General features: G+C 43.1%; 2 protein-coding genes across 3 annotated transcripts; one reads left to right on the top strand and one right to left on the bottom strand.

The window, feature by feature from the left end:
* Positions 1 to 14,859: 14,859 nt before the first annotated feature.
* On the bottom strand, positions 14,860 to 25,673 carry LOC307230638 (uncharacterized protein; the record flags this gene model as incomplete). Its single annotated transcript, XM_080001074.1, has 5 exons — positions 25,467 to 25,673; positions 24,138 to 24,530; positions 21,243 to 21,659; positions 16,524 to 16,625; positions 14,860 to 14,984 (listed from the first exon to the last, which is right to left on the bottom strand). Exons 2-5 carry the CDS (start codon positions 24,415 to 24,417, stop codon positions 14,860 to 14,862), a joined length of 924 nt encoding a protein of 307 aa, XP_079857200.1. The 5' UTR covers positions 24,418 to 24,530; positions 25,467 to 25,673.
* A 618-nt stretch (positions 25,674 to 26,291) lies between these two features.
* Positions 26,292 to 35,604, top strand: LOC307230067 (uncharacterized protein). Of its 2 annotated transcripts, XM_080000262.1 has the most exons (5): positions 26,330 to 26,378; positions 29,195 to 29,267; positions 29,785 to 29,941; positions 30,031 to 30,417; positions 33,357 to 35,604. In XM_080000262.1, the coding sequence occupies exons 3-5, from the start codon at positions 29,785 to 29,787 to the stop codon at positions 34,145 to 34,147; spliced, it is 1,335 nt and encodes a 444-aa protein (XP_079856388.1). In that variant the 5' UTR covers positions 26,330 to 26,378; positions 29,195 to 29,267; the 3' UTR covers positions 34,148 to 35,604. The 2 variants fall into 2 exon arrangements, with proteins under 2 accessions (XP_079856387.1, XP_079856388.1); XM_080000261.1 differs by lacking the exon at positions 29,195 to 29,267 and having other exon boundaries at positions 26,292 to 26,378.
* The last annotated feature ends 36,485 nt before the right edge of the window (positions 35,605 to 72,089 follow it).

The following is a 72,089-nucleotide window of genomic DNA, read 5'->3' as shown; positions in this document are numbered from 1 at the left end:
CCTGCACAGATTCAAGGCACCCCGTGCCAGACGCAGCAAAGCAGCCCCAAAACATAACCAAGCCTCCTCCATGTATCACAGTAGGGATGGTGTTCTTTTCTATGAAAGCTTAATTTTTTTTGTCTGTGAACATAGCGCTGAGGTGACTTGCCATAAAGCTTCAGTTTTTACTCATCTGTCCAAAGGACGTTCTCCCAGAAGCATTGTGGCCTGTCAATATGCATTTTAGCAATTTCCAGTCTGGCTTTTTTATGTTTTTCTTTCAAAAGTGGAGTCCTCCTGGGTCTTCTTCCATGGAGCCCACGCTCACTCAAAAAGCGACGGATGGTGCGATCAGACACTGACGTAGCTTGGACCTGTGTGTGTGCGTGTGTGTGTGTGTGCGTGTGTGCATGCGTGCGTGTGTGTGTGTGTGTGCGTGTGTGTGTGTGTGCGTGTGTGTAAAATAATAACTTGAACTTGGAGATCAAGTTCATGGATCACAAACAGGTTACCGATTTTCCCCTTATTTTTTGGGGTAATATTGTCCGACATGGATCTTGAATGCCAAGACAAAATGAATGTGAACCGCAGCTCGAGCCGCAGGAGCTAGAGTTCACAGCTTGTAGATTCTAATTCAAGAAAAAGTGTTCTCCAATTCAATAAAATATGATATATTTTACACTATGTCCACTTGAGAGGGCAGAACAGAGACCGGCAGCTTGTGAGAAGTGCCACTACGCGCTCCATAAGAGTAGTTAACGTTATGGATATGATTTGGATTGTGATATCAAAGATAAGATAATAATGTTCAATGGACAATGGTGCTGTGATAGGATGAGTAGAATTAGGGAAGAAGTCTGTTTTCTAGGGCTTAAAATACATACTGATTTTCCCATTATATCCTTAATTTGCTAGTTTGGCTGTGAAGTTGGCATTAAATTTAATTCTAAGTGGTATTAAAAATGTCTTAAATTTAATTAGGAGAACCCTGGAATCTGGAATATTCATGTACTGCATGCGGTGGTTTTATATGTGGTTGATTGTATTTTACAAGTAATTTTGACAAAGACAAATATCCTTCAGGACAATAACGTCTATCTTATCTCACAGAAATTACAGTCCCATCATACATTTCTGTAACTATTCAACTGTGGTTGAATGGTGAGGGCAGAATAGTGAATATTCTTGCTTTACCTTTGATTCATTTAACACCTGTTTGTGATTGGAGCTTTCACTGCTCACTCGCCTGTAGGTACAGTTGGAACATGTAAATGTCTCTGCCGAGCTACACAGCGAAGGGGGTTATGGGTAACCGTCGCTTGGAAAGGCTCGCAGGGGAGCCGATGTGCACACCTCCTAAATCTCAAAAAAACTGCTTGAATTGTCCAACTTCCTGTTGGGAGGCGGGTTTGAAACAAAAATAAGTGTAGCAGATAGAAGCTCTGCTAGGAAAGATATCAGCAATTTAATTCACTGTTCAGGACTGAGTGGGATGTCATTCTCTCCATCCCTCCATCTGTAAACCATTATCTCCTCTAATGTTTATTGTGTAGATGTGCAATGCAGGGTCCCACAGCTGTAATTCACTTTAATGACCCATCTACGCTTTGCAGCCAAGTTGTTGTCTGTAAACTCCTGGAAACAATTTAACACAATCTTTTGATACATTTTATGGGAGAAATTTACTAGTACATTTAAAGGAAATATGTTCATTAGATTCTACCATTAAATAAGAAAGAACATTCATTATCTTGCCCATATGCTATATGAATGAAGTAAGTGTGCGTGAAACAGGGGTCAGCAAAGACATGGTGTTTTCAGTCTAAACAAAAGTAGCAGACAGGAATAAGTGTTTTGTTGGCCGTGAGCCATATGACATGGGAAGGTCTGTTAATGCAAACATCCCCTCTAAAATATGGCCTGGACTAGCGTCGGGAGGTTTGTTATTGTAACTGACGTCAAAGACTGCAGACAACTGGGTTCTTTGCACTACTGACAGTGTAGGAGTAAGGAAGGGATTCTTATTGAGAATAAACAGATGTACATTCTGGACCAACAGAAAGAGGTTAAAAGAAGGAGTCAGTGAGCGGCTCGGGAATTCTTTGCCAAACCAACTCAGATTCTGTTGTCACTTCTTGCAAGTGATAATAAAGTCTTATATCTTCAGACCTTGACTCTCTCGAACCTCTCTTCTTCAGTTTAAGTGTTAGATGCGTTTTTTTCCACTACAATTTCAGGCAGGCTTTTTAAAGCAGCACAGAAACCTCACTACTCAAACATTTATTTTCGTATGCTGACTTTAGTACAGTCTATTTTGCCAACTCACAGTTTTATTTAATAGATTCAAGGACTGAGTTAGAATTTGTGTCAGCCTTAGGTGGTTTTCCTCATACAGTGGGGCAAAAATGTATTTAGTCAGCCACCAATTGTGCAAGTTCTCCCACTTAAAAAGATGAGAGGCCTGTTATTTTCATCATAGGTATACCTCAACTATGAGAGACAAAAGGAGGAAAAAAAAATCCAGAAAATCACATTGTCTGATTTTTAAAGAATTTATTTGCAAATTATGGTGGAAAATAAGTATTTGGTCAATAAAAAAAGTTCATCTCAATACTTTTGAGATGAACTTGACAGAGGTCAAACGTTTTCTGTAAGTCTTCACAAGGTTTTCACACACTGTTGCTGGTATTTTGGCCCATTCCTCCATGCAGATCTCCTCTAGAGCAGTGATGTTTTGGGGCTGTCGCTGGGCAACACGGACTTTCAACTCCCTCCAAAGATTTTCTATGGGGTTGAGATCTGGAGACTGGCTAGGCCACTCCAGGATCTTGAAATGCTTCTTACGAAGCCACTCCTTCGTTGCCCGAGCGGTGTGTTTGAGATCATTGTCATGCTGAAAGACCCAGCCATGTTTCATCTTCAATGCCCTTGCTGATGGAAGGAGGTTTTCACTCAAATCTCACGATACATGGCCCCATTCATTCCTTCCTTTACATGGATCATTCGTCCTGGTCCTTTTGCAGAAAAACAGCCCCAAAGCATGATGTTTCCACCCCCATGCTTCACAGTAGGTATGGTGTTCTTTGGATGCAACTCAGCTTTCTTTCTCCTCCAAACACAAGTTGAGTCTTTACCAAAAAGTTATATTTTGGTTTCATCTGACCATATGACATTCTCCCAATCCTCTTCTGGATCATCCAAATGCTCTCTAGCAAACTTCAGACGGGCCTGGACATGTACTGGCTTAAGCAGAGGGACACGTCTGGCACTGCAGGATTTGAGTCCCTGGCGGCGTAGTATGTTACTGATGGTAGCCTTTGTTACTTTGGTCCCAGCTCTCTGCAGGTCATTCACTAGGTCCCCCCGTGTGGTTCTGGGATGTTTGCTCACCGTTCTTGTGATCATTTTGACCCCACGGGGTGAGATCTTGCGTGGAGCCCCAGATCGAGGGAGATTATCAGTGGTCTTGTATGTCTTCCATTATCTAATAATTGCTCCCACAGTTGATTTCTTCACAACAATCTGCTTACCTATTGCAGATTCAGTCTTCCCAGCCTGGTGCAGGTCTACAATTTTGTTTCTGGTGTCCTTTGACAGCTCCTTGGTCTTGGCCATAGTGGAGTTTGGAGTGTGACTGTTTGAGGTTGTGGACAGGTGTCTTTTATACTGATGACGAGTTCAAACAGGTGCCATTAATACAGGTAACGAGCGGAGGACAGAGGAGCCTCTTAAAGAAAAAGTTACAGGTCTGTGAAAGCCAGAAATCTTGCTTGTTTGTGGGTGACCAAATACTTATTTTACCGAGGAATTTACCAATTAATTCATTAAAAATCCTACAATGTGATTTCCTGGATTCTTTCCTCCCATTCTGTCTCTCATAGTCAAAGTGTACCTATGATGAAAATTACAGGCCTCTCTCATCTTTTTAAGTGGGAGAACTTGCACAATGTGTGGCTGACTAAATACTTTTTTGCCCCACTGTATGTCTGTAAAATACATGTTTTACTGTTTCAACTAGAGACTGTCTTCAGCAGCTACTTATGCTACAGCTGCAGCAGCTACTTAGCTACAGCTAAGTTTATTCTCTCTACCTGCTTTCCCTGGGTTGTATTAAATTCAGTTTACGTGTCTGCTATGCCAATGACACACAACTGCACCAATTTTTCAACGCCAATAAACCCAGTATTGTGGGACCGTAAATCAATTGTTGTGGTAAAAGAAATTCACACGTCTTAAATTTTCCTTTCTATCTCCTCGCAGCATTCTGAGTACGGGACTGGAATAACAGTGTTCAAAAATATTTCTGCCAGGGTGGTCTTCCCCATCAGCAATATTGTATATTTCTTCAAGCAAATGTTAGATATTTTCTAATTTCACATTATTAACTTTCAATAGGTTGGGTCATATTCTTTGTTGGTCAAATAGTTTGCTAACAACAACAATGTAGTTGCAGTGTTAACTACATTGTTGTTGACTATTTTTCTTAGCAAGAGCTTAACAGCGGAAGCTTTGCAGTTGCAGAGCGCACCACTGTGCTAGGTATACTAGTGATGAAATCATTTTAAATCAATAAGTGGGATAGTGGCATAATGCAGCCAGCTGGGAATTAACCCTCTTTTTTTAGTGATCAGCCTTTAGTCAAAATCATGAATTCTTAATGCCCTCTCTGACTTTTGATAATCCTCTTTTATCTTTTTCCTTCTCCTCTCTTAGGTTATCACAGAACACACCATCTTACTCACAGAGGAAAGAAACTCTATGTTTGTGAACAATGTGAGAAGCGCTTTACAACAAGGGCTGAAGTAAAAGTACATTGGCGTAGTCATACAGGAGAGAAACCCTACCCTTGTGAACAGTGTGGGAAGAGATTCAGTCAATCAACTCATCTCAAGATTCATCAGCGTACACACACAGGAGACAAACCTTACCCCTGTGAACAGTGTGGTAAGAGATTCAGTCAGTCAGCCAATCTCAACAGTCATCAGTTTATACACACAGGAGAGAAACCTTACCCTTGTGAACAGTGTGGGAGGAGATTCAGTAAATTAGGACATTTTAAACGGCATCAGCTTACACACACAGGAGAGAAACCTTACCCCTGTGACCAGTGTGGGAAGCGATTCAGTCAGTCAGCCAATCTCAAGAGCCATCAGCGTACACACACCGGAGAGAAACCTTACCCCTGTGAACAGTGTGGAAAGCGATTCAGTAAATTGGGAACTCTCAAACGACACCAGTTTACTCACACGGGAGAGAAACCTTACCACTGTGAACAGTGTGGGAAGCAGTTCAGTCATTCGACTAATCTCAAGAGTCATCAGCGTACACACACAGGGGAAAAACCATACCACTGTGACCAGTGTGGGAAGACGTTCAGATATTCAACCAATCTCAAGAAACATCAGCTTACGCATACCCAACCAACCGACTAACTTGCTTTGCATTTTGTAACACATTTTGTGGTGATTCAAGATTCAAGAGGTTTATTCGTCACATACATATACATACTTTCATACATATTTGCAGTGAAATATCAATGCAACGGTGATTACACACAATATCTTCTAGACTGTACACAGTAGCTACCTAAGAATTTCTACTTGACTAACTAACTGGTTCCTAAAACATAATGCAGTAAGTTGAATACTATAGAACAAAAATAAAATATATAGAATAAAATAAAATAAGAACTCAAAGGTAATGCAGGATGGGGGTACGAAAAAAAAAAAAAAGGGAATAGGCTTATGTATATGGGATAGACTTGTGTATATGGGATAGACTATTTATGTATATACAGATATGTGCATTAAAGTGGAATATTAATAAAGTGAGGCAGTGTGTGTGAGATATACAGCACAGTATACAACAGTACAGAGCAGCAATACGGTAACACTGAACCACCCAGAACAGTGACACAGTATGCTACATACAGTACAGAAGAAGAAGAAACAGTCTTTATTTGTCATGCAACACACCACACTACAACACATGCTTGCACACACACACACGCACATGCACATGCTTTTGATGGTGGCCGGTGAAATGGATTCTCTGCTTTTGACCCATCCTGGCTTGTCCTTCCTCCGGGGGCACAGCCAGGAGCAGTGGGCAGCGTACGTGGACGCGCCCGGGGACCAGATGATAAATGTCCATCGCTGGTCAGACGATGATGGGTGCATGTTTTTGGTGGGGGTCCTCACTGACGTGAGGTGGAGAAAACCCCATGTGAGCACAGGGAGGAAATTGCAAACTCCGCACAGAAAGGCTCCTATTTGAGAGATAACCCGCCGGAGCACAGTGCCAACAGCGCCCCAGGCGGGAATCGAACCCAGGACCTTCTTGCTGTGAGGCAGCAGTGCAATGCACTGCGCCACCGTGCCACTAGAAGGTAGTGGAGCCTATGTGTGTGGCTCAGTGAGGACCCCTGGTGAGGTCAGCATTGACAGATCTAATGGCTTGCAGGAAGAAACTCCATCTCAGTCTCTCTGTCCTCGCTGTGTGACTGCGGAGGCGCTTGCCTGACTGCAACAGCTGGAACAGTCAGTTTTTGGGGTGGTGAGGATCCTTCATGATCCTGCGGGCTCTGCTACTACATTTCCTGGTGTATAAGTCCTGCAGGGAGGGGAGGGTAGTTCTAGTGGTATGTTCAGCTGAACACACCACCCTCTGCAGGGCCCACCTGTCCTGAGCAGTACAGTTCCCAAACCAGGCTGTGATGTTGGCTGTCAGGATGCTCTCCACTGCTCCACAGTAGAAATACTTGAGGATCCTCACAGAGACCCGGAATTTCTTCAGCTGCCTGAGGTGGTAAAGACGCTGCCTTGCCTTCCTCACTAGAGTCTGTTTGTAAAGTCCATGTTAAGTCCTCTGTGATGTGGACTCCCAGGTACTTGAAGCTGCTCACCCTGTCGACAGAAGGCCCATTAATCACCAAAGGCGCGTGCGTCCTCGGTTGTAATCCACGCCTAAAGTCCACAATCAGCTCCTTAGTTTTGCTGACGTTCAGGTGGAGGCTGTTGTTCTGGCACCAGAGTGACAGGTCAGTCACCTCGCGGTAGGCCTTCTCATTGCCGTCGGTGATCAGGCCCACGACAACGGTGTCGTCAGCAAACTTGATGATGGTGTTGGAGCTGGACCTGGCCACACAGTCATTTGTGTACAGGGAGTACAGTAGGGGGCTGAGGACGCAGCCCTGGGGGGATCCTGTGTTCAGAGTGAAGGAGCTGGACATGTACTTCCCCACCCTAACCACCTGGGGCCGGGCTGAGAGGAAGTCCAGGATAACCACCACATTATATAATAGCTTATTAAATGTCTAATACATTTAATATCTTATATTCTGGTTCAAGATATTTATATATATATATATTACAAAATATCGGCATTATTACATAACAAAGGTCAAATTTGTTATGTTTTGGAGTTATTATACATTACAAGGCGCAATCAGTAATGTGGACAATTAGTGACAAACAGCGCCCTCTTCAGGACGCTATAGAAACGCCACCTTGTCTCATCACAAGCATCTACAAAAATTGAAAAATAAAAGTATTCAGAATAATCAATATTCATAAACTAATCATAATTTCCTTTTGCACAGAATAAAAAACCTATATATATATATATACATATAAATATACATTCAATGAATACAGTGTTTCAATGAACCTACACTGTAGGTTTGATTTACCTCACAATACTTAAAATGATATCCCTTCCATTTGATCAGAAGAGGAGCTGAAGGATAGATGTTTGTGATGGAATATTTACAATACGTTTGTAAAAATGGAGATTAGGAAAGGGTGTCCTTCTGTCGAGAACCAGTTTATTGAAGAGAGTGGCAAGATGAAACACGCCAGGAGCAAATGAAACATTGTCATGACAAAAGTTCTCCCCATTTGTGAAGGGTTTGGTGATTAAGCCTGTGCTCGTTGATTGCTCTGACGAGCAACAGGTTTTCAGTCACCCCTTAGCGCGGGTCCAATTAAATAGACCCAAGACTAAATGACACAACCCCCCAATTGCTTAAATGACACAACCCCCCAATTCATTTTCAAGGACTTTGTGTAAAACAAGTATATTACAATTTTAATGTGATATTTATTAAATATAGTGCTAGTCCTATTATTATTATTTATATTATTATACCTGTTATCTCTAGATATATTTATTATTAATCTTATTGTCATCTACTGTTTTAAGTGTCTATTTCCAACCATGCTGGATTAAATTCATATTCCCTTCATCATCTATGTTGTAAAAGCCATTCTGGAAAAAACAGAAGGAATATCACAGGTTTTCAATGATAGCCTTTCTTTCAAAATTTCAAGCACTTTAGTACAAAGGGGCTTTTTTCAAGGTACTCCTGCACTTAGATTTGTGTGGACGAAAGCACCTCCAGCCCAGTTCTCCATGTTGAATGCGGGGATCCATGAAATCCTCCATCCATCTGAACACTGTCACCATGACTACAGTCATCACGACAATGGTCACTGCGGTGCCAATTTGTATTATTAAGGACTCACAGATGGGAGGATGTCTTACTTGGTTTTATTTACACCTGCAAGAGGACTCACAGACTCAAGTTGGGAGTGAAATTCCCCTTCTCAGTCTGGGTTCTTATGCTTGGAGTGCAAGGGTCAGTTTACAGGCATTTAAAGGTAGCTGGCAATTATATATTTGAACAGGACATGTTTGGCAAGAAAGACTCATACCCTAAAATCAGACACCACTCCAGTTGGCGAGGAGAATCACACTCTGACAACAAGGTCAACTGCCCAGGTCAGTATTCTTCCATGAATAGGCTCCTTACAGTCAGTAATACATTTAGTGCATTACTGAGACAGTAATACATTTAGTGCATTTTTCCGACCAAAATTCCCCCATCTGAGCATTCAATGCTCACATATTACAGAAATAATAATAATTAATACGTATACACTATCCTTACATCTTCGTTCTTTCTGTCCTCCCAAATAAACATGAGTTTTAATTTTTATATTGGAGTTCATGTAATCAACTGTTTATAGATTTTCCCGGATAACATTTACCTTTAAAGACCCAACATTTATTTTTTTCTCTTTGTCCCCCTCTCTCCAAACACCCAACATTTATTTCTTGGAGCAAGTCTTCGGCAACGGCAGCAAGAAAAAATCCCAGAAGGGAAACCTCGAACTGAACCAGTAATTAGAGAAGAGTAATTTGGGAAACCTTTAGTGAACCAATATCTGTTGTTTCTGACCTCATTCACCCCTTTGACACTTGGGTCTTTACCATGTGTCATTTTTGCATAGAAGGGAAACAGATATCAAGGCAAGCATGGTTTGTCATTTGACCCATACCAAACTCCTTTCACATATGCTTGTGATTTCTCCCAGAGGGCCTTTTCTTCACATGTGGCTCTGCTCTGCAGTCCCTGTAAATCAGCTGTTGGTGTCAGCGTATTAGTTGGAGGAACAGAAACAAGTAGTATTGTAGTTAGAGGTTGTTTTGCTGCATTTTTGGCGGCGCTCTCACGTTCCCCTGTGCAACAGGTTCCACATTGTTTATGTGAGCAACACATTGGCAGACACCAATCTGTCTTGGTAACAGAACAGCTTCAAGTAATTCAACCACAAGTTTGTGATCTGCAATTGGCTTGCCTGCCAATGTAGGGAATTGTTTTAGTTTCCAAAGCATGCCTAAATCGTGAACAACACCAAAAGATTCACGACTGTCTGTGTAAATGTTCGCTGTGGCAGGATCCTGTGAGGCTGAACCATCAACAAACAGCTCTAGGTGTACATGTGTTAGAGGTGTGTCCTACAGATCTGATCTGAGGGAGAAAACTTCAGTTATAACTGCCACATAGTCGTGTGGTTCATCTTCGTCTGCTGTGAAGAGAAGAGTAGCTGTATTTAGAACAGTACATCTTTTTCACAGTGACATTTGGCATGTCAAGCAGATGTGATACTTTAACCACCTTGCAGCTGAGGATTGAGCAGCCTTTTGTTCAAGAAATATGATGGAAAGAGCATTTGCCGCTAAAATAATTAATTCTTGGTATCCTACCAAATCACGTGATGCTAATATAAACTTTTCTGCTGCTGCTACTGCTCTCAGACTCTTCCGACTATAGCAACACTGAAGTCATCTAGACATAGTCATGTCTGGCAGTGTAGATCGCAAAGCTTTTTTCAGGTCAACAAAGGTTCAGCCTGGTCAGTCCATGTCACCCTTTGATGTGCAGTCAGTCCTTTAACATGAAAAATACTGGACAGTAGTGCCTCAATTTCTGCATAATTGGGGATCCACTGTCGACAATATGACCTCATTCGAAAAAACTCATGACCTGTTTTTTTGTTAGAGGCTTGAGACTTTGAATGGCAGCTGCGTGTTGCGGGGACAGGAATTTGCCTTCTGCTGTGATCACATGCCCCAAGGGGGTCACCTGCTATGACCATTGCCTGCAAGGTGTTGTAATAATGCCTGTGTCTGCCTTACAGACTTGTTTTGATGATGAACGATTCATTAAATCATCTACGTACTAAAGGAGCGCTCTTCCTAATGGTAATGTTAATGATTCCAAATTCTCTTTCAACGCTGCATTGTATATCACAGGACTATTGCAATAGCCCATCGCTAACTGTGGAAAAGTCCAGGTTTTACATTTAAAGAGAAGGCAAACCAGAACTGGGAATCTGTTCACTGGTATATACTGAAATACCGAAAAAATGCATTTGCTAAGTCCACTACAGAAAAGGTTTAACTGGTTGGTGGAATTTGTAACAAAATGGTGTGTGGATTTGGAACATTTGGTGCTTGAGTTTGATGTGTTTGACATGCTGTTTAGGGCTGCACGATTAATCTCATTCAAAACCAACAGCACAATTTAATAAAACACAATTTTCAAATCGCAAAGACTGCGATTTTTATTATTATTATTATTTTTTAAACCTGTGCTGTCAGCATGCTAGGCATATAACACAGAGTATTTGTGCCGTTGCATCTGGGACAGAGTTAGTGTGCAAGTGGAGCTCAACTTCTCAAACTGCAATGCCATTCTTTAATCATCAAGAACTGCTGCAACAACTCTGTCCTGTGGACGACCTATGGGTCCACCGGTGAGTGTATGGGACATGTCCCAATGGGTTCTGGTGTATAAGGTCGGTATTATATCGTAGCGCCTCCAAGCAGAAAAGGCCCTGAAGCCACCCCTGAGTCCCGCAGCCCTATAGACACCCCACGGCCACAGGAAAGCCCTAAGCACCCCGCCCTGCAGCCACAGAAGACACCCTAGCCCCTAGAGAAACTGGGAGCCCACGGAGCAATAACCTCCCCCAGCCACAAGGAGCATAACCCAGTCCCAGAGAGCGTGCGGAGACCACGCACCCCTGAGGCACACACATACCACCCACCCCCACATGTGAGCACAAAACGCAGCCACAGGTGCAGAACCTGGGCCACGGGCGCCAGGCATGGACCTCGGGCCCAGAGCCAGGTCCTGCGCCAACAGACCAACACCGTCCGAACCGCTAGCACCCCGCCCAAGGGCGAAAGCAAGGCCCGCCATAACACAACCGGCCAGACGCCCCATCCAGCCGCGTAACCGAGTGTGCTCAGTGCAGGACACATTGTCATTGTTTGAATGGTAATTTTCAGTTTCGAACAATTACAAGGCTGTAAGTTAAATCAATGTGTCAATATTCTACTGTGATTGAAGGTTTATCTTTTTACAATTCAATAGTTAAAAGATATGTTATTTATATCAATTCATGCATCAATTCATCTCATTTCATCATAACATGTAGGCCTGGCTGAAACAGCAGTTTATATGTTGACTGTATCCATGTTGTGTTGATCATACTGTAAAAATATGTTATTTTTTGGGTTTAGTGAATAATACAGAAGATAAGGAACTATAAAAATAAGGCATACTAAATCGCAATTGCAATCTTGGTCTAAATAAAAAAATCTCAATTTGATTATTTCCCAATTCGTTCAGTCCTCACGCTGTTTCAATTATTTAAGTCCCGGATTATAGAAAACATGTTTTTTTATCTGATTCCTGCCACCATTGTCCAAAGTCCGGCCATCTCTCATATGTAGCGTTCGCTCAAGAAACATACGGACTGGAACTGTAAACTTGGGAAAAAATCCTGTTTGCACTTTGTCTGGTAACATAACTCCCCTAGTACATGTATTATTCCAAAACATCGAATCCCTCCCAAAATATCACTTTCTTGACATACTCTGAATTTGGCCCTGATGAGACACCTGCGGGGCAATGCAGTGAAGTATGTCATGAACACTGTTATTTCCTGTCTCATGTGTCTGTGTGCCTCCTGTAGCAGATGTCTTAAAACTCATGGCCCTGTGTGTGTAAATGGCCATTCATACACGTGCAGTAATTCCTCTAGGCTGTATTGTATAATTTGTGGAGCCTTCCTCCCCTGCCTAATTATCTCTATTCCTACTTCAATTGCAGCAAAGGTGACACCTCTCGTGAGCCTCACCTTGGTGGTCATGAAGCGTTTCGAGAGGCTGATTAAGGATTACATCTGCGCCTCCCTCCCCCACACCTTGGACCCGCTGCAGTTACCGGCCAAACAGATCCACAGATGATGCCGTCTCCCAAAAACTGCACACTACGCTCACACACCTGGATGGCCGGAAGGGGGCCTATGTGAGATTGATGTTCATTGACTACAGTTCAGCTTTCAATACCATAGTCCCCTCCAGACTGGCTGTCAAGCTGAAGGAGCTCGGACTGAATACTCCGCTGTGTGCCTGGATCCTGTATTTCCTCTCAGCCCAGCCCAAGGTGGTTGGGGTGGGGAGGCACATGTCCAGCTCCCCCACCTTGAAAACAGAATCCCCCCCCAGGGCTGCGTCCTTAGCCCCCTACTGTACTCCCTATAGACATGACTGTGTGGCCAGGTCCAGCTCCAACACCACGACAAGAAGGCCTACTGTGAGGAGGTGGCTGACCTGTCACTCTGGTGCCAGGACAACAGCCTTCTCCTGAACATCAGCAAAACTAAGGAGCTGATTGTGGACTTTAGGAGAGAATTACAACTGAGGATGCATGTGCTGTTGGTGATTAATGGGACTTCTGTCGACAGGGTGAGCAGCTTTAAGTACCTGGGAGTCCACATAATGGAGGATTTAACATCGACTTAACACACAGACACTCTGGTGAGAAAGGCAAGGCAGTGTCTTTACCACCCCTGGCAGCTGAAGAAATTCCGGGTCTCGGTGAGGATCCTCAGGGCCTTCTACTCTGGAGCAGTGGAGAGCATCCTGACAAGCAACACCACTGCCTGGTTTGGGACCTGTACTGCTTAGGACAGGCGGGCCCTGCAGAGGGCGGTGCGTTCAGCCCAACGTGCCACTGGAACTACCCTCCCCTCCCTGCAGGACTTATACACTAGGAGGGGTAGTAGCAGAGCCCGCAGTATTTCTGTGTCGTACTGTTGTATACTGTCCTGTATATCTCCATACTCACTTTATTCACATGCACTTTACTGCACATATCTGTATATACAAATAGCCTATCCCATATACATAACTCTATTCCCTTTAATTCTATTTTGTACCCCCACGTTGTATTACCTTTTTGAGTCTTATTTTATTTTTTATTTTATTCAATTTATATTATTCTATTCACTAACTGCATTACATTTTAGGAATCAGTTTGTTTCAGTTAGTAAGCTATGTTGATAATAGGTGAGCTCTTATGTTCCGTTTAGAAACTATTGTGCATAATCTCCGGGTGCGGTGCAAAGACATTTCACTGCATATTTATATGAACGTATGTTTATGTATGTGACAAATAAACCTCTTGAAAAAACCTAATACACAAGGTCACGACCCAATAAATATATTGGACACCAGGATGAGAGGTGGAAACAATGTTTGAATATGCCATTCATCTCATCCTCTACTCTGAGAGGGACTGTGTAATCTTTCACAGAATGCCTGTAACTCCAATTACTGTCATATTTCCCACTCAATTTGGATTTTTGGATTTAGCTCCTTTTCCATTATTACCGATTCTGCTGCCCCCGAATCCACTAGAAATTTCATTGTCCGACCTGCAACCTTCAGCGAGAGCCTCGGCATTACCTTATATGCTTCATGTGACAACATTGCATCCTGACCCTGAGATTTGCATTGATGTTCTAAATAGGTTATGGCATTATTTAACAACTGAAATTACTGCTCTGGTGTGTATGAATGTCTTTGCGGGTGCTCTCACATGACAAATAGGAAGGTGGATCCTCACTTGTCCCCGGCTCCTCCACCAGTTAGTCTGAAGCCTCAACATTCTCTTTCTGCTTTGGGCAATCTCTGGCCCAGTGATCAAAAATACCACAGATGAAGCAACCATCATCGTGTCCTCTGCCCCGCCCTCTGTGACCACGGCCATGACCTCTGCCTCGCTGTTGTCCCTCGAAGGTTTGCAGCTGTACCATCTGGAGTCTGGCACTCACTTCTTCGTTTTTCTTCTCTTTCTGTCTATTTCTCATTCATCAGCTTTTCAGAATGTAGAGTATGACTTTCAACATCTCAGTCTGCCAGTGTCACAGTTCATGCTTTTGTATTTCACATGGCCCTGTGTTTCAGGTCTCAGTCCTTGGGACAAATCTGTCCCTCAGTTGTACTTCCCACGGACTAATTTGGTGAGGCCACTTTGTGCTTCATGCTCTTCTGTTAGACGTGCCAGGGAATGTGCCATTGATTGTGTTGGCCCTTGTTTGCAGATTGATATTTTTCTCAAGTCCATTCTGCAGGCAAATCTGTCTCTTATTCTTCCAAGCAGAGCCCTTTACTGCCACACTGTAGGCATCACCCTCACCCCAGCTGTAGCGTTCATCTATCTGTGGGAATGTTCCTTCAACTGCGCTCCTTTTTTAGTCCCATTTGATTCCCAGCAGACGTCTTCACTGGTTGCGGGGCTGGGTAGAGTGGTGGTGGAGGCTCTCTTCTTGGCGGCGGAGTCAGGTCCAAGTCTGGATCACCTGCGTATTTGACACAATGCATTGTACTCATCAGTATATAGAATCCCTTTCATTCCGACTCTGGTCTTTTATCAGAAACAACCAATAATAAGCAGTTAATTATGAGTTTGTTATTCTAAGAATCACAGACGAGGGGATGCCTTGCTGGGTTTATTCACTTGTGTAGAAGGCCTTCACACAGCACGTTCGAGCTGGAAGTGTCATTCTCACTCTCAGTCTGGGTTTGATACATTCAGTACAAGAATCAGTTAACAGGCATTGTATTTTCGGACAGGACATATTTGTTTGCCAAGACTCAGAAAATAGATAAGGTCACCAGTCCAGTTGGTGAGGAGAATCACAGTTTGTCCGGGTCAACTGCCCAGGTCAGGCCTATTCCAGGAATAGAGTCGTCTCACAGCCAGCAAGTCTCCATACTGGTAGTAATACATTTTAGTAAATTCTTGCGATAGTAATACATTAAGGGCATTTTTCCCCACCACAACCTGTCCATCTGAGCATTCTATGCTCACATATTAAAGGAAAAATACACATTAATACATATACACTGTGTTTACATCTTCGCTCTTTAATTTTTATATAGGAGTTCATGTAATCATCTTTTAATAGGGTCAGGTTTTTCTCCTTTGTGCGTAATCTGGTGCTGTTTGAGATTTCCAAATTGACTGAATCTCTTCCCACACTGTTCACAGGGGTATGGTTTCACCCCCGTGTGTGTACGCTGATGAATGTTGAGATGTCCTAATTGACTGAATCTTTTCCCACACTGTTCACAGGGGTATGGTTTCTTTCCTGTGTGAACTCGCTGATGTATTTTTACTTCAGCCCTTGTTGTAAAGCTCTTTCTACACTGTTCACATGAATAAGGCTTCTCTCCTGTGTGTGTTAGCTGATGTCTCTTGAGACTACCACTGTCATTAAAGCTCTTCCCACACTGTTCACAGGGGTGAGGTTTCTCTCCTGTGTGTGTATGCTGATGTCTCTTGAGACTGGTTGAGCGACTGAATCTCTTACCACACTGTTTACAGGAGTAAGATTTCTCTCCTGTGTGTGTAAACTCATGTTGTTTAAGAGTTCCTAATTTCCTGAATCCTATCCCACACTGTTCACAGGGGTAAGGTTTCTCATCTTTGTGCGTAAGCTGATGTTGTTTGAGATGTCCTAATTGACTGAATCGCTTCCCACACTGTTCACAGGGGTATGGTTTCTCATCTTTGTGTGTAAGCTGATGTTGTTTGAGAGTTCCTAATTGACTGAATCTTCTCCCACACTGTTCACAGGGGTAAGGTTTCTCTCCTGTGTGGCTGCGTTGGTGTATCTTCAGGTGACTTGGTGCAGTAAAAACCTTCCCACACTGTTCACAGTTATATAGTTTATGGGATAGGAAAGATTTTCCACAATGGTTACAAGTGTGAATATGTTGTGCATCTCTCCGTTTCCGGGTGGTTCCAGAGGTTCCTATTGGATGAAATTCCACAGAGGGGAGGAGACTCTCCGCTCTGATCGTTCCACTACCCAGCCGTTGGACGCTAAGCTCACGGTTTCCAATCTTAATGTGGTGATCGGAGATGGGAGATGTGAAGGAGGACAGACACTCCGGACAGGAATATCCCTTAGTAGGAGCCAACTGGGGTTTCTCTGCTGGAAGAAGAGAGGGAGAGAAAGATAACAGTGAATTAAAAAACAAGACAGAGGATGCTAAGAATTTAAGACATTGAGCAAAAAAGTGTCAGGTAGTAAAGCAGTGAAGTGACTGCACCATCTACAATTTCAGAAACAGAAGTGAAGTGAACCATAATATTGCAGCATTACATTGCAGCTTTTTGCTTATTTTACAGGGGTTTTTGCACTATTTAACCTCCAAGGTTGCCTGCTACTTTAGATATGACACATTGCTGGACATAAGGGATTCAACGCTCAATCACACCAATCCAGAGTTCTTCCACTGGGATCCCCTGCTCACTTGAACTGCTGAGGCCCAACACACCACAGCGTTGATACCAAGTAGACGCCAGAGATGAGCAGGGTGTTGGTGAGGTTGAGGTGCCGTCCCAACCACCTCCCATTTCCCAGCATTCTTCTTGCCAACATACAATCCCTGGACAACAAGGTGTGCGAGCTGACAGCGAGTATCTCCTTCCAGTGGGAAAGGGAGGCAGGGGTCTCGGTCTAAGGGATTGAAACATCATCTGCCTTACAGGGACCTGGTTGCTAGGATATTTCAGACCAGACCTTCGTTCTCCATATTTTGTGCGGACAGATTGGGAGAACTCTAAGGCAAAGCAAGGCAAGGGCTGGTGTGTTTGTTTCATGGGAAACACTGCTCGGTGTAATCCGAGGAACGTTCATTCTCTTAAGTCTTTCTGCTCCCCGGACCTGGAATATCTAACGCTCCTGCCTTGGCCATTCTGGCTATGCAAGCACTGCCCACTTTGAGAAAGAAATACTGCTGGTTCGACCAATCTGACGCTGTGTTCAAGCCAGGACTGCAACTTCGCAACGTTACAGCTTACAAAGTGGAGGGGTGGGACAACACAAAAATGGAATGTACAGTGTGTAGGTGGAAGACTCCTCATGACAACGTGGACTTGGAAATGTTCCGTGACGCGTCAGATGGCGACGTTGACGGGTACACGGAAGCAGTCACAGGATTCATCCTGAATTGTATAGACCTTGTCCCCACAAAAACAGTCCGGGTGTATCCAAACCAGAAACTGTGGATCAACAGTTCCAAACCATCTTCTCTCACCACCTGGGAGGCTACGTTCGCCTCCAGAGATACAGTATCTATAAAAAAATTAAATAAAGCTGCTACAATCCCCGCAGAGCGATCACGGCTGCCAAACAGGAATATAAACAGAAGATCAAGACACGGCTTGGTGGTAATGACTCACGTAGTATGTGGCAGGGACTACACACAATATGAGATCCAGCTGCGCAGCAAACGTCGCTGCCAACCTCGCAGACGAGCTAAATAGTTTTTACGCCCGTTTCAAGGTCGTCAACACCAACCCTCCTGAGGGAGTCTCCACCACCAGCAACACGACCCATCTCTGCACATCGCTGTGGTCAACGTGCGCAAGTTGTTTGGGTGCGTTAACATTCGCAAGGCGGCCGGGCTAGTCAGAATCCCAAGCCGGGTGATTAGAGCGTGTGTGCCAGCTTGCCTGCTGTTCGGGTGGGGCGTCGGTCTGCCGGCGCAGATCCTGGCTAAGGGCCTGCGGTCCGTGCCGAGCGTCCGCAGCCTGTGTCTTGTCCCTGCACTTAGGGGTGGGTTGTATGTATGTGCCCCGGGGATGCGGGGTCTCCTTGTGCACCGTGGGACTGTGTTACCATTTGGGATGAGGCGCGCACGTACGCACGCACCCCAGCACCCTCCTGGTTGCATTCCTCTCCTTTCCTCCCTCATTTACTGCCATAACTATGACAGGAAGAGTCCATGTGTCCAATTGCTGTTCCAGTCTTCCTGGACCCGATTAACCCTGATTTTTCAATACATGTCCGATGTTTATGTTTTCCGTGTACATGTTTGGTTCTATGTTTAATTGTCTCTGCCGTGGTGATTCTCCCCCTCTTGGAGTAGTGATAAGTTGTTTACATACCCAAACATGGTAAAATGGTTCTCCAAAGAGGGGGGTTGGTGGCAATTCAACAGTGCTCTTGTCACCCTACAGGTCGTCCACAGGACAGAGTTGTTGCAACAGTGCTTGATGATTTAATGAATAAAGAGTTGCGTTGCAGGTTGAGAAGTTGAACTCCACTTGCAGACTAACTGTCCTAGATGCAATAGCATACAAATACTCAGCATGCCGACAGCACAGGGTAAAAATAAATAAATAAGTAGGTAGCAGTGTGTAGAATTTAGTGGCATCTATCAAAGTGAGCCCCCCCCCTCCCCTTTCCAACACCTGAGAGAGAAATGATATAGCAATATATAATATAATCTCATAGAGAAAGATTTAGATTTATTTTATTTCCCTAGTTTCTTATTTGTATGGAAAATTTAAAACGTAAACCTAACTCAGAGAATTGGAACAGAGTTTTTTGTTTCTCCTCCAGACAGCGGTGAACGCCGTCTCCCGTGCCACAGCTATTTATTATTGTTTGTTTCCTGCATGTATTCTAGTGGAAAGTTATAGAATGTGCTCAGAAAATCAATTACGCATCACATTGTTTTTGATATTGAAATAGTGGTCTGAGCATAGCCTTCTCGCTTAATGCTACTCACAAGAGATAAGTCAGTCTGGTAAACAGTACTAGTTAATCAAAAGAATTGTTGGAAGACTCTGCCAAGAAGACACTTGCAGCTAGACATTATAAAAGGGTATGTGTCTGTGTATTTAGCCAGTCTTGTCCACTTCAGAGACAAACTCAGATCTTTTTTATAATAAAGGATCTTGGACCTTCTTCTTCCAAGGTGATTTTTTTCCAAGCTGAATTCAGAGAAGCGTTGTGATTTTGGTGTGGTCTGATATTTCTTTAAATATAATCAACTTAACACACTCTTACTCCAAAGTGGTTGATATATCTATTTGAAGAAAAATCACAGCTACATTGATATGCCATCAACAGTTTGGTCAGTATTATGATGCAGCTTTTAGATAGAACTAAAACACACAAGATATGAGTATGATTTTGTATTTTGTGTTGCCACCAGAAATGTTGCCATAGCACAAACTAGAATATATTGACAAACTGTTTTGTCAATACAAAATTTATCATCAAGGTCTTGGGTATATAATGAAGTTAAAATAGTTGATTAAATCTAATGTCTAATTAGGTAAAAAGAAGGTTTTATCACAACTGTTTACAACTTTATTTCAGTTGACCCAAGCTGTTTAGTAGCCATTATCTAATGACCTGAAAATTCATGACCACCTGCTGGGGGCCATTAGAGGTGTGGATCTGCAGCAGGCTGGGCCCTCTCTCTGTCAAAGGAATGAGGCTACAGGCTAGAGGGAGTGGGGCAATGCAAGAAATGTAAGAATTTTTTTTAGTTTTGAAAGATTTATTGAAAACAAAAATATATATACAATATATATATACAAATATATGTACAAAATAGCACGGTGGCAGAGTGATTGCACTGCTGCCTCACAGCAAGAAGGTCCTGGGTTCAATTCCCGCCTGGGGCGCTGTTGGCACCGCGCCTCAGAGGGTATCTCCTGATTAGGGGCCTCTCTGTGTGGAGTTTGCATGCTCTCCCTGCTCACATGGGGTTTCCCCCATATAACATTGTAAGAACCCCCACTAAAAACATGCACAAGAAACATCTTCTGTTTGACAGTTTTGAAAGACAGTCACACGCGCGTATGATAAAATCACACGGAGGTAGAGAGAGATTTATGAATTCAAAGTCTTTTGAATTTTTACCTGCGATCAAGCGGGTGCAATGATCAACCTCAGAGGGTTATGGGACTGTCCAAGTCCTGACTCCATATTGTTCCAAAAAAACCTTGTGCATTCCCACTATCGAGACATGTCCCCCCGTTACTTTCTGTTGCCATGGGACTTAACTAAGTAAAAAGTGTTTGTTTTTGTGTGAACACTTTACTGGTAAATAATGAATCCTGCACTTCTGGAACAGGGATAACCATTTGCCACATTACATTACATTACGTTCTATGCGCGCGCAAACCCCACCCCGATAAAATCGTATATCGATTATAGCGATTGGAATTTTGCACGATCGCCCAAACTTACTGGTAACATTATGGAGTTTAGAGGGAGACAAAAAAACTGTGTTTGGTTTGTCCATTCTGCAACATGTCAGCCGTCGTACCCACTCGCTATTTAGGTTTTAAAAAAAATGGCTGATTCTAAGGTATTGACAACACGTTTCGTATTTTCATGGGGTTATACTCAAATTAAAACATACTTAGGAATATTATATTCCATGCCTGCCAAGTCCGTTCCGAAAAATCTACACACTGCACCTTTGAGTCAATTCATATCTGCTCCTGTTACATTTCAGACAAACTGAATAAAGAATCTGTATGAACCCACCTACATTAAGAATGTCTTTATAGCAGAAAGCAGAGGTAAACCTCTTTCTATACCACAAGGCTTTAATAAAACACTCAATCATTTGACCAAACAATAAATGTCAAAAACGTTTAATTAGTATTGTGAATATTTATAGTGCTCATATTATTTTGCTTACTTTTATTAGCCAAGGAATCAACAATTTATGAAGTTATTACCTGCTAACATTCATCTGGTCAACAGCTTGGTAAGAGAAAAAATAAAAAAACGTACCTGACTGAGGCTGACTGGTCTCCTTCCAATCTTCATCACTGTCTTCAGTCTCAGTTTCAGAAGAGTGTGAAGAGACGAGCTGCTCAGCACCAGCTGGTTCTAAAGCAGCAGCTGGATCTGAGTTACTGGCTGCTTCTGACACTCCCCAGTCCTCTCCATCAGCTTCTGTTTCCATCTGTGTAGTTGAGGTGCTAGCTACAGGTTCTGCCTCTCTCTTCTCCTCACTCTGGTGCTGATGAAGCTGGGACCACTGAGCGCACTCGTCATCATGTTCCCTCTTCACAGGGAACTCCTCCTCTTCCTCTTTAATGTGTGGGGGCTCTGGCTCCTCCTGGCCCAGACTGGGGCTCCACTCCTGCTGCTCAGGGGGAAGCTCCTCTTTACAGACAGAGAGCTGCTGGAGCTCTGGAGGGAACACTGAGATACAGACAGAGAAAGATGTAAAACCTCAAAATTGAAGCATTCCACTATATACATTTTGCATTGAGTTTACCAACTGTCCAATAATTCTAATTTAAATCTAATCACAGTTTACAATAATATGAAACATGTCATTTTAATCACAAATTACATAATGTCACATGCCTGTCTTCACCCAAAATTGTCATAATTTCAATGTGAGATTCAAGACAGCTTACTGTTTATTACATGTTGGAAAAGGTAGAAAAGGTACAGCCTGTGCAAATAACACCAACAGTATGTTTCCAATTTATTTCTCGTAATATAAGGTTAGAAACTGATTGGCCGCCTGAAACCTTGCAGCGATGAAAAAGGTTGCAACTTGCACTGTTTCATAAGATAATATAAAACAATTATTTCATATAACTTTACATATATCAAGATTCAAGAGGTTTATTTGTCTTACATATACGTACTTTCACACATATATATGCAGTGAAATGTCTTTGCAACGCACCCGGAGATTATGCACAATAGTTACTAACTTTTTAAGGTTCACCTTCTTAAAGTCCCCAGTCACCACCACAGCCGCATCGGGATGTTTGATCTGATGTTCGCACAAGTCACATAAGTCCCATAGTGCTGTGTCGATGTCTGCTTGGGGTGGAATATAAACTGCTGTGATGATCGTGCGGAATTCTAGGGGGAGGTAGAATGGACGGCATGAGATGGTCAGCTGTTCCAGGTTCAGCGAGCAGGAGCAGGAGATAGTCTTGATGTTGTTGGAGTAACACTAGCGGCTGTTTATCATGAGGCAGACGCCTCCACCCTTGGATTTCCGACCTGTCACTGCCGAACACAAAAAAGGACTCGGCTGGACAAATGGCTTCATCCAGCACCAGTGGGTTCAGCCATGTCCCCGTCAGGCAGAGGACCCAACAGTTTCTCGTATCCTGTTGGAATGTAATCCTCGCTCGAAGGTCATCCATCTTGTCTTCCAGGGACTGGACATTAGCAAGAATGATGCAGAGGTGGACGGTAAGGTTGTGTCGTCATTTTGACCCGAATGCCGCCTTGTTTACCGCTGTGCTGTGGAAAAGCGGCTCTATTATTGATGTTCCTGTTGAGAGCGTTGGTGCATAAAATCTCCGGGGGTGACCCTGGATCCACAGATAAAAAGTCCTAAAGTTGATCTTCCAGGTAAATTTTTATACCCACGAGTGCATTGCGGCCGTAGGAGATCACTGCCAATGAGTTTTTGGTGGACATATTGATATAAAACGGATAAAAAAATTAAAATGTGCATAATCAACGAGGAGCGCTTGTGCAGGTTGCCGCTACAAGTGGCGCCACGTCACAATCAGGGCTCCAGACTAACTTCTGCCACTAGTGGCACTGGTACTCCCTTCTGAAAATTTTAGGAGCACCACTGAAATCGACATTCAACGCAACACATTCACGTTTTCCATCTTAACCGTATTACTGATAAATGCTTTGATAATAAATAGACAATTAATAGAAATAACCATGTGCTGTTTTACTTTAAAGGAATAGACCACAAATTGAAGTCGTGCTTTAGCAGAAAAAACATTAATTAAACTTTTTTTTATATATATATATATATATATATATATATATATATATATATATATATATATATATATATATATATATATGTGTTATTTAAGAGATGTTTATTTATGAACTCAACCCATTGGTCCTCAATTACTTTTCATATACTTTTCACATGTTATATGTTAAGCTGAGCAACCATAATGTGACATTGACAAGCGCTACTGCTGATTGGCTCAAGTGGCACAGGAGAGGAAAGCGGCGGCGCGTCATACAAAGGAATACAGAGATTTCAAGTGCCGTGCTCCAAACCATAATGTTTAGTGAATGCGCGTTTGGCGGATATTTCAGCTTGGGCATGGCACCAAAATGTGGCATTGAAATCTGCGTCACTATCAGGTCCGGTAGATATTGATTGTATAGGAACCAGTACTATAGTGGTACCGGGCAGATCTACAATGAAATAAGATTTTATCCTTTTTATAAAGTAAAAAAATCAATATGTGGCGGTCAATGTTGATATTGTTGACACTCAGAAAGCTCTCCGCCTCTTTCCAACGCTCTCACTGACACACCAATTCTCGCTCCCTCCTTCTGTTTCACATGATATCAAGATCAGAAAAATAATAATAATCTTTCGCATATTTGCAAGTACCTCTGTTGCTCCTAGTTATAAAATTTAGGAGCACTGTCTCCAAAAATGGTCACAATATGCGACCAAATGGTTGCAGTCTGGAGCCCTGTATATATACCATTTCATCCATAAATCTTGATTTACACCCATGCTTTCAGTACGCAGTGTACAATACACCAAGATGGCGGCCAATGAGTAAATACTTTGTTTATATAGCTCCATATTTATTGTGAATTGCCATGTGATGGATATGATATAAGCTTTTTAAGATAAATTAGAAGGATCCAGACCAGCTCTGTTCAGCTGGACTCCGGGTCTTAGGATGGAAGCCAGCCCTCTGTACAGCCTCCGGATCTCCCGCTCCGAGCGCCTCCGTCTGCTCTCCCAGTCCACCACAGACCATTCGAACTGTCTGAAAATGTCTCCTCCTGCCGCTATCACCTTGTCGCTCAGCGCGTCTCTCACTTCTTCTCCCACCTTCACCTTGTCACACAGGAACAGAAGCTCTCCCACCGCCGCAGATATTCGCTCTCGTACTGAAAAGGTCAACAGTTGGAGTCGCTCCGCCATTGTCGTTGTCGTCACAGAGCTTCTGGTCACATGTCTGTGTTGGAGGCAGCAGGAAAGTGAGCGGTGTGATCTACTTCTGGGTCAAAGAGTGCTGCTGGGAGCTTCTCGTTGTTCTAGAATGAGAAGAAAATGTAAATGGTTATTTTAAATTAGAAATGTTTCTTTTATATTTCATTTTATGTTTATTGTCTTGAACTTAATTGTCATATGGTATTTAATTTTAATTTCATGGTAATCACACATTAATATCCTTTTTAATGAGGTGATCAATTTGAATTAGTAAATGTTCCTGTAATCTGGCCAAATTTTCTTGTTCATTTTAATCTTTATATCCAATTAAATTCAAAAAAAATATAAAGACCACTTTCTATTCATTTCTTCCCAATCACATTATCTTTTAATAGTCACCTTGTTGTACTTTCAGAAATGTTACATTTTACTGCCCACATCTATAATACCACTTTGGATTATAAATCTGGATTATATTCTGCATATCAGTTTAAATAAAAAGGAGGGTTAATGGGATGGGAGATGAAAGGTTAGTCCAAATCTGGTAATCTGTGGTCCAGTTCAGGGAAATGATTTGCTCCGTGCCTCTTCAGCTTCCCACTCATTTTTGTTTTGCAGTTATAATTCTATGCTTTAGTGGTACTTCCATTACTGATACTATTATCACTATTAGTGTTGTTATTATTAGGGCTTCTGTTATTGCTGTAAAACACAGAGCGCTTTCCAAACACGCATAACTTACTCTGTAAACACCGATTTTAATTTTACATAAAATTGTTCTATTATTGTATCTATTATTTTAATAAAGTCAGTTAGGGGCCTGCTAACATGCAGCTAATGCTAACGAAAGCAACATGGTGCTTGTTGTGTGGAAAATGAAATGAAAAAGCCAAGCGACCGCAGGGAATGGAGATTTGCAAACGTGTGTAAGCCTTTGAAAATTGGAAGAGATTAAAATTATATATATATATATATATATATATATATATATATATATATATATAAGGCTCGGGGAGGCGTTAACATTCTCCAACTCTTACGACTCGTTGCTCTGCTCGTTGTTTTGTGCGAAGCGGGGTCCCGTCCTTGGCAAATTCTCCTCGAACCCAAACAGTGGAAACACGAAGGACTCTCACACATGTTCGTGACGAGACGCTGCGACGGCGCAACGTGGCAGTTGTGTTTAACGGTACAAGACGGATAGAAGAAGATCACGTCGGCATTCTAAGCGGCTTCCTCTTCGCCGCTCGCATTGTTCCCGCTGCTCCCTAACAAGATGCTCACTGCTGCCACTAGTGGTTGGAACATGTACTTACACACAACTGACATATTGAGCCTATCGGCGCCACCTGGTGGTCTGCAGAGGGCACAGCAGCCACTGAATGTGGAGAGTGCAGGCGGAGCTCGTTGCCTTCATCCTTTTAATGTCATCTTTGCACAATAAAATGCTTTAAGATCCCTTCGTGTTTCCTGTTTTTCTGCAGATATTCATGTTAATTATTAAAGTGCTGCATATAGTTCATCATCAGCGCTTAGAATACATGTGAGTACAACGCAGGGGATGTGTGTGTGTGTGTGTGTGTGTGCATGTGACAATAAAAGATTCTTCTTCTTCATTCCTCCCAAAGGTCTACAATATCAAAATAAACCTCACAAACATGATATTATTTATTTATAGTATTACCAGTAGTTGGTTGTCTTAATAAAGAAATAAAACACAAAGACATAGGTTGGGTTTTCCATTGCGACATTCATGACCTTACAGTCAAAATGTTGGATTTGACCCTTAACGCTTTCCGTAGTACCTCTGTGGTACGAGCACAGCGTCGCGGGAGCGCGCGTTTCCTTCGCCGTTTGAACGGGGAAAGACGGGGGCGGGGCCGAGACCCATCTGGACCGGGAAACGGAGTTCCATACAACACCGGGCCTCCTCCGGCAGCATGTCCGAGCAGGTGAGTGTGTCTCCGGATTCCATGTGGCTCTGCCCAGGCTTCCTGAGCACTGCGGGGCTCACAGCAGGAAACCAGGACACATTTCTACTTCCTGGACGGAGACCAGGGAGGCTAATGCTAGTTAGCAGTTAGCTCCGAGCTGTAGTAGTACCGTAGTACAGCTGTAGTGATACTGTAGTATTAGTAATACCAGGGAGGCTGATGCTAGTTAGCTCCGAGCAGTAGTAGTACTGTAGTACCTCTGTAGTAATAGTGTAGTATTAGTAATACCAGGGAGGCTAATGCTAGTTAGCCCCGAGAACCACTGACCCAAGCCTCCAAAATTACTGGTTTCATATTGACTTGGAGGGATTTAGTGTCATAACAACAAAAACAACAACAATAATAATAATTACAGCTGCAGGCAGCAATATAAGGGGTCCATTATCGACACCAATCACACATTTTTGAGTTCCCATTGGAGGGTTGCATCGGTTTGTGTGCTGCCGCTCGTCTTTACATCAGCATTACTTATCAGCATTATTATGAGAAGATGTCTTTCTACTACTTGTAGTCCAAAGAGTCCTGGAAATCACTCTGTGTGGAAGATTCAACACTGCATGTCCCTCAGAGACATTTCATCAATTTTTTAAACTTTTGGGACTAAAATAAAACTGACACGATTCGAACCAGCTGCTCTGGAGCTGCAAGACTCTGTGAGGTCACAAACTCGGAATATGTTTTGGACTGTTTTCGACAAGTGTTTCGAAAACGCAAAAGGGATGGTTCCTCCAAAGGTTCTTAGAACTTCCCGCGGTACGAAAACGCCTTCTGTGAGTGATTATAATTTTGAATGAAAGCATATTCTATAAACGATCATAATATAAATCATTTTGAAAGATGTGATTTTAAAATATTGAATATTTTAATGTAATCATCAGGCTGTGTATTGGACATATGCAAGTACAGTGGTACTTTGACTCACAAGTTTAATTCGTTCCGTGACAGAGCTCGTAATTCAATCTGCTCGTATAGCAAATGAATTTTCCCCATTGAAATGAATTGAAATGCCATTAATCTGTTCCAGCCCCCCAAAAAACACCCCATTTTTTTGTTACGTGTTTTTAAATAAGAAAAATGTATTTATAAATAAAAAATATTGTATAAAAACATAATAAAAGAGAATTTCGAAGAGAATCGCTCATGTTTTTCTATGATTTCATGCTTTAATTCAATCGACATCATCTGTTTCTTCTTCTCAGCACTTTCTTAGGACCCATGGTTAGAAATTTATTTTTTGGCAAAATAACTGCACAAAACACAAAAGAGATGCTTCCACAGTCAGCTAACCACGTAAGTGAACAAGTGAGACACGGGATGCTGGCCAGATTCGCTCGCCACACCAACTAGTGGAGGTGTATCTGGAGCTCGCTCCTCACATTTAACTCACATTTTTGCTCGCAAATCAATACAAAAAATTTACAGAACGATGGCTCGTAACTCGGAAAACTCGTATGTTAGTGCACTCGTTAATCAAGGTACCACTGTATATTATATACAGAGTCCTTATGCAAATTACCTTGAAAGATGTCACTACAAAATCAAATGTAATGTAATCGAATTGGGAATTTGACTATTTGGATCAATATCCACCAGTACAAGGTGGGATGTTATCATAACTAATTATTAATTATCACAATAATCACAGATCATTTTAATGATAATTTATTCCATGTCACTACTTCTACAAAACCCTCTGTTAAAAAATCCAAGTACTGTTCAAATCACGTTTATAGCTACGATCAGACCAAAACTACAGTTTAGGAAATTAAACTATTATAGTGAGAAGTCCTTTCCTATTAAGAAAGCCAAATAAATATAGCACAAAAGCCAATTGCCATTGGAAAAGATAATTTTGACTCAGCCATGAGGCCAACTTCCCATGATTTGGGTTGAGCCCGATTGTGTCATATCTGTTGTTTCAGCTCCACAGTTTGAAATCCTATAACCCTCGTCAACATTACATGATTACATTTTTTTTTTCCCAGTCGCGAACGACAATGAATAGATGTATCAACACACATTTAAAGATGGAAATTTAAAGATTTTCATTTTTTTCTGGACACACATAACAACTGCTGTGTGACAGAGAACAGGACCGCCACAGTTTTGGAGTGCCGCTGCACTCCCCAGAATGTATCTGACTGCACATTCTCATTGTCTGATGAGATCTGAGGCTTTGACGCACACACACCAAAAGATTAAGGAAGGACTCACCCGATAAAATCGAACACATTTGATTGAATCGTGACCTGGCCGATTGTGATCTTTTAGAAACAGATTAGAATTTTTCACATACACACATATCGAAAGACATAGGATTCTACAGCAACTACCCCGTACTACCCCAACTCAGCTACATCTCAGAATCACTCCTAGGAATTCCGTTAAAAATATGACTAAAGGTTGTGTCGGAAGCTTCCTATACTCGCAAATCACTGGTTTCCCTGGAGTTGGAGTAGGAGCTGCAGCAGATCAAAATCACTGCAAAGACGGGGACACATTCCTTAAAAAAGTAGACCACATAGATACTTTATTTTGCAGCTCGGACTGTTGTAAACTGTGACATTACATGGTGTCATTGATCAATCTCTGTAGAGTAGGTAGCGATCAGGTGCTGTAGAAATACAGGTTGTTGTTGTTGTTCTTATTAATACAAAATATTCATACCCTCCTGGAGGCAGCCATCCCAAGCTCATCGGGAGCAGTGAAGGCAGATTTATGGTCATGTGTCAAAACACCGCCTGAGGTATTTTGTGTCCTTGCTTATTCTGTAGAGACCACCAAATCTAACTGCACGTAGAGCCACGCAGCGCCACAAGTAAGGATTGGCCGCCTGCTTTGGGCCCTGTATGTATTCCCGCCACGTAATTTCCTGAATAAATGACTAGACACATAATTTCCTGAATTAAAAAACATGAATCAATAAGTCTAAGTGTAAAATAAATGCCTGCCCTCTATTATTTTCTCTCCTGCCTCTCCCCATATTAAACACTGGGACAGAGTGCAGCCTAAGAAACACTGCCACCTGGTGTTCTGGTGCCATATCACAGTCCTCTGCCACAGACACCGCAGAGGAAATACCGCTGTGGTTTACGCAGAACCACGTCTCGGCCTTTAGGATTGAGTGTCTTGCTCAAGGACCAGAGCAGGTCACTAGATGACCGAGAGTGATTCTCAGACGGACCCTGGAGTTAAGAACCAAATACAAATCTAAAAGAGGCAATGACACCCAATAAGACTTTGTGTACAGGGCTTTAACAATCCAAAATGAGATGAACTGATAATTCTTAAGGACACATGCTGTAAACTAACTTAATAATTTATTGTTATTTATTAGTTATTTAAAGAGTGTGTATACTTCTAGATGGTGCTTCCCTACATTGTGGTCATACACTCTGCAGCGCCGCTTGTTTCGCAGCTGCATGGACAAACCCTGACCACGCCCATCATTTACACACATGCAATAGGAGAACAGCAACACAGGAAGCAATCACACACCCAGCCAATCAGCATTCAGCAAGGTAAAGGATGTTTAAAGCAACATAAAAAAATATTTTTATATGCTAAATGTGTAGGTTACTGAGTTTTCCTCCCTGTGTCTGTATGGCAGTGTTCCCTCCAGAGCTCCAGCAGCTCTCTGTCTGTAAAGAGGATCTTCCCCCTGAGCAGCAGGAGTGGAGCCCCAGTCTGGACCAGGAGGAGCCAGATTCCCCACACATTAAAGAGGAAGAGGAGGAGGAGGTCCCTGTAAAGAGGGAACATGATGACGACTGCGCTCAGTGGTCCCAGCTTCATCAGCACCAAACTGAGGAGAACAGCACCTACACTGAACAGATGGAAGAAGAAGTAGTAGAAATAGAAGTAGAACTGGATCCAGAAGATCCAGCTGCTGCTTTAGAACCAAGTGGTGCTGAGCAGTTCCTCTTTTCACACTGTTCTGGACCTGAGATTGAAGACAGTGATGGAGGTTGGAAGGAGACCACAGACCCTCCGTCAGGTAAGTGTTTGTTTTTCATCTCCAACCAAGCTCTTCTACTGGGTCAATTCCGACTTAACTCTTCGTTCCTTTCCGACTTCAATGGAATGCTGCATTAATCACTTAACCTTTCTATGACTGGTTAACTTTTATGGTATGGGCCAATGGACCCAGCTACTTTGTGTTGGTCCTCTGAATGTCTTAATAGCCCAAAAAAAAAAAAAAATCCAGGCATAGCAGGACTGGGCATCACATTCTGCCCATATCTGAATGCCGTATTTTGCCGGTTTGCTTGGTATGTATTGTCTGATTGGATGCCGCCCATGAAATGCAACTAGGCATTCATCTACAGTTACATGGGGGCCTGGGTTATAAAGAAGTGTTTTTATTTTCGGTTTAGGTTTATTTTTTTTCCTCAGTTCAACTTCTGTTGATGATGGCTTGTTCAAAAGATTAGTCCCTGCTATGAATAAATACAATTCTAAACACAACGGGAACAAACCACACTTGGTTGCACAGGTCTCAGTTTCTGCTGATGACAGTCTCTTTTCTGCTGGTAAATAAACACCAAACCGTACATCAAAAACACTGTCAAAAAAAATTTAGTCCATCTAGTAAATAGAAATGATCGGAACAGCTTTATTCAAAATGTGGTTTTTTTTAAGCCTTAATGATTATACATGGACACATTTGTTGGTACCCTTACAGCTCATTGAAACAATGCTTCACTCCTCCTGAAAAGTGAAGAAATTAAAAGCAATTTCCTCATGTTAACCTGCATGCCTTTGGTACGTCGTAGAGTAAAGCAAAGAAATTGTGAAAAGAGAAATTATTGCTGATATTGAGATCAATTATATTCTTAAATGGCCTGGACAAACTTGTTGGTACCCTTCGACGCAAAAAGAAGAACCCACCATTTTCTCTGAAATAACTTGAAACTTATAAAAGTAATTGGCATCCATCATTGTTAATTCCATATTTAATAGAAATCTGACTTTGCTTTTGATTTTTGATTCAACAGAATATTTTACATAATAAAACAAATGAAAATGGCCTGGACAAGAAATTAACCTAATATTTGTTGCACAACCTTTAGAGGCAATCACTGCAATCGTTTGTGTTTGTTTGTGTTTTCTGTAGCTCTCAATGAGACTTCTGCACCTGTCAACAGGTAGTTTGGCCCACTCCCCCTCTAGCCGTCTCAGGTTTGAAGGGTGCCTTCTCCAGACTGCATGTTTCAGCTCTTTCCATAGATGTTCGATAGGATTCAGTACAGGGCTCATAGAAGGCCACTTCAGAATAGTCCAATGTTTTGTTCTTATCCATTGTTGGGTGCCTTTACCGTGTGTTTTGGGTCATTATCCTGTTGGAGGACCCATGACCTACGACTGAGACGGAGCTTTCTGACACTGGGCAGTACGTTTAGCTCCAGAATGCCTTGGTAGTCTTGAGATTTCATTGTGCCCTGCACAGATTCAAGGCACCCCGTGCCAGACGCCGCAAAGCAGCCCCAAAACATTACCAAGCCTCCTCCATGTTTCACAGTAGGTATGGTGTTCTTTTATTTGAAAGCTTCATTTGTTCCTCTGTGAACATTGAGCTGATGTGACTTGCCAAAAAGCTCCAGTTATGACTCATCTGTCCAAAGGACATTCTCCCAGAAGCATTGTGGCTTGTCAATATGCATTTCAGAAAATTCCAGTCTGGCTTTTTTATGTTTTTCTTTCAAAAGTGGAGTCCTCCTGGGTCTTCTTCCATGGAGCCTTCTTTCACTCAAAAAGCGACGGATGGTGCGATCAGACACTGACGTACCTTGACCTTGGAGTTCAGCTTGTACCTTTTTGGGAGTTGTCCTTGGCTCTTTTTCTACCATTCTCATTATGCTTCTGTTCAATCTGGTTTAAATTTTCCTCTTGCAGCCGCGTCCAGGGAGGTTGGTTACAGTCCCATGGACCTTAAACTTCTTAATTATATTTGCAACTGTAGTCACAGGAACATCAAGCTGCTTGGAGATGGTCTTATAGCCTTTACCTTTAACATGCTTGTCTCTAATTTTCTTTCTGATCTCCTTTGCTTTCTCTGGTCCATGTTCAGTTTGGTGCACACGATGGTAGCAAACAGTAGAGTGACTACTTTTCTCCATTAAAATTAGTTTAATGACTGATTATAAGATTGAAGACGTGTGATACCAATAAAATAAATCAGTAAGTTTGAAATATCACTATAATCCAATTATTTATAATCTTTTCTAAGGGGTTCCAACAAATCTGTCGAGGCCACTTTAGAATATAATTGATCTCTTTAGCAAAAATGTGTTTCTTTTCTCAACTTAATGACATACCAAAAGCATGCAGGTATACATGAGAAAATTACTTGGGTTGTGTGTGTGTGTGTGTGTGTGTGTGTGTGTGTGTGTGTGTGTGTGTGTGTGTGTGTGTGTGTGTGTGTGTGTGTGTGTGTGTGTGTGTGTGTGTGTGTGTGTGTGTGTGTGTGTGTGTGTGTGTGTGTGTGTGTGTGTGCACATATACTGTATGTGTATATAAAATCCTTTCTTGCTACATCATACAGACGAAGATTCCCTCACACCAACTGTACAGCGGTGCCTTCAAAATCCTAATTTCACTCGTAGCTCCCAGTAGTATGTGATGCCAGTTATTGTTATTGTTGTATGAACAGGAAAAAGAAAGTTGAACACTAGTCCCACAATCCTTTCAACCGTGACATTTTGGACCAATGGCACTCAGGGGTCAGTCGATGAACTATAAACTAAGAACATGCCGGATAAGCTTATAACTTATTTTTGTTGTTTCATGTTTGCCGGCGTTCTTTTTGTCGTTATTGCTTGAACTGTGCTGGAACCTTTAACTACTTTACCTGTTTTAACTCAACACCCAAAATGATTTGTGGCCTCTCTGACTTTCTTTTGTGTCCCGCTTTTTTCTCTCCCGCTCTTCTTCCAGGAGTGAAATCCCTGTTGGTCCGGACCCAGATATTTTCATCAAGTGAACACAAAATTAGTCAGCGTATTAACTCAGGAGATAGACCATACAAATGTCAAGAGTGTGGGAAGGGATTCAGTCGCTCAGTCGGTCTCAAAACACATCAGCGTATTCACACAAGAGAACTGCCCTACAAATGTCAACCGTGTGGGAAAGGATTCAGACGATCAGGAAATCTCAAGCTGCATCAACGTATTTACACAGGAGAACAGCCGTACAAATGTCAACAATGTGGTAAAGGATTCAATGAATTAGGAAATCTCAAGCTGCATCAGCATGTTCACACAGGAGAATGGCCATACAAATGTCAACAATGTAGTAAAGGATTTAATCGATTAGGAAATCTCAAGCTGCATGAGCGTATTCACACAGGAGAACGGCCGTACAAATGTCAACAGTGTGGGAAAGGATTCAGACGATCAGGAAATCTCAAGGAACATCAGCGAGTGCACACTGGAGAAAAACCGTACAAATGTCAACAGTGTGGGAAAGGATTCGGTCAAGCAGGAGATCTCAAGAAACATCAGCGTGTTCACACAGGAGAACGCCCTTACAAATGTCAACAATGTGGGAAGGGATTCCGAAGAGCAGGAAATCTCAAGGAACATCAGGTTATTCACACAGGAGACTGGCCGTACAAATGTCAACAGTGTGGAAAAGGATTTAGGGGATCAGGATCTCTTAAGAAACATCAGTGTATTCACACAGGAAAAACAAGCGTCAGACTGATGAGGGAGCTGTGTTCTCCGTAGAATAGACCCATTTTGTTTCCCTGGTTAACATCTTCATGTAAGGTACAGCATTACTATTCAAAATAAAGTAAATATGGAGCTTGCAAATTTAAGTGGCCGCAAAGAAGTTGGAGTTGAGCACAGATGAGTATTTTTCCCTGATAACATGAAACCTTTGAATGATCACATGATTTAGGATGCAATTCGACTCAGGAATTTCTCCATAATCCTGTGCTTCAAAAATCATTTGCTAGCAGGTTAGGTAGCTCGCAAACAATTACCTTGGAAGATTTTGGAGGTAGTTGGGATCACTGGTGAGGTTTATTCCATGCCGTTTATTTTTTACCTGAAATAAAAAGTGCAATTTCGATCGCTGAGATTAAGTTCACACGGGGATGTCTCCAAGACTGATAATGCCCCTATACTTCCATATCGTTTAATTAAAATCATTTTCCATGTACAGTTTTACCTGATGTCATAGAGCACAAATCAAATGCTCAGAACATGTGAATATTTTTTGAGAAGTTAATTTAAGTTAAAAAAAAACAAAAAAAACGTATATAATTTAGACTATTGTATGGGCATTTACACACACACATCCACAAGGACCTCTGACGGTGTCCTGTGGTATCTGGCACCAAGACATAAGCAGCAGATCCTTTTAATCCTGGAAGTTGCAAGTTGGTTTGGGCTTGTTGTTCCAACACATCCCCCAGATGCTCCATCCGATTGGGCCCTAACCCTGTCCATCCACATGCAGAAGAAAATGTGATTCATCAGACCAGGCCACCTTCTTTCTTTGCTCCATGGTCCAGTTCTGACGGTCATGTGCCCATTGTAGGTGCGTTCAGCAGTGGACAGGGGTCAGCGAGGGTACTCTGACCGGTCTCCGGCTACGCAGCCTCATACACAGCAAGATGTGTGTGGCTACGCAGCACATCAATGAGCCCATGGGCACCCATGACCCTGTGGCTGGTTCACCGGTTGTCCTTCCTCGGACCACTTTTGGTAGGTACTAACCACTGCATATCGGGAACATCCAACAAGACCTACATTTTTGGAGATACTCTGACCCAGTCGTCTAACATCACAATTTTGCCCTTATCAAAGTGGCTTAGATCCTTACGCTTTCCCATTTCTCCTGCTTCCAACACATAAACCTCAAGAACTGACTGTTCACTTGCTGCCTAATATATCCCACTCCTTGACTCCGTGCCATTGGAACAAGATGAGCAATGTTGTGCACTTCACTTGTCAGTGGTTCAAATGTGGCTGATCAATGCATATTTACACAAGTGCACAATACAAGATTAGACAGTGCTTTCTATATCCATGGTCCCAACGGCCACCTCCACAATATTTACACCTAGAGGCGTACAGTACCACAAGATGCAGTCCTGGGCCCCCTCCTGTTCATCACACACATTTCCTGTTTGCAGTTAATGTCTTGTTTTCTGTTGTACCTGCAATAAAACTCAGACACACCAACATTTAAATACTGTATTTGGAATTTTCTATCTTGGAATCCCTTTATATCAGGATCACGTCAGGAATTACAACATAACCCAAAATAAATAATCTGGCTTCCATTTGTGTAGGTATATTGTACCAAAATGTACAGGAGTAAATGGAGCGGGAACCTACAGCAGGAGTAAATGGAGCGGGAACCTGCAGCATCCTGCGGAACCTGTCTAAAGCATTTTGCTCTTTTATCGTTTTAATGACAAAATACATCCATATGTCGAACAACATACAATATGACGTCAATGAAATCTTGGTTAGAGCAAAACATACTTTTGTCTGAGGTCTTATATTTCCCCTTTCCACAGACGTATGCTGGGATTGTGTGACGTCAACTACCAGAGCTCTATAGTCCTTAACTGCTGCTTTATTTTCCCTTAAAATGATATTTACTGCAGCATCTTCACCTTTGCACCAACATGGCAGCTTGGCGGTGAGTACTGTTGCCTCACATCAAGGATATCCTGGCTTTGAGCCAGACTGGGGAACTTTTTATTTTCTTGTTTGTATTTTGCAAGTTATCCCCATGTTCACAATGGTTTCCCCCGGTGCTGAAATTATTTCCTGCTTCTTGCTCCCACTGCATGGCTTTTTTGTTGATTTAATTTTGTTTTGTCAATCTCTTGTTTGTGTTTTTCTTGATTATCCTCTTAGAGAAGCACTGTTAATTAGCATATAGATATATACAGTATTTATTTTTTAAAAAGGAACACTGCTTGAAACCAAAGTGGAGGACCTCGAGTTTTATATCCATTTTTGTTATAACAAGTACATCATGGAAGAGGATCAGGACGGCTGTAATACCGTGAAAAGGAAGAAGATGGACTCAGCAACGGACACAGACAATTTAATCCAGGGTGCTGTAGAAGTGTTACATAATGATTAATGGAATTTTAGGTACCATCAAATTAACCATAGCTCATTAATGGCCCCGATGAGGACGACCCAAATTTCTTAGAATCTTTTAGAATTCTCTGACTCAATTATCATATTGGGAGGAGATTTCAACACAGTACTGGATCCAAGTTAAGACCGTTCTCAAACCAGAAATAATCACAAATTCTGGCATTCGTCGGACACTATAAAACGATACATGAGTGATTTTGCTGTTAGGGATTGTTGGTGATCAAACAACCCACATTCTAGAGAATACACAAATTAATCACCACCCCACCAAAGTTTCTCTAGAATCGACATTTTCTTAACAAGTAACTCTGCAATGTCCAAAATCAATAATCCTGCAATCCACCCTATTGTAATTTACAATCACGGGCCGATTAGTTTCAACCTCATAAATGGAATAAATCGGAACCCTCCCGACAGGTGGCAGTTTAACACCTCACTTTTGGCAATAAACTTGAACAACGACTAAAGGAGTTGCACTACCAACAAGCCCACTCATCCACTGAGATGAGATCTGGACAACTATCTTAACTTGATAATCCATCAAAAGACACAATTCCTAATGCAACAACAAACAAGCAAATTATTTTGAATTCAATGACAAATCAGGTACATTTCTTGCCAATGAATTGAAACACGATAGAGAACACTTATTACAGCCATGAAATATCCACAGGGTATGATAACATACACCCTTCAAGACATCAATAACATATTTAGAGGCTTTAATAATAAGCTATATCACTCGGATAATGAATCTAATATATCATTCCTTGATATTGACCTCCCTAAACTTCCGACAGAGCAGGCTACCACATTAGATCAACAACTTACTCTAGAAGAACTCAGGAAAGCGCTCTTCTCTATGCCCAACAATAAATCATCTGGATCAGATGGCTACCCAGTGGAATTCTATAAACACTTCTGGCCACTTATATCCCAATTATTCATCAGAACGGTTACAGAGATTAAGTCAACCTCCGACATGCCTCTGCACATGAATACCGCTCTCATTTTGGTTTTGCTCAAACCCAATAAGGACCCAACCCTCACCTCCAGCTATACACCCATAAGCCTTACTCATTGCGACCTTAAGATTATAAGTAAAACACTAACCAACAGAATTGAAAAAAAAAATCCATTTATAATTCACCCAGACCAAACATTGGTGCGTGGGGCTCTCGTCGCTGGGGGGTCTGGCTGTTGGTGGGGGTGCAGTCTGCTGCCCTCTGTTCTGTGGTCCACATGCTCAGCGGCTGGGGGCTGACCAGGGTCCTGATGGAGGCTCGGAACTGTGCGCTCTGCGCCCATGGCTGATCGCTGAAGGTTGGTGCCACCAGGTACGGGATGTGGGCATTCCAGGGCATGGTCGGCTAGGCATGGGGTCCTGCCAGATCACCTGTGGGGCAGGTGGTTCAGGCCGGTGTCGTTCTGTCGGTGCGGGGCCTGGATCCAGGCTTGCAGTCCATGCCTGGCGCCCGCGGCCCAGGTTCTGTGCCTGCGGCTGCGTCTTGTGCCTGCTCTTGGGGGTGGGTTGTATGTGTGCGCCCATGGGGTGTGGGGTCTCCTCGTGTTCCCTGGGACTGGGTTATGTTCCTTGGGCCGGGTGTGGGAGTCGCGCTGCGGCCCTCCGACTTCTCTGGGGGCCCGCGGGTCTTCTCTGGCTGCAGGGCAGGGTACTCGGGGCTTTCCTGTAGCTGTAGGGTTTATACGCTGGATCAAACATGGATGACTTATGAACAAGCACTGTCACTGTGGCCAAGAGCCTTAAACTTTCCCAGAGGATCACCTACTAAATCTCAAACCTGGCGTATAAAATTACCAGGAAACAAAGCTAGAAGTGGCCCAATAACAGAACAGAGTCCTCTAAATGTAGCTCAGTGTGCCCTGGCAGCAGGAGTGGTGCTGGCCAACACTAATAGATTGCTCACAGGAGCAAACATTATCCTTGCTCCCCAACATCTGCAGGACATGGCCTGGAGGTGGCTGCGCCCGGAGGAACGGTCCCCAGACTTGGTCATCGACCTGGTAGTGTTGGAACAGTTCCTTCTTGACCTTCCGACCAGGACCGCCACACACACTGGATTTAACCAAGGGCTACTGGCAGATTCCCTTGTCTCCAGAGTCCAAGAGAATAATCGGCTTTCTCCACTCCTCAGGGGTTGTACCCATTTGTCACGCTTCCATTCGGGTTGTTCTGGGCCCCAGCCATCTTTCAGAGAATCATGGACTGGGTCCTGCGTCCACACAGTGGGCACAGTGCTAGAGCCCTGAGGCGGCCGGGCTCATGGCCAACCCTTAAAGGTGTGCACTTGGGCAGAGGGAGGTGTGGTATCTGGAGTACCACTTGGGTGGAAGACTGGTCCAATCCCAGATTGATAAAATCATGGCGGTTGCAAACAGTCCAAGGCCCAAGGTGGAGAGCCGGATGGCTCCCCAGCATAAGTCGGACGGTGGGAGTATGTGATGAGGGGGCGTGGTTAAGCTGGGGTCTGTGGGCTACAGCGCGGGCTTCATCCCATACCGGCGCAGCTGTTCTGACTCGGCTGATCAGCCCGTTTGCTGCCGATCGGTCGGATTCAGCTGGGAGAGTTTTCTTCTGTGTTGTTTGTCTTGCAATGAGGGGTGCGTGACTCAGCTCGTTCCACCAACGTGGAACTACAAATGAGAATAACCTAGATTGCCGTGGTTGTACGGCTGGCAGAGCCAGGCGACACTCATTTGATGAGCGCAGCATCCGGGGGGTAACATGTGCTTTTACAAGAGCATTTAAGTAGGTGGGAGCATTCCCAACAATCACTCTGTAGGCCAGCATAAGAGACTTGAACTTGATGCGAGCGGCTACAGGTAACCAGTGGAGCTCGATGAGCAGCGGAGTGACGTGTGCCCTCTTTGGCTGGTTGAACACCAGTCGCGCCACCACATTCTGTATCATCTGCAGTGGCTTCACCGCACAGGCCGGCAAGCCTGTTAAGAGAGCGTTGCAGTAGTCGAGACGGGACATCACCAAGGTTTGTACCAGCAGTTGAGTGGCATATTGGGTCAGGTACGGCCTGACTTTTCGGATGATGAATAGTGCGAAGCGGCAGGACCAAGAGACGGCGGCAACATGGTCCGAGAATGTCAGTTGGTCATCAATAATGACACCTGGATTCCTTGCAGCCTTGGTAGGAACAAGAGATAGAGTCAATTTGAATGATTTGATTGATATGGCTCTTAACATTTAGATCACCCTCTGTAATTACACCCAGGTTTCGGGCTTCAATATTGCTCTCCAGGGACAGAAAACTGAGATGAGCTGCAATTTTCTGTCTCTGAGCCTTTGCACCAAAGATGAGTATTACTGTTTTATATTTGTTCACTTGTAAAAAGTTCTGTGACATCCATGCGTTAATATCATTAATACACTGAGTGAGGGAGTGTATGGGGAGAAGGTTATCAGGAGAGAGAGATGTGTACAGTTGTGAATCATCTGCATAATTATGGTCATTTATTTTGTCTTTCTTTACAATATGTGCAAGTAGGAGCATATAGAGGTTAAACAATAATGGGCCCAGAATCGAACCTTGGAGGACTATAATATCCACTTTGTTCAACACAAAATCCCCGATGGACACAAAGAACTGCCTGTCTTGTAGGTAGGTTTGGAACCAGTTTAGAACCGAGCCAGATAAGCCAACCCATTTTTGTAATCTCGCTTATAAAATCTGATGGTCAACAGTGTCAAAAACAGCACTGAGATCCAGGAGCAGAAAAACAGATTGTTTTTTTTAGAATCATTGTTTATGTGCAGATCGTTCACAACTTTAATAAGTGCTGTTTCTGTGCTATGATGAGGTTGAAAGCCAGATTGATAAGTGTCTAAAAGGCTGTTTGATTATAGATAGTTGTTTAACCAAAGGTAAACTGTGGTTCTCAAGTATTTTACTGAGGAATGGCAGGTTGGAAATGGGCCTGCACTGCTACACCACTACATAACAAGAACACCGTTAGAGACAAATATGTATAAAGACAAATAAGGACCTACTATACATTATCAGATTGTGAAGATTCGTGGAATCGTCACAATCTGATAATGTATAATAGATCCTTGTTGATAAACGTTGCTGAATGGATTTAATGTGACAATGTGATGTGCGCTACCCGCCGCCAGTTAGCACTAATTCACACTATGGCCGAAAAACATGTAACTCAGCGGGGTTACAAACCCTGAGAGCAGATATTAGCCATCCAATGGCAGCAGCTGTGGAGAAGATTTTAGGATTATTTGAAAAAAACATCTCAATATACGAGGTGAAAGTTTCTCGTTTACAAGAAGAAAACAACGACCAACGCAAGTTACTGGACGCTGCATGGAGTCCCCGACTTGTGCTGCACAGAGCAGGTCTGGAACCAGGAAAACTTTGATTTATATAAATACCACACACTTTCATTAATAATAATTTAATAGGTATATCAAACCGTCAATCATTATGAGTGATGTGAAGCTCCCATCACCCTTTGCTGCTCGAGCTCTGTGGGCGCTGTGCTATGCCTCTGTAGGCCTATGTGTGCAAAAAAGGAATAGAGCAAAATGCAATGCAATGTATAGTATGAGGTGGGCTGTACATTCTAAGACAAGTAAATGTACTAGAAAGAGAGAGAAAAGACACCGGGGGAGTAGTTTATCAAATTTATTTTATCATTTATCAAAAGTTTTACCTGCTATTTGAGTGTTCACTTAAAACAACATATTTTTCACACTTTGAAAAAGATAAGAGAAAAGTGCTTTGATTTTGTGAATTTGCAGTTGTGAATATGAAATTATGCCATTATGAGTATTACATTTATCATGTGAATTTTTATTTATTTATACAATCTGTGACAAAAATCTAATATCCTGTTGTTTCCAGTATAAAGAGAGGACACATTAAATGTGGTCTTGCCACAGCATCTATGGGAACGAGTGGAGCTCATGCAGCAAAGTTGCTGCTGCTACATCTACTAACTCTTGTCTGGAAGACAAGATCTAAAGAAGAAGAAACAGTCTTTATTCGTCACGCAACACACCACACTACAACACATGCTTGCACACACACACATGCTTTGATGGTGGCCGGTGAAATGGATCCTCTGCTTTTGACCCATCCTGGCTTGTCCTTCCTCCGGGGGAACAGCCAGGAGCAGTGGGCAGCATACGTGGACGCGCCCGGGGACCAGGTGATAAGTGTCCATCGCTGGTCAGACGATGATGGGTGCATGTTTTTGGGGGGGGTCCTTACTGACGTGAGGTGGAGGAAACCCCATGTGAGCACGGGGAGAACATGCAAACTCCACACAGAAAGGCTCCTATTTTTGGAGATAACCCGTCCAGAGCACGGTGCCAACAGCGCCCCAGGCGGGAATCCAGGACCTTCTTGCTGTGAGGCAGCAGTGCAATGCACTGCGCCACCATGCCACGTGAAAGACGTTACTGAAGTTTCCACTTCCGCTTGGTCTCACTGTCCTTGTTGTCCTCCCTGTGTCTGTATGGCAGTGTTCTCTCCAGAGCTTCAGCAGCTCTCTGTCTGTAAAGAGGAGATTCCCCCTGAGCAGCAGGAGTGAAGCCCCAGTCTGGGCCAGGAGGAGCCGTAAGAGGATGAGGAGGAGTTCCCTGTGAAGAGGGAACATGATGAAGAGTGTGCTCAGTGGTCCCAGCATCATCAGCACCAAACTGTGGAGACCAGAGAGGCAGAACCTGTAGCAAGCAGGTAACATTTTGTTTATTTCCTGTCACTGTTTGGATCAGCAGGTTATGAATTCCCAAATAGTTGATTCCCAATTCAAAATGTTATATACACACACACACACACACACACACACACACACACACACATAGACACACACCACAGATATATATCTACCACTGATCAGCCACAACATTAAAACCACCACTAACAACCACTAATATTGTGCAGCTCCACCTCTTGTCGCCAAAACAGCTCTGACCTGTGGAGGTATGGACTCCAAGACCTTTGAAGGTGTCCTGTGGTATCTGGCACCATGAGGTCAGCAGCAGATCCTTTAAGTCTTGGAAGTTGCGAGGTGGGGCCCCCATGGATCGGGTTCGTTGTTCCAGCACATCCCACAGACGCTCCATCAGATTAAGATCTGGGAAATTTGGAGGCAAAGTCAACACCTTGAACCCTTTGTCATGTTCCTCAAACCATTCCTGAACAATGTTTGCATCCTGCTGAAAGAGACCACTGCCTTTGGGAAATACCACTGCCGTGAAGGAGTGTACTTGATCTTTAACAATGTTTAGGGAGGTGGTACGTCTTAAAGTAACATCCACATGAATGCCAGGACCCAAGGTTTCCCAGCAGAACATTGCACAGACCATCACACTGCCTCCACCAGTTTGCCTTCTTCCCATAGTGCATCCTGGTGCCATCTTTTCCCCAGATAAACAAGGCGCACACACACGGCCATCCGCATTATGTAAAAGAAAACGTGATTCATCACACCAGGCCACCTTATTATATTGCGCCATGGTTCAGTTCTGATGCTCAAGTGCCCATTGTAGGTGCTTTTGGCTGTGGACAGGGGTCAGCATGGGCACTCTGACCGGTCTCCAGCTATGCAGCCTCATACACAGCAAGCTGCAATGCACTGTGTGTTCTGACACCTTTCTATCATAGCCAGTATTAACCTTTTCAGCAATTTGTGCTACAGGAGCTCTTCTGTGGGATCGGACCAGACGGGCTAGACTTTGCTCCCTACGCGAATCAATAAGCCTTGGGTGCCACCGTACCCTTCTTGGGCTGGCTGTTGCACCACAGCGCCTTCTGGCACGACGACAGATGTCTGTCACAACAGGGGGCGGTGGGGTATTAGGCTTTGGGATCTCCAGACCCATCTCATATCTCTCAATCACCGTTGAGAGATATGAGATGGGTCTGGAAATGCCTCTAAGTGAACCTCCCTCACTTGCTTTATAATGTGGGGACCTTCTCTCCTGCTGAGCACCCATAGTCTACAGGTGCTGCTGGTATTCCTGCCCCTGAAGCAACTTTCCCTTTGGCTAACCAAACCCCGACTACGGTTTGGTCACTTGGTACCAGGCCAACTACAGTAGGAGCTATTATCACACGGGTATTTGGGTACAGCTCAGTTGGCAAAACAAAGCAGATTCGTGGGTTCCAGCACAGCACGGTTGTACGGCATGACAAGAACAGTCGGCCATCTTCCTGTCATTACCTACCTTCTTAATAATCTGCTCTCTTTTCTTTCTCTCTTTCCGTTCTTCCAGCGGTGAAGACTCATGGATTTTACTGCCCTGGGTGTTGGTTCTCATCTCAGCTCTTCCTCCATAAGCACATTAAGAGAAGTCACAGCGAGCTTGACGTCCAACAGCTTAGAAGTGGAGAGATCAGATCAGAGAGTCTCCACCCCTCTGCAGCCTCTCAGCCAATAGGATCCCCTGTAACCACCAGGCGATGGAAAGACACATCAAGAAATCACAGTTTTGAGCTATGTGACCAACATTTCCTTACCTCTGGTAATCTGAAAAGACATCAGCGTATTCATACAGGAGAGAAACTGTACTGCTGTGAACAGTGTGGAAAGAGATGTAATACAAGTAGTAATCTCAAAGCTCATCAGCGTTGTCATACTGGGGAGAAACCATACTGCTGTGAACAGTGTGGGAAGAGGTTTAATACAAGTAGTGATCTCAAAACACATCAGCATATTCATATGGGGGAGAAACCATACAGCTGTAAACAGTGGGAAGATGTTCATTCGCTCATCTTACATGGGACAAGGGACATTGTTGTATCCAAACTGTGAACTGTCAAGTGCTTGGGTCTCCACAATAGATCAGGTCCTGTACTCAAACATCTGAGAATCTACCCTAGGAATCGTATTGAAAGATTAACAAGGAGTTTCAACACTACCTCAGTGTGGCAGATCATCCTGCCATGGCGCAATACACACACCATAACTAAGCCATGGAGTAGCCTGGTAGTTGGCTGAGCCTAGCCTGGTGGGTGCCCACACTGGGTTACCAAAATAACATCTTGCAATCTCCTACTGTTGGTGAAGTTAAAAAGGACGCTGCAGGAAATGATTAAAACATGTTTAACAATTATTTAGTGCACAGAATAACAAATCAATGTTGTGTCAATTGTCACTGCTTCATTTTGTCTCTGCTCTTACCATCTGCAGTACTTCCTGGTTTGGGAGAAAGGATCCGAACGCAGAGATTAGCTGTCCTATTGTATGCCTGTGTGGGGAATAATTTCTCAGAACAAAGTTGTATTTGTTTATTGTTAAATGTATGGGGGATATTTTATTAAATGTGTAGATTGAATTTGTAATTACTAATGGTATGGTCCAGTGGGAGTGGCCTAGCCTGTATGATGCTGCAACCAATTCAGACTGAAAGAGGCTGCTGAGCTGTGCAGACCCACGATCGGGTCCCCTGTGAATACGCTGCTCAAAATAACTATTTTTTTTGTGTATATAGTTATTTCACTGGGGTTTTGGATTTTGTTGTGGTCGACCTCAATAAAGGGGTTTGCACCTTGTCCGAGCTTGCCATCATTTCTTGGAAATGACCTTTTCTCCATGCAGATTGCAGTTTGCCAGCCGGCAATGTACCCTCACTAGGAGTCACAAGTTAGACACAAATTAGTTGTGAAGCTTCTTACTCCAATTTTCAGAGGCCTAGGACTTGCAGTTGGACTACAGGCTGAGGTGTGAAATGGAAACATCGTAGTCCTTTTCAAAGGACTTTTGTAGTCTTTTTAAATATATTTTCTGATGCAATGCTCGTCACACACATACTACTTCCATACATGCAGTGCATCTGCAAAGTATTCACACCCCTTCACTTTCCCCACATTATGTAACAGCCCTCTTCCAAAATGGATTAAATTCAGTTTTTTCCTCATCAATCTACATTCAATACCCCATAATGACAAAGCAAAAAAGGTTTTTTAGAATTTTTTGCAAATGTATTAAAAATAAAAAAACTGAAATATTGCATGTACATATGTATTCACACCCTTTACTCAGTACTTTGTTGAAGCACCTTTGGCAGCGATGACAGCCTCCAGTCTTCTCTGGAATGATGCTATAAGTTTGGCACACCTGTATTTGGGGTATTTCTCCCATTATTCTCTGCAGATCCTCTCAAGCTCTGTCAGGTTAGATGGGGAGTGTCGCTGCACAGCTATTTTCCAACATTCTACATAGCCGTGCAGTCTCTCTCATTTGTGACTAAGATGATGTCTATTGAGAGGACTTTTAGTTCAAAAGCTCTGCCCACACTGTTCACTCATACGATCTTATTCCAGTGTGAAATTGTTGGTGTTTTGAGATTATTGAGGCGACTAAATCTCTTCCCACAATGTTCACAAGGAAAAGGACAAGGTTTCTTTCACGTGTGTACGCTGATGTCGTTTTATATCACCCATTGTTGTAAAGCTCTTCCCACACTGTTCACAGCAGTAAAGTTTCTCTCCTGTGTGTGTACGCTGATGTCTTTTTAAATCAACTCTTGTCATAAAGCTCTTCTCACACTCTCCACAGGTGTATGGTTTCTCTTCCATGTGTGTAAGCTGATGTCGTTTGAGAGTTCCTAAACCACTGAAGCTCTTCCCACATTGTTCACAGCAGTAAGGTTTCTCTCCTGTGTGTGTACACTGACATCTTTTTAAATCACCTCTTGTCATAAGGCTCTTCACGCACTCTCCACAGGGGTAAGGTTTCTCCCCTGTGTGTGTACGCTGATGAATTTTGAGATTACCACTGAGTAAAGCTCTTCCCACACTGTTCACAGGGGTATGGCTTTTCTCCTGTGTGTATAAACTGGTGTCTTATGAGATGTCCTACTTGACTGAATGTCTTCCTACACTGTTCACAATGGTAAGGTTTCTCTCCTGTGTGTGCACACTGATGTCTTTTTAAATCACTTCTTGTCGTAAAGCGCTTCGCACTCTCTACAATGGTATGGTTTCTCTCCTGTGTGCGTATTATGGCTATTTAATTTAAATACATTTTATTCTCTTTAGTTAATTTTTTCAATGTAATAGTTATGATTCTGGAGATTTAGGTGATCTTGTAACATTGAAATAAAACGTGTTTTAATATTTTGTCAATCAAAATATGCATCCCACCTTGTATGTGTCACCTGTTGTCGACAGGCTGGTGACTTAGTTTGAGCTCTCGAACCCCGGTAAGCTAACCATGGCTGAATCCAAAAAAAGAAAAGTTTTGCGGATATAAATATCATCGCGATATAAACACATCTAGACTAACCAATGGACTCGTTCTCTGTCCAAGATGTGGAGCGTCAGTGACGACAGGGCATGAGTAGGGATGGATATCGTTAAGACTTTAACGGCACTCTTATCGGTTCTTATTTATAAATTTTTAAGAGAAAATCCCTAACAAATGAAGAGCAGAACTAACACTGCTTTATTTTCATGGAGAGAGGGCGATCGGGGTGCAATCTGCGCTCACTGTGCCATTGTCACTCACTCAGAGCAGGGTCTCCTCGTGCATGTGTGAGACAGGCAGAGGGAGCCGGCCCCACACCCCTCACATATCTGCATATCTCTGGCGATGGAGCAGGAGAGACAGAGAGGAGAGATGTCGCTTCTGATAATAGTAAAAATGCTCCTTAGACACATAATCTTAACACTTAATCTGATTGCAAGTTACATACGGGTTGTATTCCTAAATACATTTTTGTGTGGGTATGAAGTGATGCTGCGTTTCATGGGAATTCTGAAAACTGTAATTCATAACTAACACAACTAACCTGAACCCTGTGTATTGCTGCCAGCCATAATTAATATTATTATTACTACTATTATCGCTTATGTTTCTTGGTGCATTGTTTTTATTTTAGTGGGACAGAACAGGATAAATGTATATGTCAGCGCTGAAAACAAGTATAATAATATTATTATTTTAACTGTGGTGAAAACCGGGACAATTCAGTGGTGAATGTTAAAAAATAGTTGCAAGCTGCCACTGCTGAGCGAGCTGTTCCAGAGCGCCTGCCGGAGCTCAGGCCCGGGGGCTCGTGTGTTCTAATAATTTAAAGAAAAAGCGTGCTCCGACTCAATACAATTTTATAAAATACATTTGTGTTATTTGTCTTGTCTCCGCACACACACACACACACACACACACACACACACAGGCCCCTGAAGCTGATAACTCTTTTGTCCTAACATGTCATACATTTGATCAATGATCAAAAAGACTAAATAAATAAATCTCATATCTGCTCCTGTTACATTTCAGACTAACTGAATAAAGTATCTGTAAGAACCCAGATACCTTGAGAATTGTTTTTATAGTAGAAAGCAGAGAAAAAACCTCTTTCTGTACCACAAGGCCTTCAAGATTCAAGATTCAAGATTCAAGATTCAAGATTTTTATTTGTCACATACATATACATACTTCCATACATATATGCAGTGAAATGTAATGCAACGCACCCGGTGATAGCACACAATATGTCCTAGGAAAAAATAAAAAAATAAAATAAAATAAAAAGTAGAAAATTCCTTTCTAATAGACCGACTAACTGACTCCTAAAACGTAATACAGTAAGTTGAATACTTATAGAATAAGATAAAAAATATATAGAATAAAATACAATAAAAATAAATTGAAATAAAATGGAATAGATAGAAGGAATATGCCTATGTATATACAGATATGTGCATTTAAAGTGGCATGTGAATTAAAGTGGCATGTGAATGTGAATAGTGTGAGGTAGTGTTTGGGATAATACAGCACAGTATACAACAGTACGGAGCAGCAATACAGCATCACGAACAACCCTGAACAGTGATACAGTATGCGGTACAGTATGCTACATACAGTACAGTAGGTAGTGGAGCCTAGTGCATGGCTCAGTTAGGACCCCTGGTGAGGTCAGCGTTGACAGTTCTAATGGCGTGCGGGAAAAAACTCCGTCTCAGTCTCTCTGTTCTCGCTGCGTGACTGCGGAGGCGCTTGCCTGACCGCAGCAGCTGAAACAGTCCGTTGTTGGGGTGATGAGGATCCTTCATGATCCTACGGGCTCTGCTACTACACCTCCTGGTGTATAGCTCCTGCAAGGGGGGGAGGGTAGTTCCAGTGGTACGTTCAGCTGAACGCACCACCCTCTGCAGGGCCCGCCTGTCCTGGGCAGTACAGTTCCCAAACCAGGCAGTGATGTTGCCTGTCAGGATGCTCTCCACTGCTCCAGAGTAGAAGGACTTGAGGATCCTCACCGAGACCCGGAATTTCCTCAGCTGCCTGAGGTGGTAGAGACGCTGCCTCGCCTTTCTCACCAGAGTGTCTGTGTGAACAGTCCATGTTAAGTCCTCTGTGATGTGGACTCCTAGATATCTGAAGCTGCTCACCCTATCGACAGAAGTCCCATTAATCCACAAGGGCGCGTGCGTCCTCGATTGTGATCCAGTGATTAATAAAAACTCAATGATTTGACCAAACTATAAATATCCAAAAAGTTTAATTAGTATTGTGAATATTTGTAGTGATCATATATTTTTTCTTATTTTTATGAAATGGGTAATCAACAATTGAGGAAGTTATTACCTGCTGACATCCATCTGGTCAGCAGCTTGGTAGGAGAAAAAATAAAAACTTACCTGACTGAGGTTGTCTGGTCTCCTTCCAATCTTCATCATTGTCTTCAGTCTCAGTTTCAGAAGAGTGTGAAGAGAAGAGCTGCTCAGCACCAGCTGGTTCTAAAGCAGCAGCTGGATCTGAGCTACTGGCTGCTTCTGACACTCCCCATTCCTTTCCATCGGCTTCTGTTTCCATCTGTTCAATTGAGGTGCTCGCTACAGGTTCTGCCTCTCTGTTCTCCTCAGTTTGGTGCTGATGAAGCTGGGACCACTGAGCGCACTCTTCAATATGTTCCCTCTTCACAGGAAACTCCTCCTCTTCCTCTTTAATGTGTGGGGGCTCTGCCTCCTCCTGGCCCAGACTGGGGCTCCACTCCTGCTGCTCAGGTGGAAGCTCCTCTTTACAGACGGAGAGCTCTGGAGGCAACACTGAAATTCTGACACAGGAAGGTGTGTAGCCTAGAGATTGGTGCATTCCACTATATACACTTTGCATTGAGTTTTTTCATCCTTTGATCTAATCAAAATGTCCAATAATTCTCACATAATCACAATATGAAACATGTCATTTTAATAAAAGTTACATAATGTCACACGCCTGTCTACACTCAAAATTGTCATAATCTGAAGGTGAGATACAAGACCCCTTACGATTTATTACATGTTGGAAAAGGTGTAAAAGGTACAGCCTGTGCAAATAACACCTACGTTTCTGGTAAAAATAGGTCAGAAACTGACTGGCCGCCTGAAACCTGCAGCCATGACACTCAATAGCGCCGCCATCTTGCTAGGGTGTCCCACTGCTGTAGGAAGAGGTTGCAACTTGCTCGCTCACACACACACACACACAGTGTGTGTGTGTGTGTGTGTATATTGTTGGGATCTGGAAACCGATCCCTCCCAGGTTGGTTGATGTCGGGAGGTTCTTCAATAAGATGGAGACAGATGCGATGCATAATGGATCCTTTATTGGCACAATGACAAAGACCAGGAGACGAGCCCAAAGCAAGAGCGACCAACGAGAGAGAGAGTGTGTCTTTTTAGACACGCTCCTATATAGTTCCTCCTAGGCCAGTCGTCATAAAGGTAATTTAGCAAGTCGTCATAAAGGCTATTTGGATGAGAGATGTCATAAAGAGACATTTTATATGTTGGGCGCCATTTTAAGTAAAATGCCCTGTCATTTCTATCAGCCGCCATTTTGTGCGCTATACTACATCCAACAATATATACAGACACACATACACACACACACACACACACACATACATATATACATATATATACATATGTATACATACATACATACATACATATATACAGTATATACACATATATATATACACACACACACACACACATGCGCGCGCGCGAGCACCACGTGTCGATTACGCACATTTGAGTATTTTTCGAGCTTATTGAGCTTGTGCGTAATCACCGTGCAGTGAAATGTCATGACATTTCACTGCATATATGTACGACCGTATGTGTATGTATGTGACAAATAATCACTTGAACAAACACACACACACACACACTCACACTCACACTCGATAGCACCCATCGAAGAAATCATTGTTTATATGGCTCCATATAATTGTTTTGAATTGCCATGTGAAAGATATGATCTAAGCCTTTTAAGATATATTAGAAGGATCGAGACCTGCTCTGCTCAGCTCGACTCTGGGTTTCAGGATGAAAGCCAGCCCTCTGTACAGCTTCCGGATCTCCTGCTCCGAGCGCCTCCGTCTGCTCTCCCAGTCCAGTTAGATCCCCCTCTTGGCGCCAAAACAGCTCTGACCCATCGATGCATGGACTCCACAAGAGCTCTGAAGGTGTCCTGTGGTATCTGGCACCAAGACATTCACAGAGATCCTTTAAGTCCTGAAGGTTGCGAGGTGGGGCCCCTATGGATCGGGCTTGTTGTTCCAGTTCATCCCACAGATTCTCCATCGGATTGAGATCTGGCGAATTTGGAGGCCAAGTCAATACTGAAGTCTTTGTCACATTCCTCAAACCATTCCTGAACAATGTTTGCAGTGTGGTGGGGTGCATTATCCTGTTGAAAGAGGCCACTGCCATTAGGGAATACCGTTGCCGTTAAGGGGTGTACTTGGTCTTCAACTTTCGGGAGGTGGTACGTGTCAAAGTAACATCCACATGAATGCCAGGACCCAAGGTTTCCCAGCAGAACATATGCCTCGCTTGCCTTCTTTCCATAGTGAATCCTGGTGCCATCTCTTCCGCAGGTAAACTACGCACACACACGTGGCCATTCACATGATATAAAAGAAAACGTGATTCCTCAGACCCGACCACCTTCTTCCATTCCCCATGGTTCAGTTCTGATGCTCACATGCCCATTGTTGGCACTTTCGGCAGTGGACAGGGGTCAGCATGGACACTAACCAGTCTGCAGCCCCATACACAGCAAGCTGCGATGCACTGTGTGTTCTGACATTTTCCTATAATAGCCAGCATTCATTTTTTAAGGAATTTGTGCGCTTGGGCGCCAACGCACCCTTATTAGCTGCTAGCTGTTGCACCACAGTGACCTCCGCTGTCTGGCGCAGTGACAGATGGAGACAGATTACAAGGCATGGTGGTGGGGGAATTAGACTTTGGGATCTCCAGACCCATCCCCATATCTCTCAACCACCATTGCCACCAGGGGACCGGGACCTCCTCCCACTAGTATTTAAAGAGCTTGAGGTTGTAGATTTGTGTCCCCTCTCAAAATGCCTCCAAGTGAAGCTCCCTCACTTGTTTTATTCGCAAGCAATTTAGAGCTAGATGGAGGGAGTAATGTGAGGGCCTTTCTGTCCTGCTGAGCGCCCCTAGTGTACAGGCACCACTGGTGTTCCTGCCCCTGGAGCAGCTTTTCTCTTTGGCTAACTTTACATTACATTACATTACATTTAGCAGATGCTTTCATCCAAAGCAACTTACAATTATTCAAACACCGACAGATGCAGACATCAGGAGTAATTAGGGGTTAAGTGTCTTGCTCAAGGACACTACAGCATGCTAGCAGGAGGAGCCTGGGATCGAAGCAGCCACCTTTAGATTACTAGACGACCTTATTGCATTTAGGCATGTAGACATGGTGAGGATGACTTGCTGAAGTTCTAACCGAGCATCAGAATGGGGAAGAAGGGGGATTTAAGTGACTTTGAACATGGCATGGTTGTTGGCGCGAGACGGGCTGTCTGAGTATTTCAGAAACTGCTGACATACTGGGATTTTCACACACAACCATCTCTAGGGTTTACAGAGAATGGTCCGAAAAAGAGAAAATATCCAGTGAGCGGCAGTTGTGTGGACGAAAATGCCTTGGCGATGTCAGAGGTCAGAGGAGAATGGGAAGACTGGTTTGAGACGATAGAAAGGCAACAGTAACTCAAATAACCACTCGTTACAACCAAGGTATGCAGAATACCATCTCTGTACGCACAACACATTGAACCTTGAAGCAGATAGGCTACAGCAGTAGAAGACCACACCGGGTGCCACTCCTGTCAGCTAAGAACAGGGAACTGAGGCTACAATTCTCACAGGCTCACCAAAAATGGATAAAAGAAGATTGGAAAAACGTTGCCTGGTCTGATGAGTCTCGATTTCGGCTGCAACATTCAGATGGTCGAGTCAGAATTTGACTTAAACAACATGAAAACATGGATCCATCCTGCCTTGTATCAACAGTTCAGGCTGGTGGTGGTGGTGTAATGGTGTGGGGGATATTTTCTTGTCACACTTTGGGCCCCTTAGTACCAATTGAGCATAGTTTAAATGCCACAATATACGAGTATGGTTGCTGACCATGTCCATCTCTTTATGACCACGGTATACCCATCTTCTGATGGCTACTTCCAGCAGGATAATGCACCATGTCACCAAGCTCAAATCATGTCAAACTGGTTTCTTGAACATGACAATGACTTCACTGTACTCCAATGGCCTCCATCGTCACCACATCTCAATCCAGCATAACACCTTTAGGATGTGGTGGAATGGGAGATTTGCATCATTCAAGATTCAAGATTAAAGATTTTTATTTGTCACATACATATACATACTTCCATACATATATGCAGTGAAATGTAATCAAGGATGTGCAGCCGACAAATCTGCAACAACTGCGTGATGCTATCATGTCAATATGGACCATAATCTCTGAGGAATGTTTCCAACACCTTGTTGAATCAATGCCACGAAGAATTAAGGCAGTCCAACAAATTTGTCCACTTATAACAGCTGCAGTGACCCAGGTTTGAATCCAGCCTGCGGTCATTTTCTGCATGTCTCTCAACCCCCCCCCCCCCGCCCTCTATATTTTCTGTCTCTCTCCAATAAATGTAAAAATATTCCCCAAAAAACACAAGCAAAATAAAACTTGATTCTCAAAGATATTAGTATTTTTGTGGGAGAATGCAAGGAGAGTGTGGTGTGATTTAAGCAGCCACACCTGTCTTGGGTCTTGGTAATTGGGCGCAAGATCAGTGTGGCTGTGCGCCTGTTGCTCGTTAGAGTAAAAAACGAGCAACAGGTAAAACCCCCATCCATCCATCTGCTCCGGGCTTGTTCCATCTTCCCACTCCAGATAATAAAACTGGTACTCTTCAAAGCCATCATCTGTGTCTCGCTCTGTGTTGGAGGGCCCTGAAAACCCCACTCGGTTGGCATGTGGCAGGGGAACTGCTCCAGAGTTTATTATTAAAGCTTTTAAGTTGTTGTTGAAGTCTTAACTACAGCTCTGCTTGCTATTTGATTAACTAGTTATTAAAGTGTCTGTGCTTGGTACTTTCAGCCGGTCCTTCCCTTCGAATTGACTTCTTCCCTTCCCTTGGGGATGGTAGCTCAGGCGGTAGAGCTGGTGGTCTAGTGATCTAAAGGTTCCTGGTTCGATCCCAGGCTCCTCCTGCTAGCATGCTGTAGTGTCCTTGAGCAAGACACTTAACTCCTAATTGTTCTTGATGGCTGCGTCCGTCGGTAATTGAACAATTGTAAGTTGCTTTGGATAAAAGCGTCTGCTTAATGTAATATCGATATTCATATCGATCCTGCACTGCTTCATCATCCAACACTTGTACCTCTTCTACCAATGATACAGTGGAAGATGTTCATATCAGTTAGTGTGAAGTGAGTGGTCTGGTCGTGTTGTCCCAGGGCTGGTTAGGCGTTCTGTCTGGTCCTGTGACCCGGGGGGCCTGGCCAGTTGTGCTCGGGCAGGGCTCACCATATGGCCTCCTTCGGTGGAGGGGCAGACTTCTGTCATCACAGAAGTTACATGGATTACATGGATGGGCGATTGGGACTCGCAGCCGGGTGGGCGTCTGGCTGGCTGCGGTGGGGCGCGCCTCGCCCTTATGCAGGGTGTGGCATGCGTTCATGCACCAAGCATGCGTTCAGGTTCTGCACCTACAGCTGCTTCTTGTGCCTGCACTTGGGGGTAGGTTGTATTTTGCGCCTCGAGGGTGCTGGGTCTCCTCGTGCTCCCTGGGACTGGGTTATCCTCCTTGGGCCTGGAGTGGGGGTTGCTCTGCAAGCTTCTCTGGGGGCCCGGGGGTCTTCTGTGGCTACGGGGCAGGGCACTCTGGGCTTTCCTGCAGCACACACACATACACACACACAAACAAACACACACACACATACATACACACAGACGGTCCCATCTCACACACACACACACACACATGCACACACCACCAACACCTGCTTTGACAGCAGAAAATGCTAAATTTGGCTGCCTGTAGCCAAGACCATTTTCCATTTGTGTGGACCTTGTTATTTCAATGTTACTACCTATGCTATCGCATATCAGTATGGTTTGGCAATGTGTCTGTCCAGCTAAAGACCCAGGTTACACTCCTCACACAGAGAGCCATGAAAATGATGAGAGTCAGGCAACATCCTACCCTTAAGGCTTTTTTTATCAGACAGGCACAGAAAATAATTTCAGACCTTACATATGTCCTCCACACTGAGTACCAGCTCCTTCCTCCAGTGTAGGCTCAACCGCTATAAGCTCTCCTTTGTCCCCCTGTCCATCAAAGAACTGAACACTACATCAGAGAACTTTTATCCCATATGAATGTATTCATGTACCGTATGCTGTGGTTATACTGTATATGCTGTTGATTGTATTTTACATATAATTTTGACAAAGACCAATTTCCTTTCGGACAATGAAATCAATCTTATCTCACACAATTTGTAGTGGCATATATATATAAACAAGATATTTCATACAATTTCATAAATAAAATAAATTCTTGGGAGCCATAAGAGTCAGTTCTTTTTAATGAGCTGGATCACCCAGTCAGAGGTGCTGCTGGTGTTGCTGTGCCTGGCGCAAGTTTTCCCTTTGACAAAAGTTTCCTTAACTCAGGTGATCTCAAAAGACATCAGCGTATTCACACAGGAGAGAAGTTGTACCGTTGTGATGAGTGTGGAAAGAGATTTAATAGAAATAGTTATCGTAAAATAAATCAACATCTTCACAATGGGGAGACACCGTACCGCTGTGAACAGTGTGGAATAAGGTTCAGTCGATCAGAAACTCTTAAGGCGCATCAACATATCCACACCGGTAGTAAACCGTACTGCTGTGACCAGTGTGAAAAGAGATATAATACAAGCAGTGATCTGAAAAGACACCAGCGTATTCATACAGGAGAGAAACTGTACTGTTGTGACCAGTGTGGGAAGAGGTTCTATCGATCAGAAAGACTTAAGACGCATCAACATATTCACACAGGTGATAAACCGTACCACTGTGACCAGTGTGGGAAGAGATTTAATAAAAGTTGTCATCTCAAAATACATCAACGTATTCATACAGGAGAGAAACCATACTGCTGTGACCAGTGTGGGAAGAGGTTTAATACAAGTAGTGATCTCAAAATACATCAGCGTCTTCATACTGGGGAGAAACCGTACCGCTGTGACCAGTGTGGGAAGAGGTTCATTAGCTCATCTTACATGAAGGGACATTGTTGTATCCAAACTGCTAACTCTCAAGTGCTTGGGTCTCCACAGTAGATCAGGGCCTGTACTCAAACATCTGAGAATCTCTCCTCAGAATCACATTGAAAGATTTACGAGGAGTAACAATACTACCCCAGAGTAGTGCACAAGTTATTTGTGAAGCCTTCTCGTCTCATTTTCAGAGGTGTAGTACTTGTAGTTTTACAACAGTCTGAGGTGCAAAATGGAAACACTGTCGTCCTTTTTAAAGGATTTTTGTAGTCTTTTTTATGTATTCTGATGCAATGCATTATGTATGTATGTATGTATGTATGTATGTATGTATGTATGTATCATGATTTGCTACCATCTATAACATGTACAACTCCAGGGAAATGAGTGAATTGTATGAATATTTTTTTTTTTGTTTGATTTTTTTTTAACATTACTTCACATTTAGTGTTAATGATTAATGCTAATTAATGAATCTGTAGAATACCAGCCCTGTCAGACTAATTAAAGTTTGATTATTCTCCAAATTGTTGGGCAATGGCCCTAAAGCCTCTAACCAGGTTAAATCGTGTTGGCCTGACTCCACCCTGAAGATCAATTTAAGATTCAGCTATTCCCAATAAAACATGTAATATCCACTGACTTTTTTTTTTCTGATGGATGCGTATGGGAGACGTGGAAGGAGGGCTGCCTCATGTTATGATTAGCCTCAATAAAACATAGAAACAAACATGTATTTGATAAAACATACTTGAGTCAATAACATTTGGAGCAATTACGGCATGTGGCCTCTTCCTGTGACTACAGCAAAAAAAGGAGAAAGAAAAGTGCAAGACTTAATCAGGATTTATGAGGCAGATGCTGACAGTGTGTATGTCCACCTGTGTGGACATACACACATATGTATGGACCCAATTAATGCTGATGTATAAGGTGAGAAACTTAATGCTTCCAAGAAGGAGAAAAGCTCTGCAGCTTCCTACGAGCCCCGCAGCCGCACCCCACGGCCGCAAGAACCATCCGATCCTATAGCACCGCAACTGCAGAAGAACCCCAAACCTGCAGAGTAACTAAGAGCCCATAGAACAATCAACAGGCGGACAAGCTGCCAGATCTGCCCGCCTAGAGGGTCAGCTAGTGAGGCCCCCATGCAAAGGCAATGCATGCAACACCGCAGCGGACAAGATAGGGACAATAGGGTTGTGGCCAGAAGGTGGACTCCTCCATTCCCCTCCAGTGGTAGAAGTAGAACTCCAAGGTCTTCTTTGTATATACTATGAAATGTCAACTTTTAAATGTTTTCATCTTCAGCAAGTTTGGTCTATTCCTGTTATGAGTATGGTGATATCTGTGGACCATGTCTGAGGATTACGGCTGCATCCTGGACGTACAGAGTGCGGTCCTGAGGACCAGATCTGGAGGACACAGGTAGGCCACTTCCCACCACCCAGGTTTTGTTTGGTTCCCAATTATCAAATCAGTGAGTATTACTATTGTGTTTTATTTGTCAAATTTTATTATTATATTTTATTATTTTATTGTATTATTGAGTTTATTTTTCCTTCTCATTTTTGGTAAACTCATGGTATCTTTTAACTGGAGACAGCTTGGTGACAGGCTGTTAAACCTGTGTTTTGTTCTTTAACCTTTCAGTAAATACAGAAGAGAAAACCCTTTTAGAGGTTTAAAGCAGTCAGGGGAATAGGAGGAGCTTCATGGACAGGATGTTCGATTGACCAGTCATGTTTTACGAGAAAACTCAGTCCTTCTGAAGGATTTGGGGCATTTTGTGATTTCAAGCTGCTTAAAGAACTATTTCTTTATTTCTTCATCTCCATCTTTACTGTTTAACATTTTTCCTTTTCCATCATTTAAAAAGTTACGTTGATGGTATGTTTGTCTCTTCAGTTTACCGTTCCTTCATATTGTTTCATCTTTTATTTGTTGACATCTGTCATAATTTATAAAAATGTATGTCTATTATTAATTTCTTCACTTAAAAATTCCTCCATTATTGAGCATATTTACCTTTTTATCAAATATAATTTTAATCCACAACCTGATCAATGTTTCCCATCAATAACAAATACGTTGTGTGAATGGAAGATGTCCACTAGGTGGCAAAGGAGCAACCAAACAAAACACAGGGAATCAATAAATGACATGGCTGAAAACAAGACACATAATCACAGCACACATGAGAGGGAGAATACCATGAAAATGAGTCTTTAGAGTAACACACAATTCCATCAACTTCCACTATTTCACTGTTCACTCTTTAATTCAGTCAGAAAAACCCCGTCGAGGTAAATTCATGTTTTTCTAGTCACCTGCTGTTTCTCAGCAGGAATCCACTTTTATTTAGTCTTTTAGGGCAGAAGGTGTGCAGCAGGGTCAGGGTTAAACCTGACTCCACCTGTACTGGTGTTCCTGTAAAGTGACGTATAAGCTCAATTTGCCACAGACCCCATAAGATCCGATTCTGTCTCTGGGACCACCGTCTCAGAAGATTTTTATTGAATATTTATAATGAAATATGATTTAGTCCAAACCACCATACCTGTCTATAGTATAGTTAGTGAGAGAACAGTGAAACTTATCAAAATAGGCACTAACCCATATTCTCTAATTGGTCTTGTAAAATGAATGGTTGTGCCTCTTATTTGGTTTAACATCATTCAGATGCAGAGAGGCCGCTGCCTGGCAGACACTGAAAGAATAGATCAGACCTTTCAACTCCTGATTATACACTTATATACAAGGCTTTCTTTTCAAAAACACTTTATTAATCGCTGGGCAGAAAATAAGCAGAATCTTGTAACAACACTACTCTTTCTTGTGAATTGTCCTGAATTACACGAGGGCTGGGCAACATATCAATATAATATTGATATTGTGATATGAGACTAGATATCGTTTGGCGTTTTGCTGATGGTAATATTGTGATATGGTTATATGTCTCTAAGGCTGCATTACAGTAAAGTATCTCTTTCTAATCAATGCTTCTACCTGCTTGGTCATAATATCCACGTTGCCAATGATTGTTTCTCGAATATTTCCCAATACTCATCCCCAATATATCGTCAAATTATCGAGAGGTTCAAGTCAAAAGAACATATTGTGATATTTGTTGTCGATATGTTCCAAAAAGAGCTGCGACCTCAGTGTTGCTGCCAGCCAAAGGGCATGTGACGCCTCAGATGCTTTTCCTGTATCCTCTTGAGTGGAGTGTCTTGTCAACACAAATGTGGAGCGGTCCTGTGACTGAATTCTTCCTGACTGTTTAATTCTCCCAAAAGAGGAACTGAAGTGGTTGCAGTGACAGAGACAGATGCTGACGACCCCAGAGAACGTCAGGGAATGCTACGGTTCTCTCTGATGCCGGAGGGAGAGCTCTCTGCCTTTGAAATCCACAGCTTGACAGGTAGGCTGCCAGGCTGTTTTCCCAATGACAATAAACATTCCTCATTCGTTTTTACATTCTTAATCTTGTACATCAGGGGTAGGGAACCTCCGGCCTCCCGGCCGTATACGGCCCCCGAGACTGTTTGATCAGACCCGTGAGGCAATTCATAAAAGCAAAAAATGCTCTAGTTTCCTTTTTATGAGAGATAAAATAGCAGCACGCACACACAGTGTTGTGGCATGTCAAGGCCAGCCCAACGAGCAGAGAGCAGACCTTGCTGTGTTCTCTCCATTCTAAACTCTGAGTTCATGACCACTCAGGGGTCATCATAGGGTCTGGTTAAAAAAAATAAAAACTAAATAAAATAGATGTGTAACAGCTGACACCATATAGTATAAGGTATTGGCAACCTACTGCCGTGCCATCATAATGTCCTTGTGTTTACTTTTACAATATATTAATGAAATAAATAAATAATAAACACAAAGGACGAAAGTAAGAAATGATTTTCTGTCTCAGTCACTGTATGCATAAATGTATATATTTCAGAATTCAAAGCTTCATGTGACATGATGACATTTTTGCAATAAAAGGACAGTATTCTGTCAGCCCCCCCTGCCAGCTGCAGATTGGCCCCTACGTGAGGGGCCCAGGAAGCCCCCCCCCCCATCGCCATCTATCTAACTGTGTCTTTTCACTGAAGCACAACACGATAATGAAAACAGAGCGAGGACCTCGATGTACGCGAACCACCATGAGACAGACAATACAACTGAGTTTCAGGCTCCAGAAATTGTGTGACAAAGTAAAACTTTTAGATTTGAAGAACGCAACAACGGTTGGACACTGGCTCATTAAAAGGAGTTGGCATAATCTGCTTGAACAATGGTACACAGAGCATTTTAGGAGCAGGGGCGGAAATCTGAAAAAGGGCACTTTTCACCGGAGGAAGAGGTGGAGGCTCCCTCTTGCAGCTGAAAAAATGTGGATTATTTTGAACACCTGAAACACCATTTCCTGCAATCTAGAGCACCCAGAGGGTAGACAATGACCGTGTTCAACCGGGATGCCCTTCTGAATGGACAGCAGCAGCAGATCTGAGAGTCTTCTATAAATGGCACCTTAGAGTGCCCGACACAATGTTTTCTCTATCGTATCATCGCGAAATCCAGCAGGACTCAGTGGTGTGACGGCTTCCGACACTGCCTTTCAGTGCAGCCATTACAGGTGTGAGTCCAGGTTTTTCCATGGCAGGTCTCCTCTGAGGAGGAGTGAAGATGGAAGGAGAAGAAGAGAGGAAATGAGGCGAATAGAAAAACAGGAGTTCAATGGGGAGAGGAGAGAAGGAGAGAGGAAGAGAAAGAGAGGACAGTAGAGAAGGGATGAATAAGGAGACAAGAAGAGAAGAGAGGATGTGTGGGGATGAGAGGGGAGGAACAGATGTTGAGTGGAGTGGAGAGGAGAAGATGAGGATGGAGAGGATAAGTACAGTGGCCCTGAGATCTCAATGCACTGCAACTTATGAAAACAGACAAAAAACAAGCAAATTAAGAAAACATCTTCACCAATAATATGACAACACATGCACAACATTTAGAAAACATGCTGCAAATCCTGACGTGTGAAACAAACTGCATCCCGAAACGCTTTGCACTCAACTCAAACATGTCATCTGAGCCCTTGTTTGCCACCTAACTCTTCCATGAAGGCCTGCAAAGGTCAAAGGTTAAAAAGTGGTCTGGACTTATTGAAGCCCCGCCCCTTGGTCAGAGAGGGACGTGCCTGGCACCGTGATTTGATCCCTCGTTTGTCACATTACATTCAGGGAAAAGCCCCAAAGCAGGGGACTAGTCTCAAAACTTAGCCCAAAACGGTGACCCCGATGCAGGCCTTTCCAATGGTCCAATATAGTCACAACCGAGATACTGTTGGAATCATCTTAATTTTAACATTAAATTTCAAATGCTATTCATGACCAATTTTGCAAAAAGAAGGATCTATTCACTATCTCCAGATTTAATATTTAAAATGAATATATATAAAAATATAAATGTTTTTTTTTTTTTTATACTACTGTGACTAATACACAACACAAGCAAAAGGAAAGTTTTTATTTTATTCTCGGTCTGTACAAAACACTTGATTGTGCATCTACAGAAGTATTATTAAAGAAAATAAATGGTGTTATCAGCATTTTCCCATGTGGAGACTGGAAAATCAGAAATTCTCTTCAATGGGTCTTGTTCTGTAGATTTTGGCATCAGTGATGGGGGAATTACTAGGAACAATCGTTTGATATATAAAAGCAAAGAGAATAAGAAAAAGATAAGACATAATAATATCACAGAGAGAACCTCGTTGGGTGCACTCATTTCAGATGATCAGTTGAAGGCGTTGGGTGTGAAAAGGACCGTGTGGAGCACGTGTGCTCTTAGATCAGCGCTGAACACCTTCAACATCCCATTCTGCATCTTACACAACAGAAAACAGTGATTAACCTAATTCGTAATGAAAACCTCAAAACAGACTAAAAGACAAGGTCAGTGTGGCCAGATCTTGCGACTGAAGTTCTTGAAAAGTTAAACTACGAGGATTTAAACTCATGAGTACAGCAACAAGGAGGGTTTTCATGATGTTTTTTGTTTGAAACAGTGTTTGTCTGTCTTTGTACAAGCGGTTGTGTTTGTGTTTCCATCTGTTGTGAATTGTCTTTTGCTTTATCTGGCTGCATGAATATGTACAGGCGAGTGTGGTACGGTGTGGTGTCGCTGATTATTGACACATACAGAACATCCGATTAATGTTGTGACGTCACAACTGTAACATAAATGACAGACACGACATAGTACACAGTACACAGTACACAGTAGACACACGACAGAGAACACAGTACACACACTACACACAACACAGTACACACGACACACACGGCACAGTACACAGTACACACCACACAGTACACATGACACACATGACATAGAACACACGACACAGTACACATGACACAGTACCCAGTACACACAACACAGTACACACTACATAACACAGAGTGCACCAACGACACAGTACACAGTACACACACGACACAGTACACAGTACACAGTACACACAAAACAGTACACACAACACAGTACACACACAACACACAACACAGTACACATGACACAGTACACAGTACACAGTACACACGACACAGTCAACACTATACACACGACACAGTACACACGACAAAGTACACACACAACACACAACACAGTACACATGACACAGTACAGAGTACACACACGACACGGTACACACAACACACACGACACAGTACACAGTACACACACGACACAGTACACACAACACACACGACACAGTACACAGTACACAGTACACACGACACAGTACACACGACACAGTACACACACAACACACAACACAGTACACATGACACAGTACACAGTACACAGTACACACGACACAGTCAACACTATACACACGACACAGTACACACGACACAGTACACACACAACACACAACACAGTACACATGACACAGTACACAGTACACACACGACATGGTACACACAACACACACGACACAGTACACAGTACACACACGACACAGTACACACAACACACACGACACAGTACACAGTACACACACGACACAATACACAGTACACAGTACACACTTGACACAGTAGACAGTAAACACGAAACACACGACAGGACACAGTACACACAACACACACAACACAATATACATGACACAGTACACAAGACACACGCAACACATTACACATGACACAGTACATACGACACAGTACAAACACGACACAGTACACACTACACACACAACACAGTACACAGTACACAGTACACAGTACACTCATTACACAGTACACAGTACACATGACATACGGCACAGTACACAGTACACACGACACAGTACACAGTACACACATGACACACATGAGACAGTACACACGACACAGTACACACACAACACAGTACACAGTACGTAGTTCACACACGACACAGTACACAAGACACACACGACACAGTACACAGTACACACACAACACAGTACACACGACACAGTACACATGACACAGTACACAGTACACAAACAACACAGTACACAGTACATACACAACACAGTACACAGTATGCAGTACACACATGACACACGACACAGTGCACAGTACACACAACATACGACACAGTACACAGTGACCAGGAAGCCAGACTCCATGGTTCCTTCATGACATCAGGATTTCCAGGCCCTGAAGCACTGAAGCGTCCCGACACCATAACACAACCTCCAGCATTTGGATGGTTGGTAGAAGCGTCTGCAGGGAGGGCACTGTTTGATTTTCTCCAGACATCACAAGAATCGTGTATCCCGTCATGTTTAACCATTGTTAAAGCTACACTTTTGAATAATCTGCCCATAAAGTATTCTTCTGGAACCCTGCAAGATCATCCCGGAGATTTTTTGGAAATTTTTTGGCAAACTTTTGGCAAACACTCACATTTCTCCTGATCAACGGTTACTGCTTTGCGACCCTGCCACGTCCAGTGACCAAGAATCTTATTTTAGGTTGAGCTGTCACGATTATTACACCTCTTTGTATGTCCTCATTGTTAATGGCCTCATTGAATTACTGTGGTCATAAAATAAATCTTTAGATTCAACAATCGTGTTGTATCGTTGTTGTTGAATCGAGTTAGAATACGTTCCATCAGTTGGGTTGAGGAAAATTAACCGTCTATCCAAATTATGTTATAATGTCAACACATGTCAATTCCAATAAACTGCATTTCTTCATAGGGTGGACATGTATTATTACATTGTTATAGCCTTATGCTATGATAGAGGCATAAAATAGAGACATTAAAATAGTTAATCTCAAGTATTTTTAAAGATATTCACCGACAACTAAAATCTAATATTCATGATCATTATAGACCCTAATTCTAGCATTCTTTGAGACAGTTGAGACCTTGCTCCAAGGAAGCTTTTGGAAGAGGAGCCACTGGGAGGTTTTCCCGCTGTCCCAAACTCTCCCAATTAAGACAATCTGTCTGACAATCAGACCGCGGTTCACTGGAGCCGCAGAGCCAGAGAAATGGTTTCAACACATGTCACAGACACTTCACCACCTTTTTTTTGCTGCTGAGGAATTTATCTAGATCGTGGCATAATCTAATAAACTGGAACCGCTGGGCCGATTATTTCACTGTCACAGCAAGATTTCATAGATTTCACGTCTTTAAATTGCGTTCATGTCGGGGGCAGCAGGCTTTTCACACTACATGTTGTTTTTCCTTTCTGTCGTTAAGCAAGTTGCAAGATAACTGCGACGAAGCGGGTTAATCATCTCCGACTCGTTTGTAGCACCGCATTTCCCTGGCTAAACCTGTGTTCCATGGACCTGTGGATATACGTATGGAATGTTGTTGTTATTGCCGTTCCAAAGTTCCAGCCCCTTCGGGCGGCGGAGCCTTCCAGCTCCAGAGCGGCAAATCGCAGGCTGTAGAGCAGTATTTCTGTAAAGGGTGTTTACCACAACAGGTGAACACGTGCACACTGTGTACACTCTAAATACACCAGTCAGTTTGGATTGTACAGAGCTGGCTGACAAAAAATAGGTGAGAGTTCAGTAGTGCCCTGGGAGCACATACCACCACATATAGTACAGGGTCGACGGAGAAAACAAAGAAGACCTAAATATTGAAAACGCTGATGATAAAATGTTATATTTTAATTGCTTTAAGTATTTGAATTGGCCTCACCGAGCCCCAACGAAACTACTTAAATTACTCCAGGGGGTAAGATTCTTTGGATTTGAAGAAAACTCAAATGTCAGCTGAAAGCCAAAAGTCTTAAGGGAAGATAAAAAGCTTTTTAAACCAAAGACGGTTATAGAATATAATTTGTGAATCCATTTCACCAAAACAGGGAGGCAGTTATGAATATCAACATTCATACACATTCTCTGAAGAAGGCTGTATGTTCTGATTTCAGTACCACCAAGTCAAACCTACAGCTGAGACTAGTGAACCCAAGCACAAGACACAGAGATAGGAATAGTGAAAATAGAGTATGAACGGGGGTTTTTATGGAGGGGTTAAGGGGGTAAGAGGATGTCAGGCGGGGCAGGTCAGGCAAGCAGGTAGACAGGGCAGGTAGGTCAGGCAGGACAGGTGGGCAGGCGGGTAGACAGCGCCAGTAATGCAGGCGGGGCAGTCAGGCAGGTAGACAGGGCAGGTATGACAGCCAGGTAGACAGGGCTGGTAGGACAGGCAGGACAGGCGGGCCAGTAGGTGGGTAGACAGGGCAGGTACAGAAGGACTGGCAGAACAGGCGGGCAGGCCGACGGGTAGACAGGGCAGGTAGGACAGACAGGGCAGGCAGCAGGCAGTTAGACAGAGCAGGTAGGACAGGCGGGCATGCAGGTGGGTAGACAGGGCACGTACAGTAGGACTGGCAGGACAGGTGGGCAGGCAGGTAGACAGGGTAGCTAGGACAAGCAGGACAGGCAGGCAGGTAGACAGGCCAAGTAAGACAGGCGGGCAGGCAGGTGGGTAGACAGGCGGGGGACCAGAGAGTTAAATGGGACAACAGGGAAAATAACAACAATTAACAGGATTCCAACACACGGTAAACACAGAGCAGCCGGGTGCAAGACTAACGTGGTAGTTCTAACAATGATCTGGCGATTGAGTGGATGGATATACTGTACTGCCTGGTGATGATCTGATGGACCGCGGGTGAGCAGGCAGAGCGGGTGAGGTGAAGACACTGTTCATGTGGACACCTGAGCGTTGTTTAAAGAAAAGCTTGAACCATGGTGAACCTGTAAAGGATATGTTCACCATGTTCCAAGTCAACAAACTGTTGTGGCTGCTACTGCTGTAGCGAGCCAATCACACATGGCATTAAATCCAAGAACGATTGCGGTGATTGGCTGCGAGCAAAACCGTATAAATAGTCAGAATTATTTCCTAGATCTGGGAGTTTTCGTTTGACTGGAGAAGTTTGGATACTACGGGGTGGCGTGGGTTGATGCCTTCAAGGTATTGGATACCAATTCCCAGCCCCGGCTCAGATAAGAAGACATGACACTACGTCCGTGTGCTTCAGTGTTCTCTGACAAAACAGTGTCGTTTCAGAGCGAGGGCGTTGGTGTGGCTCCTCCGGGGTGAGCGCTGCGTGATGATGGTGTTTGATTCTGTTTCCTGTTTCAAGTGTGAAGATGAGGCCGATGGAAAGACACACACACACACACACACACAGGTCAACACGCTGTTCCCTCACCTCACATTCTACCATTACAACGTCTTAATGTACAGAGTTGTATCAGAATTGTGATCATACACATTTATTCTTCATTGAGCGTAATATGATTAATAATGTAATCATTCATGATATTTAACATTAATTCTAAGATCAATAAAAAATAGTTCACAATCAATAATAATTACAATCTTTGCCCATTTCTATCAGCTCTGTGGCCTCTAAGTAAAAGAAAATGCTATAGACATAGATTTCAATAAAAAATGTATATGTCAACAAATCAATGTGTGAATCCATTCACACGACGCACACACACACACACACACACGCACACACACGCACACACACGCACACTAGTTGTAGTGACCGTGGGACAGCAGGGAATTAGTGCCTTGCCCAAAAGCATTTGGGAAACAGTTGCCACACACAGGTGGTTAGCAGCCTTTGTTCACGGTAATACATTTACTAAACACCTGGACGTTAATATGACTCAGGTATCAGAGCATATCAGAGCCCATGGCTCCTCTCTGAGCCATGGGCTGAGCGCTCCACCTGCTGGCCGTGCACTCGAACTGCATCTATTGCCTCTAATATTATCAAAATGAAGTGAAAACACAAATAGATGAGAGGAATTAGTCGTATTTTAACTATATCTGCTTCATAGCTATTTTTCAGTCTTTGGACTGTGATGCTGTTCTTACTGCCGTACATGTCTGCCCACTCAGGATTTCTTTCCTTTACCCCCCTCCAGGGTTTTGGGGAGTTTTTTTTCTGTTGTATGCAGTGTATGTAGGCTTCTTATTTTTATTCTGCCTATCTTTTGTTGATGTTCAATGTAGACGACACTGTTTACTTGCATATGAAATGTGTTCAACAAGACTGTGACCACCCACCAAATAAACATCAGAGCATTACTATAGAGAAAGGGGGATGGATAAAACATCCCTCAGGCACACCTTAAATACAACACCAGCGTTTTGGAGGTATTGTGTTTGACACAATCAGCACAGTGTTTGCTATTTTTTCATATACAGCCTGTTTTTCCAGTGCCAATAGACATGTTTTTATTTTTCTCCTTGGCATTTTTCGGGTTTAAAAGTGTCCGGAACACGACAACCGCCGACTACAGACATGGCTGAGGTGTCGTTAGAACCAGGACGTCTCAGACATCCTCGTTGCAGAGCGTTGGTGCATCGCTGGCACGCCAACGTTCGAAAAAACCTCCGGTCGGGTGGTGGAGCGAGACAAAATTGCGGAGTAAGACGCTCTGTGACATCAACATCCAATTTCTCGTGAATTTGCAGGTTGTGGCTCCGGGGGGGCTTCGCACAGCAGACGCTGGCGCTGTGCAGTGGTTGCTTCAGGCAGTATCTGCGCTGGGTTGAGACGACGTGACACAACACCCAGCTTTTCCTTTGGTATTGTATCTCTCTTGCCTTTTTTATGTAAATAAACTTATTCTGTTCACATAGAACCCAGTGTTAGATGCAGGGTTGTGTCCCTCTTTATTTCGCGACATTCGAGCCAACATACTTAGGACATACGTAGGAGCCAATGCTGCGTTTAATGAAACTTGGAAAATTGTAATTTGTTTAAGCAGTATTGCTGATGTGAAGACGAGTGACAGTGCGAACTGACCCTATGTTCCATGGGAACCCGAATATTTGTGATTGGTGTCATTGTAAAGTAATAGTGTGTGTTTTATGGAAACTTGGAAAACTGTAATTTGTATCTAACACGACTAAACTGGACATCGTGTAGCTTTATTTTGGATTATTTTTGCCTACTTGTCAGAATCATTTATTCACCTCCAGACAGGATAAATATAAATAAAAATATCATATAAATAACTCAAATTTTATGTAGATAACCCCAACAAAGTAAATGCAGTTCGCGGACAGGTTTTTTTTTGTGCACAGTTTATCCAAAAAAACTATAAGATTGAATTTCAAACTTCTGCTGATGTTACATCAACACACTGCATCTACAGCGCGCGCCATACGCGCCAGCCCTCCATTGAAAATAAATTACTTCCGCCTTGATGCGTTCATGACGTCAGTGTCTTTTTCCGAGGATACCAGTATATAGAGTATTTCCATTTTTATTACGATATAAAAATTACCAAATGATGCAGGAGAAAAAAACAAAACAAAAAAAGCTGAATGGCTGTTTTTTAAATGAATACATGGTATTTATTTAAATATAAAATCATTTCACAGATAACCACTTCAATTTCATCAAATAAAACCACTTTAAATGTATAAACGAAAGGAAGGAAAACAAGAGAAAGACGGGTGTATTTATAAAACTTTTTTATTTGTTTTTAATTGAAAGGGTAACTGAAATGTGTCTGATTCATAACATGTTCCATGGCAGTAACGAGGAGACCATTGTCATCCTTCCTTGAACAAATAGAAAAATAAGAGCATAACAAACCCAGTAACACTTAAAACATCTGATATAAATTAATATAAACTGTATTCAATACACAAATAAGCAGTTATTATTGTTGTGATTAAGTAAACCTCTACCATGTGTATACATACAGACTGCGGTACAGATGTCTTGATGTGCCACATGCTGAACGGAGACCCAGGCTGAATTCAACCCCAAACACGTCTGGATTCAACCCCAAACACATCTCCAGGCTTTTCCGTTTTCCCCTCAAAGTGAATTATCAACGTTTTCCACTCAAAGTGAATTATCAATGAAACAGTGCTGGAACCGGCTCAGGGAGACGCCTTTTGGGACACACCGGGCGGTTTTCTGCCAATTTCAGGCCCCCGTCCCTTTCAACCGGGTGTAGAGATTGTTATGTTGGTGTCGATATTTCCGTTAGTACACTGGCTGTATGATTCAATTGTTATTTTCTCCCCACCAGTCTGTTCCAGAAATGGCACCCTGATATATAAATGTCCATTGTCCATTTTTGTCGCCGATCTCATAAATTTGTTGCCGACGGCGTTAAAGGATGAATTATGGGCATGGATATATGAACATAGGGACTTTTTGAAATGCAGCAATTGAACAGAGTGTTTTCTGTGGTATGCCGTCGCTACAATGTGCTTATTTGGAGAACAGAGTAAGCAGAATGGGTGAAAACTGGTCACGTAAGCTGGCGCGTACACTTTGTTTCTGGTTGTTGTTTTCAAGTGTTGACAGGCAGCGAGAGCCGAGCGCTGGACGAGCTCATTGCACTGGAAATGTGTTTTTTTAACGACAAAACAAACAAAAATCTCCTTCTACCGGGACCAGTCCGTTCCCAGGCTGCTTCTCTAGGTCTCTCGGCCATTAGGTAGTATTTCAGCGGAAGGTTTAACACTTGGAAGTGACACAGAACAACAAGTCACGATGCGTTTTGAGAAAACAATGGATTGTAGTTAAAAAAAAAAAAAGAGGAAAAAAAATGAAAAGAAAAGAAAAAATACCTTCTTTCTTTTGTTTTACTGAATGAACCACAACAATAATAATAAAAACATGATAATAATAAAAATTTATTACACTACGCTAAAATATGACTAAAACATTATCGAAAAAAAGGCAAATTATAGGTGTATTGCAACGCTCTCTGCGGCATTTCAGAGAAAGAAAATACTATCTATCTTCATCATCATCATAACTACCACCATCATCAACATCGTCATCATCCAATCATCATCATCATATCTGAGACCGTGAGGGGGCGTGGCCTGTGATGATTGACAGCACAGGCCACACCCCCTCACCTGAGCCCGTCCCAGTGCAGGCAGGCACTCTTGAACATCACAGCAACAGCGACTAACCGCAGCGGAACGCGGGCCAGCCAATGGCAGCGCGGCCGGCCCAAAAATGGAGCATTTTCATTGGACAACAAGGCATCTCCAGGGACCAGGAAGAGCTCGTTATGGATGACGAAGAGGAGGAGGGGGAGAGGAAGAACCAGGGTGGTCATGGGTGTATGTGTGTGTGTGTGTGTAAGTGTGTGTTAACGCTGAAAGTTTATGATGTCTTGTTTGTGTGGCACCGGCATTAGAGCACACGCATGTGGGTGGAAAGTGTCTGGTTCTTAGGTTGGATTTGTTTAGTCTTGGCGGAGTGTGTGTGTGTGTGTGTGTGTGTGTGTGTGTGTGTGTGCGTATGTGTTTGGTTTTTGTCTAGACAGCTAGAGGTCGTTCCCAGGGCAAGTCAATGTACATTGACACCACACGTGCGTGCGTGCGCGCACACACACACACACACACACACAGACACACACACACACACACAGACACACACACACACACACACACACACACGCAAAAAGTTACGGGAAGGTATACCCAATGCTGAATAAACAAAAACATGATCTCTCTCTCTCTCTCTGTGGTTGACACAAAATTATTTTAAAAAGTGTGTGTGTGTGTTTGTGTGTGTTTGTGTGTGCGCGTGCGTGTGTGTGTGTGCATGTGTGTGTGTGTGTGCGCCTTAATTATAGCAGCGAGGATGCTTGCATGTATGTGTGAGCGCGTGCACAAGTCTATGTGTGTTACAGGTGTGTGTTTCAGTGTGTGTCGGTTACTGTGTGACCTCTCCTCCCCCGTCCTTCTCTCTGTTGTTGGAATCGTCAGCCGGCACCGGTTTCACTACTGAGCTCAAACCAACTACTGATAAAAGTCGAAAATAATAATAATACAAATAATATTAAGACTTTGTGGTGCTGTGATCAGAGCCCTCAACTAGCAGCCAGCTCAACCCGCCGCCGACCCTCCACGGGGAACACCGCCGGAACCGACTCAGTTCGGTCCCGGCAGATGGCGCTGTTGCATAAAGACTGGAAGACCAAAGAGCTTCGCCGATCGATCGCTGATCAATTAAAAAAAAAAAGTCACTGCGGTCTCCCGTCGCCATCTCCAGGTGACGTACATTCACGATGATTCATAACCAGAGTTCTCATGATCAGGTCGTTTCGTCCGTGTTAAGCGGCGGGTCTTCTGTCCTTTGTGATCTACGACCTAATATCTGGTGAATTCAATCGCCCATCGATGCCAAATCTAAAATACCCTTTATTTGACCTCAGGCTACGGAAACGTCCTCGTTTCCCGCGGTTCCGCGAGCGTCTCCCGCCACAGCGACGACCCCGGGACGAGCTGCTGCGAACACGCGTGTCATTTGTCAACACTTCAGTGTCCGGTTTGAGACAACTCAGCCCCGGGGCTGAGTTGAAACGCGCAAGCACCCTCATCCAAAGAAAAAAAGGCCAGTCTCAGAAAAATGATTGAAAAGAGAA

This window comes from Zeus faber (assembly GCF_960531495.2).
Source record: "Zeus faber genome assembly, chromosome: 5".
Lineage (NCBI taxonomy): Eukaryota > Metazoa > Chordata > Actinopteri > Zeiformes > Zeidae > Zeus > Zeus faber.
This window is presented reverse-complemented; position numbering and strand designations above follow the sequence as displayed.

Bases quoted from the DNA above. Each gene is read 5' to 3' on its own strand.
- LOC307230067 (XM_080000261.1), top strand. The intron at 29,942-30,030 runs GTAAAGGATGTT...TCTGTATGGCAG, and splicing joins GCCAATCAGCATTCAGCAAG to TGTTCCCTCCAGAGCTCCAG. The intron at 30,418-33,356 runs GTAAGTGTTTGT...CTCTTCTTCCAG, and splicing joins GACCACAGACCCTCCGTCAG to GAGTGAAATCCCTGTTGGTC.